The 59,659-nt window shown below is 38.2% G+C and overlaps 10 protein-coding genes across 13 annotated transcripts in view; 2 read left to right on the forward strand and 8 right to left on the reverse strand.

Annotated features, from left to right (window-relative positions):
- The window catches only part of LOC111464089 (protein LIGHT-DEPENDENT SHORT HYPOCOTYLS 3-like), a 3,316-nt gene extending 326 nt beyond the window's left edge, over positions 1–2,990 (reverse strand). The window contains exons 1-2 of one of the 2 annotated variants that reach the window (XM_023108170.1): positions 2,239–2,990; positions 1,215–1,347 (exon numbers count right to left, since the gene is read on the reverse strand). In XM_023108170.1, coding sequence (XP_022963938.1) covers positions 2,279–2,833 — 555 coding nt within the window. In that variant the 5' untranslated portion in view covers positions 2,834–2,990 and the 3' untranslated portion in view covers positions 1,215–1,347; positions 2,239–2,278. Of the gene's footprint in view, positions 1–1,214; positions 1,348–2,238 lie in introns of those variants that run through there. The other variant, XM_023108171.1, reaches the window with a different exon arrangement.
- A 5,943-nt stretch (positions 2,991–8,933) lies between these two features.
- On the reverse strand, positions 8,934–13,548 carry LOC111464086 (rho-N domain-containing protein 1, chloroplastic-like). The gene is made up of 2 exons (XM_023108165.1): positions 13,331–13,548; positions 8,934–10,302 (listed from the first exon to the last, which is right to left on the reverse strand). Exons 1-2 carry the CDS (start codon positions 13,368–13,370, stop codon positions 9,104–9,106), a joined length of 1,239 nt encoding a protein of 412 aa, XP_022963933.1. The 5' UTR covers positions 13,371–13,548; the 3' UTR covers positions 8,934–9,103.
- Positions 13,549–15,001: 1,453 nt separating this feature from the next.
- LOC111463984 (patellin-4-like) lies at positions 15,002–18,044 on the forward strand. Its single transcript, XM_023108022.1, has 6 exons — positions 15,002–15,112; positions 15,869–16,082; positions 16,154–16,620; positions 16,712–16,836; positions 16,921–17,062; positions 17,654–18,044. The coding sequence occupies exons 1-6, from the start codon at positions 15,002–15,004 to the stop codon at positions 17,921–17,923; spliced, it is 1,329 nt and encodes a 442-aa protein (XP_022963790.1). The 3' UTR covers positions 17,924–18,044.
- On the reverse strand, positions 18,009–20,664 carry LOC111464083 (11S globulin subunit beta-like). The gene is made up of 3 exons (XM_023108163.1): positions 20,032–20,664; positions 18,636–19,178; positions 18,009–18,555 (listed from the first exon to the last, which is right to left on the reverse strand). The coding sequence occupies exons 1-3, from the start codon at positions 20,614–20,616 to the stop codon at positions 18,148–18,150; spliced, it is 1,536 nt and encodes a 511-aa protein (XP_022963931.1). The 5' UTR covers positions 20,617–20,664; the 3' UTR covers positions 18,009–18,147.
- A 2,625-nt stretch (positions 20,665–23,289) lies between these two features.
- Positions 23,290–26,629, reverse strand: LOC111464084 (11S globulin seed storage protein 2-like). The gene is made up of 4 exons (XM_023108164.1): positions 26,280–26,629; positions 25,924–26,204; positions 25,039–25,476; positions 23,290–23,957 (listed from the first exon to the last, which is right to left on the reverse strand). The coding sequence occupies exons 1-4, from the start codon at positions 26,575–26,577 to the stop codon at positions 23,556–23,558; spliced, it is 1,419 nt and encodes a 472-aa protein (XP_022963932.1). The 5' UTR covers positions 26,578–26,629; the 3' UTR covers positions 23,290–23,555.
- Positions 26,630–30,410: 3,781 nt separating this feature from the next.
- LOC111464088 (transcription factor MYB4-like) lies at positions 30,411–32,187 on the reverse strand. Of its 2 annotated transcripts, none has more exons than XM_023108167.1 (3): positions 31,980–32,187; positions 31,689–31,821; positions 30,411–30,920 (listed from the first exon to the last, which is right to left on the reverse strand). In XM_023108167.1, exons 1-3 carry the CDS (start codon positions 32,110–32,112, stop codon positions 30,470–30,472), a joined length of 717 nt encoding a protein of 238 aa, XP_022963935.1. In that variant the 5' UTR covers positions 32,113–32,187; the 3' UTR covers positions 30,411–30,469. The 2 variants fall into 2 exon arrangements, with proteins under 2 accessions (XP_022963935.1, XP_022963936.1); XM_023108168.1 differs by having other exon boundaries at positions 30,414–30,920; positions 31,689–31,818.
- Positions 32,188–38,166: 5,979 nt separating this feature from the next.
- LOC111464091 (actin-depolymerizing factor-like) lies at positions 38,167–41,276 on the forward strand. The gene is made up of 3 exons (XM_023108174.1): positions 38,167–38,333; positions 39,726–39,991; positions 40,847–41,276. The coding sequence occupies exons 1-3, from the start codon at positions 38,310–38,312 to the stop codon at positions 40,995–40,997; spliced, it is 441 nt and encodes a 146-aa protein (XP_022963942.1). The 5' UTR covers positions 38,167–38,309; the 3' UTR covers positions 40,998–41,276.
- Positions 41,277–46,954: 5,678 nt separating this feature from the next.
- On the reverse strand, positions 46,955–48,934 carry LOC111463829 (inorganic phosphate transporter 1-4-like). The gene has a single exon (XM_023107758.1). It carries the CDS (start codon positions 48,907–48,909, stop codon positions 47,290–47,292), a length of 1,620 nt encoding a protein of 539 aa, XP_022963526.1. The 5' UTR covers positions 48,910–48,934; the 3' UTR covers positions 46,955–47,289.
- A 1,283-nt stretch (positions 48,935–50,217) lies between these two features.
- On the reverse strand, positions 50,218–53,044 carry LOC111463828 (inorganic phosphate transporter 1-4-like). Of its 2 annotated transcripts, XM_023107757.1 has the most exons (3): positions 52,937–53,044; positions 50,875–52,616; positions 50,218–50,287 (listed from the first exon to the last, which is right to left on the reverse strand). In XM_023107757.1, the coding sequence occupies exon 2, from the start codon at positions 52,578–52,580 to the stop codon at positions 50,889–50,891; it is 1,692 nt and encodes a 563-aa protein (XP_022963525.1). In that variant the 5' UTR covers positions 52,581–52,616; positions 52,937–53,044; the 3' UTR covers positions 50,218–50,287; positions 50,875–50,888. The 2 variants fall into 2 exon arrangements, with proteins under 2 accessions (XP_022963525.1, XP_022963524.1); XM_023107756.1 differs by lacking the exon at positions 50,218–50,287 and having other exon boundaries at positions 50,557–52,616.
- A 2,906-nt stretch (positions 53,045–55,950) lies between these two features.
- On the reverse strand, positions 55,951–56,848 carry LOC111464002 (ethylene-responsive transcription factor 1B-like). Its single transcript, XM_023108048.1, has one exon. The coding sequence runs from the start codon at positions 56,748–56,750 to the stop codon at positions 56,103–56,105; it is 648 nt and encodes a 215-aa protein (XP_022963816.1). The 5' UTR covers positions 56,751–56,848; the 3' UTR covers positions 55,951–56,102.
- Positions 56,849–59,659: the final 2,811 nt, after the last annotated feature.

Here is a 59,659-nt window from a genome sequence, read left to right on the forward strand (position 1 = left end):
GACAAAAATGTAAATTATTATTAAAAAGAAATCTTTTTTATCTCCTTCAATCATTGAGAAAAAATAGATATATTTCCAACAAACAATGATTTACTAGTGTTCACATGATTAGACAATTCAAACATAAACATTGAGTTAGTTAGATCTAAAAATTCAGTTCCATTTGTGGTTGACAATTGTTTAGTTGAGTTCGACTAATCTGAAGAATAGATTTACAACTCAACCCAACCCTACTTTTAAGATTATTACGAAGATTAAGAATATTTGACATATGTAATCAAAGTTTATTATAGGTTATAACATGTAAATGTTTGATATTTTAGATTTATGAAATTTTAGTTATTAAGGTAACATATATAGTGGATAAGAGGATTTTATAAAAAAAATCCCGATAACCCAACCCAAAAATAAAGGGTTGAATTGAGTTGTGAACTCTATTTAGGTTTCTCCTGTCATTAACCCAACCAACTTGAAATTTTGAGTTTGTCCAAAAGATTTTTCCAACTAAACCCGACTTGTATATACCTTCGTAATGATTTCCAAGAAGTAGGATTCAAAAAAAAAAAAAAAAATCCAAGAACCCAACCCAAAAATAGAGAATTGAATTGAGTTGTGAACTGTATTCGAGTTGTTTAGGTCATTAACGTAACCAACTTGAAATTTCGAGTTTGTTCAAAAGATTTTTTCAACCAAACCCGACCTGTATATACCTCTATAATGATTTCTAAGAAGTAGGATTAAAAAAAAAAAATCGGATAACTCAACCCAAAGACAGAGGGTTGAATTGAGTTGTGAACTATATTCGGGTTGCTCAGGTCATTAACCCAACCAACTTGAAATTTCGAGTTTGTTCAAAAGATTTTTCAACCAAACCCGACCTGTATATACCTTTGTAATGATTTCTAAGAAGAAGGATTAAAAAAAAAAAAAACTTCGATGGGTTGGATTAGGTTGTGAACTCTATTCGGGTTGCTCGAGTTACTAACCCAACCAATTCGAAATTTCGAGTTTGTCCCAAAGATTTTTCCAACCAAATCCGACCTCAACATGCCTATAATGATTTCTAGGAAGATTATATACACTATTTCTAAGATATTTGAACATGAAAAGGAATTCTTTATACAAAATCATTTGAATTTTGAGAATTTGGAAGTTGAAGAGACATGAATGGAGGAAAATAATAATGTGGAGAAAAGTGGAGTAAGAAAGAAACAAAATCTGGAAATGATGTGTAAGATTTTATATGAGCATTGTAAAGTTGAAACCCAAGTACATTGTAAACGTTCCATCAGTTGGATAGTAAAATTTGCAGTACCCACTAACAGTTCACTGCTGCTCTCACCAACACTGTTTTGCATCAAAAGGATACAATTTATGATATAATCCGATGCCTGTTTTTTGCCTTTTCGAATGCAAACAGAAAGCACACACAAACAAAAGACAATGGATGAACCAATACATAAAACTTATATCAATTTGTCTTAGAAATTGTAATGCTTCAAATCCACCTCTTACTTTCTTTCAAACTTGTTTCAAGGTTTTTAAAACATGTCTTTTAGGGAGAGGCTTTCTAAGCTCGTATAAAGAGTGTTTCGTTTTCCTCTCCAACCGATATGGGATCTCACAATCCACCCCATTTGAGGCCAGTGTCCTGCTGATGTGGCATCTCACAATCCACTCCCTTTCGGAGCCCAATATCCTTATTGGCACATCGCCTCCTGTCCATCATCCTTCAGGGCTCAGACTCAGACTCCTGGCTGGCATATTGCCCGGTTTCTGGTTCTAATACTATTTGTAACAGTTCAAACCCACATCTAGTAGATATTGTCCTTACTCGTATGCTAAAGAGAGGTTCACACACCTTTATAAAGGGTGTTTTGTTCTCTTCCCAACCAATTTGGGATCTCACAATCCACCCCCCTTCGAGGCCCAGCGTCCTTGCTGGCACATCGCTTCATGTCCACCCCTTCGGAGCTCAATCTCCTCGCTGACACTTCGACTGGTGTTTGGCTCTGATACCATTTGGGTGGGATCTCACCCAAATTTTCTCTAATTGGGATTAGTCAGAATTTCACATTTTTAAGAAAAACCCACTTCAAAATTCCAAGAAAGAGATGAGATTGATGATTAAATTTGTAATTCATAAAGTGGGTTACACGTTAAAACCTTACAAAAACATCTCAAACCCTAGAATTGATAGAAAAAAGCAGCATAATGATGATTAAAGAAGAAGGGTACCCTCTAATTGGCTTCCATGATTATAAAGTTTGCTTTTTTTTTAAGCTCCATTGGAAGGTTGAGGGAGCTGTTGTTGTTGTCGTTGTTGTTGAGGGCGCTTTCGTTTCTTCTTTTCATAGCTAATTCCTCTTGCTTTAGACTGCAAATCACGAACCTCACGAAGATAAAGCCTAACAGCACGAGCACCAAAAGGGTTAGCTTCAGGCATCCCACCATTCTCTTCAAAGGCAGCTCGAAGGCGGCCAATAAGGGCATCAAGGCTACCCCAAGCTTGGCGTAGAGGGCAAGGACATGGAGCTGGTGGGTTAGGATGGCCATAGAAAGGGCAGATCGGAGTATGCACTTTGGTCTTACCAAATTGGTCCAAATAGCGAAGGAATTCAAGAACATGAGCTCCACTACACCTTGAAAGAGCTAATGGCGGTCGGTGATTTTTAAGGTATTGGCAAAATGTGTTCCAATCTCGCCGTTTTTGATTCTCATAGCGGCTGTTTGATGAAGATGAAGATGACCCAATACCTAAATTTTGAAGATTTGACACTCCAAATTGTTGGGTGTTGTTGAGACCTTCAAATTCAGGGATTATTGAATCCATTTGGGTTCCAAAAATTTGTGTTCTTTTCAATTAGGGTTTGTGGAAATAAATATTGAAGGAGGAGAGAGAAATTGATGAATATATTTTGATTATTCTAAAATGTTTGCTAGTCATGAAAAGCAAGACAGTGGACAAAAAGAAAGAAAATCTAAGACACAAGATTTGATTTATTTGATTGGAATTATTAAAATCTCCATTCTTGAAGTGTGTGTAAGAGCCTTAGATAGAGAGAGAGAGAAAGAGAGGATTTTTATTAAAAAAAATTTATGGGATATGAGAAGAAACCACAAAAAGAACAGCAAAACAGCTGATTTTTAGCTTCATCTTATGTTTTGAGTAGATTATGGTTTCTGAAAATGTTCTGTCTTTGGTTTCTGAGTATGTTTTGTGTTTGGTTTTAACCCAAAAAGGAGTTGAAGAGGTAATTAATTGAGTTTTTGGTGTTAATTATTGTTGTATTGAATTGTTGAGAGAGAGAAGTTATAATGGTACTTCTTTTGGTGAAAAGAGGTGGACATTAGGTTTAGATGGAGACACCCAAAAAGCTTGAAACATGATATGTTTATGGACCCGTTGTCCTGGTGGTGTCGGTTTAGATCTCAAGCTAATAAGTTTATCAATTTAGATCTTAACGTTTTATAACTGAATCAGAACGTTCGTTACTGGTTTTTGCTTGATTTCGTTTAAAATCAACTCAAAATCACCAAATAAGATGAATGTTCTCTCGTACATCTTAATCAAGTAGCGAAAAAAAAAAGGTTAGGACATGATTTTTCTCAAGCAGTCGAGGATAGATCTTAACGTTTCATGAGTGAATCAGTGCATTCGTTGCTGGTTTATGCTTATTTTCGTTTAAAATCACCAAATAAAAAGGATGTTCTCTATCCTAATTAAGTAGCAAGAAAGAAGATAAGATACTACTAGAGATATCTAGTAATAAACGTGTGAAATTTTTTATTCATTTACGAAAGTGTAACAACTCAAATCCATCGCTAGAAAATATTGTCTTCTTTAAGCTTTTCCTCTCGAGTTTCCCTCAAGGTTTTTAAAATGCGTCTGCTAAAGAAAGGTTTTCACACCATTGCAAAAAATGTTTCGTTTCACTTTCCAATGTGAGAACTCACATCAAATTAAAGGTTTTTAATTAATATAGTTATTAGTCTGTGACGGTAAGTGATAAGTTTAGAGGTATAAGCTGATATTCTTAAATTATAAACAGTATCCACGAATCTCGTCATTTGTTTAAAAAATACACGAACACTTTCAAAAGTTTCAAAATTACCCTTGAAAACCTGAGAGTCAAGAATTTCAAACAGAAATAGGGATTAGGAGCGTTATACCGATAACCTAGCTGTAACGAAATTTAGATCACTACACTGTTACAAATCTCAATTTTCATATGAAATTCTGTAAGATTCCTACTCCAATGATGAATTTTCGATTAGCTAGATTGATATTTGTTTTCAATATCTTATATGAACCACGAGGCTCGAGAAGGAATAGTTATAGCTTTAGGGTAATCTTGGATTTGCTTAGGATGCCAATTGGGTCTTAATCACATTCAACTACAATTGAACAAAGTTTAATGGCAACTTTGTTGGATCTCTATAGAATAAATGCCATGAGCATCCTAAGCTTTTTTGCATCACCAAATTGTGCATTCAATTGGAAGAAGAAAATAATGATAAAGTAATCAATTCCTTTGTATTAATGAAGCTCAATGGTTAAAAAAATCAATAAAGTAATGAAGCGTATCAAACCTCAATATTTTGGTCACCACTTTTCATTTCTCATTTGCTCGTGGCGATTTTTCGAGCGACTCAAGCAATGGATCGTTACTCATAAATTTGAAATAGTTACAAATATACAATAATTTAAAATTATTAAATTCGTGTGTGCATTTAATAAACATCATTTCAAACAGTACATTGAATTTAAAACAACCAAATACAATCAAGCGTTTAAAGCACGACTAACACAGTTTACAAAACGAACGGGACAATAATTATTCAAAGTTTGTTGGATTGGATTGGGTTGAGGCATTTTTTAGACTCAACCTAATTATTTGAATAGTAAATTTTTTTCAGACTAACTCAACCCGAAAAGGGTTTTCAGGTCCTCCTGTGCCACCTCTGTAAGAACGTGTTTCGTGAGAAGGATGAGGAGTGTTGTCCTTAATCTACTTTGCTATGATCCCTTTTGAACTCCCGTTTTAAATCTTTTCAAGAGAATAACGGAAATCCAGAATGAAAGTAAAACAATCTAAATTGTGAGTGAGGCTTTTCTAGTTCCTCACAAGGACGTGTTTCGAAAAGACAAAACGTTGGATACTTAATCTAAATCGTTGTTTAATAAAAAATAAAATGTTCTACATTTATTTATTTATTTTTAAATAACTCAAGAAAATTACATTATAAAAACTAAAAAAATTATTTATAAAATTAAAAAAAAGTATGTATATATAGTCTTTTTTTTTTTATTTGCATTATTTGGATCACATAATTCTATATTATTTTTAAAAAATAAATTGTCAAAAAAAATAATTGTTGAATCCATTTAATTAAATAAATAAACATAACTCAATCTAACTAAAGGTGGGTAAGGCATTTAATTTCTAGGCTTCTTGGACAATCATTTTTTTTTTTTTTTTTTTTTTTTTTGAAAAAGTTAGAGTCTAAAAAAGAAAACGTTTGATATTGTTATCATTATTGTTATTTTGAAAAAGATGCCTACTTTTTGAAATATTGGCTAGTCAAATTGATGGATCATTTGGAAATAAATGGTCCGATTATGCCTCTCACGATTATAAAACGCAGCTGTTAAGAAGAGGTTTCTACACCTTTATAAGTAACGTTTTATTTTCCTCTTCAACCAATATGGGATCTCACAATCCACCGAGTAGTGTGCCAACGTCTCGAGGACGTCGGGCCTTCAAGGGGGGTGAATTGTGAGATCTCACAACGGTTGGAGAGGAGAACAAAACATTTCTTATAAGAGTGTGGAAACCTCTCCCTAACATACTCGTTTTAAAAACGTGAGGCTGACAGTGATATGCAACGGATCAAAGCAGACAATATCTACTGGCAGTGAACTTGGACTGTTACAATTTAGAATCTATAATTGGCACTTATCGACCCAACAGTTTTCCACACGTTGCTTGCTTGTTTTGAATTGTTTTAAGAGTAGACTATCCTCATAAATTGATACATGTCCTTTCAATACATTTTATCGTAAAAGAACATGAATGAAGACAAAACACGTTGAAGGGGTTCATGTTGGTCTGTAGGGATAGTTTTCACTTTTAGAACACTTCAAGCTAAGTAAAAAAATGAAACTCTTTATTGTCTAGGGATGTAATTGTGCAGCAAAAAATCTCTATCGCAAGAGTCTGATATCAAATTTTAATTTAGTGATCGAGTAAAGAAGTGTCTTCGATAACGCCAAATTTTATTCCCATAGAATTAAATCAAGAACAAAACGTAGGGAATTGATTTCATTAATGAACTATTGTTTTAATAAGTGAATTATAGGTGATTGATTAAGCCACGATATCAACAATGAATGAAAGAAAACGAACGATTGTCAATTCAGCTCATAAAAAACACTAGTATATTGTTACACATCAACATCTTAATACAAGTCTCGTCATTCACCATTCCACCCTCCGAAACATAAAAAATTCTTCTTTGACTCTTCGAAAATCTTCTCAAAACTCTACAAAGTGCACAAATCGGGTTTAGAATTTTACTATCCGAATAGCTCCTCTTAACGACTTAATTTTTTTTTAAAAAAAAAACTAATTATAAGGTATCGAGACAACATCGAGATGCTAGAGACAACATATCGACGTTGTACCCTATATTCGTGCTATTTTTGAAATTTTGAGATCCCAACAAGATGCCATAAATATCATCCCTACGCTAAGGTCGAAATCTAAAAAATAGGTACTTTTTTTTTTCGTTGAGTACAATCTACAGACAATCTATGTAATCAAGCTAGACGGAACTTTCCCAAGTCGTAGCATCAAGATGCTACACGTGTTGGCATTCTAGCTTGGTTGTAGACAACACTTCAAATGAACTAGCTGATTTCCTGATTTCGCGATTTTCATGTTCATTTTTAACTCCATGAATCATCGACGAACACTTCTTAGGAAATATTTTCATGAAATTCACTAATTCGACCATCAAATTAAAAGGTACTTTATATAATTCAACGTTGTGAACGGTCGAATCTTGAGCGTTGAGCCCTACATGGCTACCTTCTACCCTAGACATGTTCCAAACATAACAACAAAACAAAAAGAAACATGTAGAAGATTAACTGACAATACACAGTGTGAGAGTAGCCATTGTCATTCCAAAGTCACTTCAAACAGCAATTTTTATACTTTGTTTTTAGAAAACAAACCAAACAAAACATAATGTTTTTGGTTCCAAGTGAAATGGAATTTATTCCTTTCAATTGTGTGTTGCAAAAGGTTGTTTTGAGTCTCGAGATCTAATTTTTGAAGTTTCGAATCTCATACTGTGACGAAAAAACATAACGAAGATAAATAAAGTAAGAATAAAATAAATTAAATAAAAATAAAATATGAAAAAAATTGAGTAATTTAAAAATTAAACAACACCACTGTTAAAACAAATTCTGAAAATAATATATATATTTTTTAATGTTCTTATTATATCTTGATTTTGATCTTAAAAAAAACTTTAATAAATATAGATATTCCTATTATAAATTCAATTGATTTTATTAAATAAAAAATATAATATAATATATATATATATATATATATATATATATATATATATATATATATATATATATAAATGATAATATATTGTAAAATAGTAATTATATCATTTTTTTTAAATACAAAACGTGTTTATAAATTAATTAATAATATCATTTATACGTTTTCAAACTATTGTTCCCCTCTCCAATCGTCCTCCCTAGAACACCGTCCGATGTTCAGCTCTAATATAATTTGTAACAGCTCAAGTCCATTGCTAACAGATATTGTCATTTTTGGCTTTTCCTTCTTGGTTTCCCATTAAGGTTTTAAAACGCATCCACTAAAGAGATGTTTCTACATCCTTACATGGAATGTTTCGTTTCCCTCTTCAACCGATGTGAAACTTTACAATATCATATCAATTTGGGACTTCATCATGGTGTGTTTTAACCCTTTGTTGAGTCAAAACAAACTTATGCACTTTACCAAGATTCCTCGAGTAATTTAAACACTTATCCAAACCTATCCAATATAATGATGTTTAACGTGATGATCATGAAAGCCAGAAACCATTGAGTCTCCCAAATGGTTTGTGATGTCACTACAAGCATCGAGATGTCATCCATCTTCTCAACTTTCTCGAACACACTGATCAAGAATTGACCCATGAGTTAACTTCATATTCAGAATCTATAAACATTCATCCAATACGACATTATTGTCACATGAACCATGTGCTGAGTAATTTCTACACACCATGTCGAAGTTGACCCTATGACTTAAACTTTGACCTATGGAAAAGAGCACAACGTCCGTACATCCATGCCACCCGACACTATCCTTAGAATTCTGTTTCTAGACGAAAACACTCAAATCATTTGTCTTGCGTCTCCATGTCTCCTCAATAATACATTCTAATGTATATTTGACCTGACACTCATTCACATCAAAATCAAAAGGTATTGGTATCATATGCTAATGTGCAGAGCTTACCCTTTCACTTATACGAACTTAACTCTAGAGTGTCTATTTGATATCCGTTTGATGCAAAATTTGGCAAGGCGAGCTAACATTTTTAAATTGGTGTTAACTTATACCAACTAAACTCTCGAGATAATAGCCTGAAGCTCCATTTCGCTTCCATTAAATTTGTCTACAACACATTGTTCCTTTTGTTCTTGCTTAAACCTTAACGCCCAATTTTTTTGTGCACGAGATGATGCACCATTCTCTTCGATCACATAAGATAATTCTCCCTCGGTCGTTGATATAGCTCGATGGGCAACACTCACGTGTCACCACTACTTTAGTACACTACGTGAGAGTCACAACCTGTTCTTGAAAAACGCTTTTAAAAAATGATTCATATGAATGGAGATGGCAAGTACTCTGAACCTGTGAAAAGGCTAGCCTGATATACAATCTGGGAAAAGGTCTGTAAAGCTAATTTCAACTCAAAACTGGTCATACAGATTGATTATATTCAAGCAAAACAAAAAAAGCGCCTAAACATCCTGTGCAACATGAAATTTTCATACCTGAGCGTTGCTTAGCAACCGCACGAGCTCGCTCTTCTTCATCTTCGAAAACCCTTTCAAACTCCGAGATTTCGCGATCGCCCTCAGCTCAGCAAGCTTCAATGAGTTCAAGTCCTCGTGATCATCGTTCTTGGAAAATTTCTCATCGTGTTTAACGTCTTCATCAAATGTGTCATCGACGCCTAATAAATTAAGAAGTTCAGGCTCCATCTCATCAGGTTCGTGCTCTAGCTCATACGACGATTCAGGCTCTGGCTCCAACTCGAACTCTTGGTCTGGCTCTGGCTCCTGCTCTGTCTCTCCTTGTGATTGCAGCTCTTCCCAGTGCTCTCGTTCCGACTCCTGCCGAGTCCATACCTTTGCTTTCAATTGAGAACCTGTCTCGGTTCCGTTAAGTTTCAGTCCCTTCGAATTCACAACATCAATGGAGTTCACAATACTTTCCCCGGGCGAAATCGGTTGGTACTTCACCACAGGCACGGGGGATTTACGTTGAAAATTTGAAACAGGTCGACTCAAAGACGAGCCTGCTGGCTCTTGAGCCTTCTCTCTCAAATGAGAACTTAGGCCAAAAATGCTTGAGCTTTTCCCTTCATCATAAGGACCATTCTCTTTTACATGGTTAAGACTCGAGTCCTTGACGCCTCCGCCGCCGCCGCCTCTCTTCCCTTGCTCCACTGAATGCCTTCTCAATAGCGTAAGAAGCGAATCGACCGTCTCACTCCCTTTTGTTTGTCCTTGAGCTTCGATTTTCTTCTCTTCTTTCATTGCAGCTCGTTCCCGAAGCTGTGCTTGAATCTTCCTGAAAAGTTCAACAATTTCCTTCTCCCTCGGGCCCGGGGTAGCCGTGGTTTGGGATTTCGAATTGCTCGAGATAGAAAGAAATGGTCCATTCTTCGACGACAATAAATCAGATTCATCGACATGTTCAAGGCTGTCTCTATCCTCATTTTGCCTATTTCTGCTTCTTGAGTAGCCATGCCTATTTTGCTTAGAGAAATCCGAATACTTCCTATGACCTCCCGAGCTGGCTTGGCACGTAAAAGACGCTCGCAACAACGTACAGTTTACGGGTCGGAATTTGACTGCTGCATTGATTCTATGTTCAGTACATAAAGAGCGAGAAGAGACGGTGGCTGCTCGTCCAAAAACTCCCGAGCACGGAAGGCATCTGCTATCGGACAGTCCAAAGCCTATATCAAATCAAGAATCCATGTTTATATAAACTTTTAAATTTCCAGCACGAGTAGTAATCAAGATCATACGAAGAAAACTTGAACAAAAATCAAAGTATGATTCCATTATTACATTGAGATCTCATGAACACTGCAAGAACAGAGCAGATTTATTCCCAAACCTTTCATTTTTAACCAATTTGCTTAACCTTCGATGCGAATTTGGGAATAGATTTTGTAACGGCCCGAGCCCACCACTGGGCTAGCAGATATTATCCTCTTGAGGCTTTCCTCTTCGGGCTTCCCCTCAAGGCTTTAAAACGTGTATGCTAGGGAGAGGTTTCCACACCCTTATAAAGAATGTTTCGTTCTCCTCCTTAACCGATGTGGGATCTCACAATCCACCCCACTTTAAGGCCCAGTGTCCTCACTGGCACTCGTTCCCTTCTCCAATCGATGTAGGACCTCCCAATCCATCCCCTTTAGGGCCCAGTGTTTTTGCTGGCACACCGCCTCGTGTCCACCCCACTTTGGGGCTTAGCCTCCTTGCTTGCACATCGCCTAGTGTCTAGCTCTGATACCATTTGTAACAGCCCAAGCCCACCGCTAGCAAATATTGTCCTCTTAGGACTTTCCCTCAAAGTTTTTAAACAAAAACGCGTCCGCTAGGCAGAGGTTTCCACACTCTTATAAAGAATGTTTTGTTCTCCTCAACCGATGTAGGATCTCACAATCCACCCCCTTTAGGGCCCAGCATCCTCGCTGACACTCGTTCCCTTCTCCAATCGATGTAGGACCCCCCAATCCACCCCCATTAGGGCCTAGTGTCCTTGTTGGCACACCACCTCATGTCCACCCCACTTTGGGGCTTAGCCTCCTCGTTGGCACATCACCTGGTGTCTGGCTCTGATACCATTTGTAACAGCCAAGCCCACTACTATCAAATATTGTCCTTTTTGGGCTTTCCCTCAAAGTTTTTAAACGCGTCTGCTAGGCAAAGGTTTCCACACCCTTATAAAGAATGTTTCGTTCTCCTCCCCAACAAATGTGGGATCTCACAAAGGGTGTCGAGAAAACAACTTAACAGTCAAAGGCACTTTCATGAACTTAACAGTCAAAGGCACTTTCATGATTTGGGCATGAACAACCTTATGTTTCTACAACGCAAACCATGTTGTCAGCTTACTTAGTGACCGATAAGAAAAAAACAACATTAGTTTCTATAAGCACGACTCGAATATAATTGTCTATTAGTTCTCCGAACGGATGGGGGCACATCGATAAATTATGAACAACACTTCAATGTAACTCAAGATAGAGGAATAATAAAGCCAAGAAATTGAAACAGAATACATATCAACAAGATCACGTTCAAGAATCACCAATATCATGAGAGAGATGGAAAGTTTTGCCACAAGATGTTGAGTTATGCCCAGAACCATATATATCCACTAACAAAATTAAGGCAAGAACATCAAGCAGATAAACAAATCAATGGGTAATGGGTCAAGTAATCTGTAATAGCCCAATCCTACCGCTAAAAGATATTGTCCTCTTTGGGTTTTCCCTTCTGGATTTCCCCTCAAGGTTTTCAAAACGTGTCTGCTAGGGAGAGGTTTCCACACCCTTATAAAGCACGTTTCATTCTCCTCCCTGACCGATGTGGGATCTCACAATTCACACCCATTCGTGACCTAACGTCCTCACTAGCACTCGTTCCCTTCTTTAATTGATGTGGGAGCCCGCAATCCACTCCCTTCGGGGGCCAATGTCCTTGCTAACACACCGCCTCATGTCCATCCCCCTTCGGGGCTCAGCCTCCTCACTAGCACATCGCTCGGTGTCTAGCTCTTATACCATTTGTAACAGCCCAAACCTATCGCTAGCAGACATTGTCCTCTTTGGGCTTATCCTTGTGGGCTTCCCCTCAAGGTTTTTAAAACCCGTCTGGTAGGGAGAAGTTTCCACACTCTTATACAAAATGCTTTGTTCTCCTCCCCGACCGATGTGGGATCTCACAATCCACCCCCCTTTGGGGCCCAGCGTCCTCGCTGTCACTTGTTCCCTTCTCTAATCGATGTGGGACCTCCGAATCCACCCCCCTTTGGGGCCCAGCGTCCTTGTTGGCACACCGTCTCGTGTCTATCCCCCTTCGGGGCTCAGACTTCTCACTAGCACATCGTTTGGTGTCTGGCTTTGATACCATTTGTAACAGCCCAAGCCCACCGCTAGAAAATATTGTCCTCTTTGGGCTTCCCCTCAAGGTTTTTAAACGCGTCTGCTAGGGAGAGCTCTCCACACCCTAAAAAAGAATGCTTCGTTCTCCTCCCCGACCGACGTGGGATCTCACAATCCACCCTATTACGGGGCTCAGCATTCTTGCTGGCACTTGTTCCCTTCTCTAATCAATGTAAGATCCCTCAATCCACCCCCTTCGGGACCAGCGTCATTGCTGGCACATCGTCTCATGTCCATCTCTCTTCGGGCCTCAGCCTCCTCACCGACACATCATCCAGTGTCTAGCCCTGATACCATTCGTAACAGCCTAAGCCTACAGCTAGCAAATATTGTCCTCTTCGAGCATTCTCTTCCAGGCTTCCCCTTAAGGTTTTTAAAATGCTTCCGCTAGTGAGAGGTTTCCACACCCTTATAAAGAATGTTTCGTTCTCCTCTCCAATCGACGTGGGATCTCACATCATCCAACTAAGCAGAGAATTTTCAAGCAATGGAAAGTGGTATTAAGTACTCTAAAACTGAACTTAAACTTGTTGCGCAACAGTCAATTTCTCCATAATTTCCACATGGGAAAGGAAAGAACAACAAAACATAGACAAAATCAAGAACCACAAAACCCTTCCCAAATAGAAATTCAAAATTCAAGAAGCTCAGGGTCCTCAGACAGCACAAAACCCATAAAACTAGAAGAAAATCAAAGACACCCAGTAAATGTAAACAAGATAATATTTAATTTCCAAGCTTCCAAGCAAACAAAGCACAAAATTAAAGAGTACCCAACAACGAATTTGTTGATATCAAGAACAGAAACCTGTAGCGTTGTTAGGAAGAAGATGAGGGAGTTGAGACATTGCTGGTTTGAACAGCTCGAAGGAAAGGTTTTAGTTGGGGGAAAAAGGGTTTTAGATTTGCATTTCTTTTGAGGATTTTCGCCTTCCGCTATGTTCTTCTTTGCCCTACTGGCCTGTGTTTGGGAATATCACCGATAAAGGGAGAGATTGGTTTGGGTTGAGAAATGCGGCATCTTCCTCGGGCGAAGAGGATGTGGTCGGGCCCCATGGGGGACTGGGCTTCCCTAACCATATCTTCCTGGCCCAATCTCAAAATGGCTCTCCTGCTGCCCATGAAAAACCAATAAATATATATATACTCATATTTTTTAAAAGTTACCATATTAATTTTCATATTTGATAATAATAAAAATAAATAAATAAAAATTTAGAAGGTTGGACGAAAAGTCAACCTATCGGAATGTCGTACAAAAAGTCAATGTGTCCGAATATTGTACAAAAAAAGTTAGCATATTTGAATGTCTGTATGAAAAGTCAATGTGTCTGAATATTGTGTGAAAAGTTAACATGTCTGTCTGAATGTTGTACGAAAAGTCAACATCTTTGAATGTTGTAGTTGTATGTTTAGGCTTATCCTAACAAATATCTTAGTCATAGCATCATTTTAGAACAGGGTTATTTTTATATTTATATATATTCCATTTAAGAATTTAAAGGATTTTACTTAAAACATTAGTACTTGAAATATCGTTTTTGTCTGTATATTCTAGCATTTATACCATTGTAGCTATTACTTTGTCGTTTTTTTCTTCGGAAAAATATCAATTTATATCCCTAAGCTTTGAGATTATTTTCATTAAAATTCTTATCTAATAATTGTATTAATTATTAATATAAAAGGGGTTTGCTAGCTCGTTCTTAATCGTAAACCGTTAAGACAAGATTCACATTAATATCAGATGATGAGCTTATAGATGACCCCAAGAGAATAGATTATGGGCTCCTGAGTTTCAAGGAGAAAGAAAAACAATGAGCCCTCAAGAATTAGATTAGGAAACGTGATGTAGAGAATAATTATTAGCTAACTCGGTTATCGAATGACCTCGAATACCTCTAACAAGATAGATGAGCTCGAAGGAGATGTATAGTCAAGACTAATAAATGTTAAAGCTCGAAAGAGCTAGATTAGGGAGAACGATGAGCTCCAACGGGTAGATAAAAAACGAACAAATTGAGGTCTTGAAAGATAGATTACAAGCATAACAAGTGTAACTCGAGTAAGATATATGTCTTACCAAGTTTATCAGTAAATTTAATTTTCGGTCCTGTAAGTACCGTTCTTATTATACATCAAATTCCAAGTTTATTGGAATCGATAAGAACCACAAATTTAGAACGACCCCAATTCATATCCACAAATCATCAGTTTAGTTATGAACAAATGAACCAAAATTATAATCTGAAAAAGAAAAGTTCCTAAATTTGGGAGGAGAAAACGAATGACATTTGTGGCTTTTTTTTTTTTTTTTTGTCATTCGATCAATGAAGTTCTCAATTGTTATCGCTTTGTCGATCATTTTTTGTTCTTTTCTATGAACCTCTGATTCTAATCGATTCTAGCTAAGCCGGTATCTGGTTTTACGACAACAATCTCTCCAATCGTCACAGTCCTGGAATTCGAAGAAGAAAACATGGTGGCCAAAAGAAAGAAGAAACAGGTCTCCGACGAGACTATTATGGAAGATGATATGAACTTCTCCATGAACAACGATGAAGAATTTGATCATCTAGAAGATGATCTGGTGAGACCCATTTTTTCGTCAATCATTTCCGCTCAATTATAAATTTGGTTCAGCTCGATTTTTCTATTTTTCTTTTAAAAAAATTATATTTATTTTTAATTTAAGTTTATTTAGTTTCTCATATATAATTTTTTTTTTACCATTAAACTTTATATTTTCTTAAAAAAAATATATTATTGAAATTTCAAACGTTTCAATATTACTTTTAAACTTTAAAAGAATAAAAAAAAATACCCATATCATTAATTTTTAAAATATCATAAAAAAAAGTATTTAAAAAATACTGTATGCCTCAATTTTTTTAAAAATTTAATACTCTTACTGTTAGTATATAGACAAAAGCGTTAATACCACGTCTTAAAAAACTCATAAACTATCAAAAAGAAACATTAATATCTTTTAACTTTTTTAAAAAATAATATTATTAGTACCGTATTTTTATAAAGTTAAAGGGTATTAATTAAATTTCGAAAGTTCAGAAATATTTTTGAAACATTTTCGAAAATTTAGAATAGTTTTTAAACAAATTACTAACGGGTTCCTTCCAAAATTAACCGTTTATAATATTTTTAGATAAAATATAAAGTTTACTAGTATTTTTATTAATTTGACCTAAATTTTAACGTAACTTAAAAACCCTTTTTTTATACTTTATAAACAGATTTGATCCATAAGTATTTGATTCCTCAAATTCTCTACTTGTTTCCTATTTTTTTTTAACTAAAAAAACAAAATTGGGGCTTATTTGATGAACAGGAAAGATCAGAAGGCGAAATGAGCGAAAAAGAATTGGATGAAATGGAGAAAAAGTTAAGAAAAAAGAAGAAAAAGAGAGCTTTAATCGAATTTCGTACCAAAGTGGAAGAAGCAATCATAGGCGATTCTCTTTTAGGCAAACCCAAACCCAAAGAACATCACAAAGAAATAAGCCTATGGGGAGTCCCTTTGCTACCGAGCAAAGGCCACGAAGGTATCGACCACGTTTTGCTCTGATATGATATGTATGGTAAGCTATAATTCAGTACTAAATATCCTTTACAGGTACCGACGTTTTGCTCCAGAAGTTCTTGAAAGCTCAACGTTACAAAGTCTCCGATGCGTTTGACATGCTCAAGAACACTTTGAAATGGCGCAAAGAGTACAAAGCTGATGAGATTCTTGAGGAGAAACTTGGAGGTGACCTTCAAAATTTGGTGGGTTTCTTGGAGGGTAAAGATAGGGAAGGCCACCCGCTTTGGTTTCATGCAAATGCGGCGTTGAGAGATAGAGAAATGTATCAAAGAACGTTTGGAACTGATGAGAAATGTGAGGAGTTCTTGAGATGGATGGTTCAAAATATGGAGAGAGGGATCCAACGGCTGAGATTTGAGAAAGGAGGCGTTGATTCTATCGTTCAAATTACGGATTTGAAAAACTCTCCTGGTCCCGCTATGAAGGAGTTTCGGAGTGTTAGCAAGAAAGCTCTCTTGCTTATACAAGATCATTATCCCGAGCTTGTTTATAAAAACGTAAACGATTCTCTTTCTCTTCTAAGTTTGAATGATACTTGTTGCTATCTCTATTTTTTTCTAAGAGGTCGTAGTGTTTTTTTTTATACAGATAGTTATAAACGCTCCGTTTTGGTATTATGCTCGACATATACTCCGGTCGAAGATTATTAGCCATAAAACCAAGGCGAAGTTCATCTTTGCCAATCAATCAAAAGTGTCAAAGACGCTTCTCAAGTGAGCTTGTTAGGGATCTTTTATATCTTCAAAAGTTTTGTATTGAATACTTTTAAGCAATTGGTTTGGACTAATGTAATCCAGGTTTATCGCCCCGGAACAATTGCCGGTTCGATATGGCGGGCTTAAAAGAGATGACGACGACGAATTCTCACCGGCTGATAAAACTTCAGAGCTTACCATTAAAGGAAACTTCGCTGGAACCGTTGAATTCCCCGCTCCTGAGGTAAGCCAAGACTTGTGGGTTAGACGACGTTTTTGAACCTAATCTAAAAGTTTCTAAAACATTAAGTTAATGGGTTACAATTGGATTTGCAGGTTGGGGTGAAAATCCCGTCTTTGAACCTAATCTACAAGTTTAAGTTAATAGGTTACGATTGGATTTATAGGTTGGGGTGACGAACCTCGTCTATGAACCTATTCTAAAAGTTTAAGTTAATGGGTTACGATTGGATTTATAGGTTGGGGTGACAAATCTCGTCTTTGAACCTAATCTAAAAGTTTAAGTTAATGGGTTATGATTGGATTTGCAAGTTTAGGGTGACAAGCCCGTCTTTGAACCTAATCTAAAAGTTAAAGTTAATGGGTTACAATTGAATTTGTAGTCTAGGGTGACAAACCCCATCTTTAAACCTAATATAAGAGTTTAAGTTAATGGGTTATGATTGGATTTGCAGGCTGGGGTGACAAACCCCGTCTCTGAACCTAATCTAATAGTTTAAGCTAATGTGTTACGGTTGGATTTGTAGACTGAGGGGCCTGCGTCTTTGAATCTAATCTAAAAGTTTAAGCTAATGGGTTACGATTGAATTTGCAGACTGGAGTGACGATAGTGTGGGACGTGACGGTAGCGGGATGGGACGTGGTGTACAAGGAAGAATTCGTGCCAGAAGATGAAGGATCATACAGAATTCAGTTGCAAAATCAGAAAAAAATGGGAGAGAGCTTGAGGAATTGTTTCTACATCAATGAGCCTGGAAAGATTGTTATCACAATTGAGAATCCAACATTCAACAGCAAGAAGACTGTGTATTACAGATCAAAAGTCAAGCCCACCGTCCCAATGTACATCTTGTTCAACAAATAGTTGAGATTCGTTCGAAAAATAGTATTCGAATTGTTTTTAAAAAGTTTAGAGATTTATTAGACAGAAAGGATCGATCGAACATAAGTTGTTGTATAAGAAAGGCCTCGTCTTTATTATTATTATTACGATTATTCCGAAGCTTTAAAACCTAAATTATTACACCATAAAAACAAAAGCCAAAACTGGCCCTTCCTACCAAACCGAACCAAACCAAACCAAGCGCTTTACATAGCTTCTATCGGGTTAGCCCTACGTGCCGATGATGACATGCGTGGGGGCAGCAAAGTGGTCTCTTCCCTGTTGAATTTGAGCCTTAGAGCCTCTTCGTTTGAGATTCTATAAGCGCTGGCAATGACTTGAACTGGGAAGGCTCTCATGGCTGAGGTCCGCCCGGCCAGTGGGGTGATCATGGCGTTGTCATTGGTCTTGAATGATACCCATTCGAACCCTTCATCGCTTGCTTTCTTGACTAAGGCGAAGTTTTGTGGTACCACTAGTAGCTGTCGTTGTTGTAGCTCGCCGTCGAATACGGTTTGGCCTCGGTCGTCGACTACTTGGACTCTCGCACGGCCTCTTGTTACGAATATGACACTATGTGCGTTTTGGTTCCAATGCGGGACGTACATTGCATTCTGTTGTGCACAAAGAATGGTTTGGTTTAGTTCAAAATTAGCTCAAATTGACTCAAAGCTATGTGGGGTGGTGCGCTTACTCTATAAAGGACACCACGCTCGGCGCTTAGTTTAAGCCAGCGGAGGATGGGGAAGCGATGGCTGTTGGTGGTGCTAAGACGACCAGCTTCAGGTGTGTAGATATCAGCGCGGGAGGCATCGCCAATGTTCTCCTTTAATCTCATAGAGCAAATGGTTTCATCCAAACCATTGTCGTCGGCCCATCGGTGGCTTCGGCGGCCTCGGCTGCGCTCGTATGCTCTCTCTTGCTCCTCCTCTTGTTCCTCCTCCCATTGTTGTTCGTCTCCTCTTTGTCCTCCTCGTGATCTTGGTGGCTTGATTACCTCGAATTGTCCCTCGACCTTTATGATGTTGCGTCGGAAGTCGTCTTCTCCACGAAGCTTCCTCGCCATCTCGGTGTTTATGTTGAGAACTTCTGCGAGAACTCTGTCGTCAAAGGCAAAGAAGATGTTGTTCTTGTTGCTTGATCCCTCCCGGCGGGTACTGTGTCGTGTTTGCTCTTGCTTCCATTCCGATCTCCTCTCTGAGAATTCCTCCTCTGGGTTTCCAGCCAAGTAGAACGCCTGAAAAAGAAATCAAATTTATTGTGACCCTGTTGAGAATTGTTGGGGAGGAGTCCCACGTTGGCTAATTAAAGGAGTGATCATGAGTTTATAATTAAGAAATACATCTTCCTTAACTAAAAGTAAAGTCATGAGAGATGATGCTCAAAGTGGACAATATCATACCATTATAGAGAGTTGTGGTTTCTAACATGGTATCAGATCCATATCCTTAACTTAGCCATATCAATAGAATCCTGAAATGTCGAATAAAGAAGTTGTGGGGCTTGAAGTGGTAGGCAAAAGTGACTCAAGTGTATTTTGTTCGAGGGCTCCAGAGGAGTCAAGCCTCGATTAAGAGGAGGTTGTTCAAGGGCTCTATAGGTATCAGGGGAGACTCTATGAAAGTTGTAAGACTCGAAGGTGTAGTCAAAAGTGACTAAGTATTAAATAAATAGTGTACTTTGTTCGAAGGTTTCAGAGAAGAAGTTGAGTCTCGATTAAAAGGAGATTGTTTGAGGGCTCCATAGACATCACAAGAGACTCTATGGTGTACTTTGTTCGAGATGAGGATTGTTGAGAATTGTTGGGAGAGAGTCCCACATTAGCTAATTAAGGGGTGATCATGGGTGAGCTGATACTCAAAATGAATAATATCACTAGACAATATCATACCATTGCAGAGGGTAGTGATTCCTTCCTAGGACAAAATCCTGTTCCCTAAGCTCTGACAAGAATTTCCAAGCGGACCCGTAACTAAAAACTTCTTCAATTTAGTAAAGTTTGTAAATTTATTGCGACCCATTACTGAAAACTTCTTAAATTTAGCAAATCTAGTAAATTTATTACGACCCATGAATTCAAATTGACATACCCTTGGATGGAAGTCCAGTTGGTTTGCATGGTTACTAACGTCAAGAAGAACAACGATAATAAGTTTCTCATTGCCATCATTATACGTCCAATGAGCAGAGCCAGCAGGCACAGCAAAGAGGTCACCGGTGCGAACACGGCGGATCTTCTGGTGGCGATCACGAAACTCCCCAGCCGATTGCTGAGACTCTTGGTACGTTTCAGGGCAACCTGAAAGCACAACTCCCTTGAACCCTCTCCCTCTTTCAACGTACATAAGCCGTGGGGCATTAGTGTACTGAGGAAGGAGAAGACCCTTGGGGTCAATTAAGTATCTCTGGAAAGCCACGCCGGCGCATTGAAACTCCTCATGGTTGGGATCCCACATCTCGATCACACCGCCTTCGGCCTCGATACGGTTCGAGGGTTCGAGGGCATCGAGTCGGTCAAGGCGGCACTCGCGGTACCGGCGCTGGCCCTCGCCGTAGCGCTGGCTCTCGCCATATCGCCGGCTGCGGTAGCCTTGGATGTTTTGATCGGTTGCTAGGCAGACATTGAAGAGGACTAAGAAGCAAAGGGAAAAGGAGAGTAAAAGAGGGTTTCCCATGGCTAATGTTTGTGTTTGGTGTATTGTTTGAAGTGATTAGGGAAGTGGGAAATGTTGGGATTTATAGATGGAGAAATATGGTGAAGGGTTGGACACGATTGAGAAGAGTTTGCCATTTTTCATATTGCATGGCTGCAAATGCCTTTGTGTTTCAACACATCATTGTTTTGGTATGTCGGAGGTGGCTTTAGGTATCTGAAGAAATGAAGGGTAAATTCTGATTTATAAGGTTTGTGTTGGCACTTTACATTGTGTCGTTTATGTTGTCTTACATTTCTCACTTCCCAAAGTATTTGTAGTTTAGTTGTTTGGTTTTGATACGATATTGTGTTCGAATATGTTCGATAATTAATGTATGAGAATTAAATGTCTATGTTTGTTTTACGGGTTTTATTCTTTGTATGAATTAACCTAAATTTGAAAATGAACATTAAATTTAGATTTTTACGACTTCACTCTAGCTGTTAGTCTTGTTTGGACGATAGAACGGAGAGAGGAGGAAGGGAGAAGCAGCTGTCGTGGAAAAATCGTTGTGGGCTAGCTTGTAATTTGGGAGTCTCGAAGAGGTGCCATTTCTTAAGGTTGATATTGTTTGTAAGGTAAATTTTTAGGAACGAATCCTAGTTTTGGAGTTCTCTCCGACCTATATATTACTAATAAATAAAAAGGAGCTTATCTTTTTCTTACACCAGCGCAGAGTGTCACAATTGCACTCTTGCAGTAGCTTGACAACGATTGTGTGACACTTGTTCTAACTTAGTGAACAAGTCAACCTTGAGAAATTTAGATTTTATAAACAAAGTCGGCGTATACTCGAGCTTTGAGTCACTTTTGTGAGAAATGTTTTAAAAAATGTGAGCAAGGAAATACGTTTGAAAATAGTTTGAAAGAATGGAAGAAAGCAACATTATATGGCTATATGCACAGAAAGAAACACCACGGCTTAAATAGCATAAAATTCAAGCTAGAAAGAATTGACGACTAGTTGCATCCCCTATAGTACATTTTGAGGCATTTTAGCTCAATGTAGACATGATTTTGGTGAAAGGTCGTACACCTCCGTATTGACACAATATGATATGGTAAAGGTTCTTCTAAGATAAAAGCATGAAAAATGAGATTGTAACCGACATGCAGCCATGGACAACACATTCTAGACAACCATGATCGAGACATCCAACATACGACTATAGACAACACACCTTAGACAAGCATGATAGTGACCTATAGTAGCCTTTTATCTCATCTATGTGCTACTGGGACAAGGCACCCGGTCTTATTCATATGTTATAGACCCTTTAGATTATTAGTTGAACATGATCATTTTATATGATAACCACGTACCGTTCATGGATAACATTAAATTAAAGTTATTGTAAAATAAAATAATTAATTACCCGCCTTTACAACATAAATTTCAACATTTGCAATAGCTAGTCATTCCACAACTATCATCCGTCATAGCTTCATTGGTTGTTTTTCATCAAATCCTCGCCCTAGTGCACTCTCTCACTCCCCCCCCCCCCCCCCCCNCCCCCCCCCCCCGACTATTTTTGGGCATTTTTTTCATCATCCCTTTGTAACGAAACTTTCGACCACCTATTGTAGTCGATCGTTGATTTACATCTTATTGATCATGTTTCACTACACGGGTTTCTTATGACTACAATAAATTCAACGAGTTCGACATTCACATCTCGAAGACAACTTCACCATGCAATCAATGTCATCCTATCTATTGGTGACCACATGTGCAAGAAAAACCAACAACATGATGGTGTGAGTAGTGTTACTCAAATCTAGTTACACAAACAACATGATACATCTTCTCTAGTGAAACGCTCTCATCCAGGTCCAACAATTGGTTCGGGTGAGTTTTTCGCTTTGTTTTGGTTCAATTCACATTGTTTCTCTCAATTCCTATTCACGTCAAGTTGATTTTCTTCATTCTTGTTTAGTTCAACAAGTTTTCTTTATTTCTCATTCCGTTCAAACTTTTTATGATTAGTTTATATAGTTACTACCCTACAACATCATCTTGGAAGGTAATAGTAAATGCCACAACCCCTATATATATGCATTTTTATCATCTCATTCCATTCAACTTTTCTATATGTTTACAAAATATTCATATCATTTCACAAATCTTTTGAAATTTCAAATAAAAATTAGGATATGAATGACACGAGGATGACATAGAACTGAAATTTCTATCATCACACTTTAAAATATCATCACTGTTAAGCCCAACTATGAGTGACTATCTTTAGGTGAAGATGATTTAGAATTTGTAGGAATAGAGGTAGGGAAATGATCTAGGGATTTTAAGAATAAATTTAGGAAAATGATTCACGTATTTTAAAAAATGTTTAGAAATTTTAGAAATAGATTGCCGTATAAATATACCCCTCCACCCTGCTTAGTTGGTCGTCACAAGAAATTCAAACAAAAAAATAGTAGTTTGTACAGATTGTTTTGTAAATGTTTATCAATTGGTCTTCATAAATTGTGTGAATCCCAAACAATACAAAGCAGTAGTTTCTACAGATGGTTTTGTAAATATCTTATCGATTAGTCTTAATAAATTATGCGAGTGTTTTAAACAGAGAGTTGTGTTCAACACACCGTTCGGTGTTCTAAAGTAACCCAATTTTCATATTAAGCAAAACAAAATGAGGAAAGAAGTAAGATGGGCCACATATTTTATTACATTATTCATAAGTTATTACATATAGTATTACACATTGGATAATCTTAAAACTCCTTCATCTTCATTAGAAACACCCTTCTTCTCTATTCTACAAGAAGAAGAACTTAAAGAACAACAACCCTAAACAAAGATAACAAAGACAGCGCCATCCAACAACACCTGTGGCCTTATTATTATTATTATTATGATTATTATTATTCATATCTCTACGAGTGGCAAAAGGGACCTCTTAAGACCTGTGGCGGCGGCTGCTGCTGCCGCCGCTGCTAGGTGGGAAGAGGAAAGTGTGTTGCCTTCTTGTTTGCTTCAGCTGCTGAGCCTCGGCGGTTGTGATTTGGAATGATTGTTCGAGGAGTTGGAGTGGTAGGGCTCGGAAGAAGGATGTGTAGCCTGCGATTGGGCTCTTCATTGGCTGGTTTGAGGTCTTGAATGTGATCCATTCGAACCCTTCTTGCCCGGCTTGAACCAATGCGGGGTAGAATTGGGGTATCACGAACATGTTTCCTCTTGATACTCGCTCGTTGAACACTTGGTTGCCGTAGTCATCGGATATTTGGAAGTTTGCTTCTCCGTCTACTACGTATACTAGTCTGTGGTCTGTCATTGACCAGTGGAGGTTGTATTGTGCGTTCTGTCATGCCAAAACCAAATGTTAGATTCACCCATGGAGGTTGTAGTTATACGGTTTGGGTTGGATTATGAAGGTAACGGTTCAACCCTAGTGCTAGTAAATATTGTACTTGTTTGCTCATCTGGGTTTCCCCTCAATGTTTTTAAAACGCGTCTCATAAGGAGAAGTTTTCACATTCTTGTAAGGAATACTTTGTTCCCCTCTACAACCGATGTGGGATCTCACTATCCACCTCCTTGGGGGCCAGCGTCTCGCTGACACACCAAGCCGATGTGGGATCTCACAATTCATCCCCTTGGGGGCAAGTATCCTCAAGGTGGGTAGCTCTGATACCATTTGTAATGGCCCAAGCACACTGCTGACAAATATTGTCCTCTTTGTGCGAGGTTTATACACCCTTATAAGAAATGTTTCATTCCCCTCTCCAACCGACGTAGGATCTCACAATCCACTCCGTTGGGGCCAGCGTCTTCGCTGGCACACTACCTAGTGTCTGGCTCTGATACTATTTGTAACGGCTCAAGCACACTGGCAGATATTGTTCTCTTTGAGCTTTTCCTTTCAGGCTTAGGTTTTTTAAAAAGCATTTGCTAGGGAAAGGTTTTCACTCTCTTATAAGGAGTGCTTCGTTCCGCTCTCTAGCCGATGTGGAATCTCACAATTCACCCCTTGAGGCCCAATGTACTCACTAGCACACCGTCCGGTGTCTGGCTCTGATACCATTTGTAACGGCCCAAGTACACCGCTAATAGATATTGCCCTCTTCAAGCGAGGTTTACACACCCTTACAAGAAATGTTTCGTTCCCCTCTCTAATCGACGTGGGATCTCACAATCCACCCCTTGGGAGCCCAGCGTCCTCGCTAACACCCAGCTCGGATACCATTTGAAACGGCCCAAGCACACTACTAGTAGAGGTTTCCCTCAAGATTTTTAAAACGTGTTTACAAGGGAGAGGTTTCTACACCCTTCTAAAGAATGCTTCGTTCTCTTTCTCAATCAATGTGGGATCTCACAGTGAACTTATTCCTGAGTTGAGTTCGGCCTCAAGTAAATGAAATGAAATGAGAGTTAGTATTTACCGGGAAGAGATGGCCTTTCTCTGCACTCATGCCCATGAATCTGAGAATAGGAAGCTTGAGTTGGTTCAAAATGTTAATCCTACCAGCCTCCCTGGAGTATACATCAGCTTCTCTTTGGGTGTTCATGTTGTGCTGAACTCTAGCAGTGCATATGGTTTCTTCTAACCCATTTGATATCTCTTCCCTTCTTGAAGGCGATTCACTCAATTCTTCTTCCTCCTCCTCCGGTGTCAAAAACGACATTTGTTCATCACACTTCACGATCAGTCCACTGCTCCTTTCTTCTTGCATTCTCCTCACCAAATCTGTTGGAACGTTGTAAGCTTGTGCAAGAAAATCCTGATCAAACCCATTATAGATGTTCACAAGATCATTATTTTTTGATCCTCTAAGTTCCCTCCTTTCTTCCCTTGGAATTCCACCCGCCAAGAAAGATCCCTACAAATAACGGGTCTGTTAGTAAATCACGAACCTCCACGATGGTATGATATTGTCCAATGGCTACAAAGTACAACATAGAGCCTCTCCTGAGGCCTATGGAGCCCTCGAACAGCCTCCTCTTAATCGAGTCTCAACTCATTCTTTTAAACCCTCGAACAAAGTACACCTTTTGTTCGACATTTGGGTCGCTTTTGACTACACTTTTGAGGCTCACAACTTCTTTGTTCGACATTTTAGGACTCTATTGGCATAGTTAAGTCAAGGGCATAACTCTGATACTATGTTAGGAATCACGAATCTCCACAATGGTATGATATTGTCCAATTTGAGCATTAGCTCTCATGGCTTTGCTTCTGGTTTCCACAAAAGACCTCGTACCAATGGAGATGTATTCATTACTTATAAACTATAAAAGTTGAGATTTTTAAGGTAGAATTGGAATACCCTGATGCGGAGGTCGAGTTGGTTGTCTTCGTTGTTGAGATCCAAGAAGGCGACGGCGACGAGGTCTTGCCCGCCGTCGTTGTGGCACCATTGGACAGTGCCAGCAGGCACAACGATCATGTCACCACGGCGAACTCTCCGCACCTTTTGGTGTTGGTCATCCTCTTTCCCGGCGCCAATTCGACGTCCCATGCGCCTCGAAGACCTTCTTGACGATTGCGCCGACTGTGCCTCGTATGTCTCCGCGCACCCAGGGAAGTTCAGCCCCAAAAACCCTTCACCTGTTCCATTCGTAAACCATAATTTTTAGAACATGTTTGTGAGTAATTCTGAAACGAATTTCGTTCGAATCGTACCTTGCTCGATGTAAATGAGCATAGGGGAGCTGTGGAATTTAGGCAAAGAGAGACAGTTGGGCCTTATGATGTTTCTAATGGCAGCAACTCCAGCACATTGAAAGTCTTCCTCAGCTTCATCCCAAAGCTCAGTGATGCCTCCCTCGGACTCGATACGACGCGACGGAGGCAACGATCGAATCCTGTCGAGTCGGCATTGCTGAGCTTCTTCCCTGAACGAGCGCCGCTCATGCAACTGAGAGCTCGACCCACAAGCAACAAGACATAGCAAAATCGCCAGTACAACTCTCGTCGGCATTGTTGAAGTATAGAAGAAAAGAGTGGAAAGGAGATAGTGAGATGAAATGGGATTGAGAAAGGGGTTAATATATAGAACAAAGGGGAGTGTTTGGTGTTGAAATGAAGCAACATTTGGGCTGCTCTCTGAAATTGGAATCTAGGACGTGGTGAATGCATGGAAATGGTTTTGTACACACCCACCATTTGTCGTTGTTTTTCTTTCTTTGCCTTCCCCCTTTGTCTTTTATCTAATTGTTGTTTTTGAGCTTTGATTTTTTGTTTCATAGCATATCAAGTGATTCGTGTCGTACAAATCAAGTTTTAATTAGAGACGTTCATTTAATTTATGGGGTTAGGACTCATGGAGACCTGCCTCGAATAGAGGAGAGAATTGATATGGAATCCCTCCCAGTGAAAGTAAAATTAGATTACCTTGTTGATTAAATATATGAAGTCAAGAACACTTGTTTGAGATTTGAATAACTCAAGATCAATCATGTCTAGCTTGAATGATTCTTGATGATCAAATATCTCAAGGTAAGAACACTTGTTTGAGATTCGAATCATTTCACAAGCAAGATTGATTTTATCGAGCTTGAATGATTCTACATGCCATTTAAATTACATAGAATTGCAAAGAAACTTAGTTATTGGTTAGAAAACATAAATGCTCATTTTACTACATTTTCGAGTTCGTTACAATGATAACATACATTACTTTATATAGCCTCAAAATAAAACCTTTGATTATTTCAAGAGTGTATAACATTCATATTTTGACTATAATTAGTCACTATGTATATTGTATGACCATTATTATCCACCGTAAATAAGCCTTCAAAAAATATTAAACAAACATCATAACTCGAAAATATAATCGACCCAAAATTTATAACAATGAAGCTTCATTCTTTTCAATGTGGCATAAACTGAAACGTCTTTTGATAATTTCAACAACATTTTTTTCACGTCTTCATTGAAGTATATTATATGATTAATATCTCTTAGTTCATATCAAGAACTCTTGGTTCGATCAAGAATGGTGGAACAGAGAGATATTTCTCTCTTTTAGATAAACGAGGTCAAAAATTCGAGATCATATTCCATGTCTCACTCCATTTCTCACACACACATATATTACATTTTTTTTACAAGTAGATCATTATGTTATGAAGTGTTTATATTGGTAGTTAAATTATATTTTTGATATGAAATATTATTATTGAATTTATTAAGATATTTTACATAGCAGAGTAAGTGTTTGTCACGAGGTACCACTGAGATACTTACGAGGCATCGAGAAAGTGAATTGTATCGGTTAGGTTTACTTAGAGCACATTCAAATTCTTTTTAACTTCTCATAAGACACTTTAGACATATTTTAAAAGTTTTTTTTTTTTTGGCCCACTTTTTGTGATGTTTTAACCTTGTCTTGAGCTTTTTTTTTTTTTTTTTCCTTTTTTTTTTTTGTCGGAAAAGATACTTTGAAACACTCATGTTTTGGAAAACTTTTCAATACAAATGTCGGAAGAAAAAAAAAAGTTGATAAGACGAACCTATGCCGACATATCTTTATACTAGGAGAAATTATGTTTATCTTATGTTTATGCATTGTGTCAAAAGAAACGATACCCTAGTGACACAAGAAGTGCTAACATTGCCAAAAGTACACTTCTCTCGATGCTATGTTCATCAACAGAAAAACGTATATCTCAACGTTAGCTTTGCGTCAAGAGAAGTTTTTCCTAGAAGAAATTATTAGTCACGGGTGAAAATCCAAAATTCTATTCTTGTTCATCGTTATATTGCCTTGGTTTTAAATTCTAAAATATTACAAAAGGTTAAGTAAAATATTTTCGAAAGAATGTGAATACTTTTTTAAAAAATAAATAACAAATTTTAGAAGTATTTTTAAGGGTTGGAACTTAGATTATTGAAAACGTTGTGTAATTTGCAAAATTGTTCAAGAAATTTATGTAGTTTGAATCTTCTGAAATGCTCAACCACTAATAACTTCTCTGGTATTTCTTAGTCATCTTATCTTTAGGATCGCTCTCATTCGAATGTGATCTTGATTTATTCATGTGTCTGTCCTTTACTCGGATGTCACAAATAATTAGACATGTCCATTTACGTTGTGCTTTTAATTTCAAAGTCGGTGAAGAAAATGTAAAACAAAAAAATATACGACACCTTATGGTTTGACATTCTTCTTTGGAGAGAAGACTCTATTTATTAACGAACATGGATTCTTTCAACATGTTTTTGTACTCAGTCACATGTTTCTTAAACAAATTTCTAGAGTTTCTATGATTGTGACATCGAAAAGAAAGAGACATATTGTTGATATAGACAGTAACTATTAATTATTTTAAGTATTTTTTAACCATCATATTTTATGAATCACTCTCATTCATATTTAGGTCTTGGTTTATTCATCTACCCTTTCTTTAATCAATCATCACATGCCCACCAACTTCCACATTCATTCATCCAAAACCACATCATATAAGGAGAGGTTCCGCTTTAATACTATCTAAATACACAAAAGTTGAATCAAAATCGAAAGTTGAAAATCCACCCTTTTAGGTGCCAGCGTCCTTGCTAGCACACCACCCAGTGACTGGCTATGATACCATTTGTAACAGCCCAAGCCTATCGCTAGTAGATATTGTCTATTTTGGCTCGTTACCTATCACCGTCAGCCTCACAGTTTTAAAACATGTCTACTAGGAAGAGGTTTTCATACGTTTAAAAGGAAGGTTTCGTTTTCCTCTCCAACGAATCTCACAAAATTATGATTAAAAACACATTTTATTTGTCTATTTTTCTACCATTAATTGGGAGACATATCTTATCACTAAATTTCAATCAAAATATTGAAATTTGAAAATTAAATATTACAAATGAAATAACCCACTAACCCATTTTCCACTATAAATAAAAAAAATAAATAAACTTTTTTATAGTCTAATACTCAATTTTAATGGATTTAAACATTTTAACCATTGGACCATAAATTTAGCATTTTTATAAGATTTTATTTGTAAAAATTAATCAATAAAATCTTTCTATAGATTTTGATGTCCAATAAAATATATCTTTATTACATTTTTTACACTTAAAAAAAAAATTATAATGTGATGTCTGACTAATTTTTATTTAGTCTCTCAGTTTCAGTCGAGTAAAATATGAGTACATGAATAAACCGAGACCACATCCAAACTGTTTAGAAGTGAGAAGTAAATAACTTAACCATGTCGCACGGAATGTAGTGAGATGCCGAGTTCATTCGATGTCGAATCTAGATTTAGACTTTATTAAGAGAGGGATAAAAACGATAAATAGGGATGTTTAAAACATGTCAATAATGCTCGAAGAATCCAATTTGAATACTTCTCCTTTTACATGAAATTTTAGGTCGGCATTTGCAATATAAAATTGTATATATTTTACTTCAACCTTCCAATATTCAAATTTAACTATTTTTTTTAATAAATTTATAATTATTTTTGTAAAAATATAAGCTCGAAAACTAACCCAACTCCGACAACGGAAAATTTCGAGTGGATTAGGTTGGTGACCTGAAGAACTCAAATAGAATTCATAAGCCGACCTAACTCAACCTAACCTGACTCGACCCAAGTTAAGTATTGTGTATAAATATGATTTTTTTAAATTAAAAAAAATCACCCGAAACCCAATCCAAGATAATAATTAAAATAAAGAATAACTCAACCACTTAATCTCAAGTTCTTTTTTATTATTATTTTAGAAAAAAAAATATGATTAATAATTAAAATTTCATAAAAACTCAAATATCAATTCTTTGCAACTTATTAGGCATCACTAATATCGATTTTAAACGTCAAATATTCTTAATTTTTAAAATAAGGTAGGATTGGTTCGGGTTATAACCCTAACCTCGAACAAATATTGTACCAAAAATCCATACTATCAAGAGCGGGCTGATCCATTTTTAAATTACCAAATTGTCCTTGGCTTTCACCTCCAAATCCCTGTTGGCTCCCCACGGTGGCGATCTGATCGCCGGCCAAAACTTCCACCCAGAAGTTTTCGTCGGCCTCCGGCAGATTATTGGTCGACAAGTCACCGTTCTCCGGCAAGACGATGGAGGAGCTTTCACTGGAGCAATGGGGCGGCGAAGAAGCCGAAGCAGGGTTCTGCATGGAGTGAAAGGTCGTAAATTTGAAGGGTTGTGCTGCAGGTTCTTCATGGCCGCCGCCGCAGATTGGCCGGTTTACGGCGGCATAATTTTGTCTTTTCTTCAAATGGGTATTCCACACGTTTTTTATCTCGTTGTCGGTTCTTCCTGGTAACCTTGCTGCAATTGCCGACCATCTACGATCAAGAGGACATATAAAATGTTAGTTTATTGGAAAGACCAAGAACGTAGATTCTTAATTATTGGTTGAAAACAAAAAACATGTTTTGTTTGTTAAGTTCAATGTCGTCAGTTTTGTTCGGTAGTGTCACATGATGACATAAAATGGATTAAAGTCTATGCAATAGTCGATGTGAAGCAATTAATTAGCTATGGTTAAACTATATATATTTTCGAGAACACCCGAGTCACGAGAACTTGCATAAGAGGCTAGAATAATGTGATTGACAATTTTAGTCGTTTTGTACTTGAGAAAGCATGAACGAAACAAAAACCATGCGAAAGATAGTTTTTTGCGGTTTGTACGAGAGAGCACAAAACATGTTACAAAAAGTTATTAGAAGAAAACATACATTTTAAATTATTATGAGACAACTACATAATAACAGTTATGTTCAATAATTTGTTTTCATACCGACATTAATATTCTGTCTTAAATAGATGATTTTTTCACTATGAAAATATATAACTTAACACTAAAAAAAACTTTTTTTTTCTTCTTTCATTTGTAGGTTTGAATCTCTCTCTCCAAGAAAAAACAATAGAGAAGAAAAGCTACTAGAAAGACAAAGAGTTAACGATAAATAGCCGTGTCTACGATAACTAGCCGTCTCACTCATTAAAATCTTGTTGAAAAGTATTTCGTAGCTCTTTCAGAATTGGTACGTTAGGTTTAGTTTTTCTACGAGTAGTGATAACCCTTTTAGATTTAAAGAGAAACGAACCTGTTTCCAAGCACTCGATGTAGCTTAATAATGGTTTCCTCTTCTTCCTTGGTTAAATTTCCTCGTTTAATGTCTGGTCTTAGATAATTAATCCACCGAAGCCTGCAACTTTTTCCACACCTTAACAATCCTGCTAAAACCCATAAGAAATTATGAAAAAACGAGCCAACCCACGTAAGAAAACGAAGAAAAATCGAGCTAGAAAGCATTTTCCTCTCATTTCTTGGCTAAGTTCATAGAAAAGCTAGATTTTTTTTAATGGGTTTTGAGTAAAAGGACATATAAACTTACCAGATTGCTTTGGGAGGGCTCGCCAATTTCCATGGCCATAGAGAGTGATATAATTGATGAGAATCTGGTCTTCTTGAGGGGTCCAAGGGCCTTTCTTGAGCCCCATTTTCTCACAGCATGGAGCTCTCACCATGTTGAGTTCTTTAGAGCCCCAACAGAGGGAGATGAGGGCTTGAATTTTGCATATATATGTGTAAGAAAAAGGGAATTAGAGAAGGGAAAGTGGGTGGAAAAGAGGGCGCACTTGTGTTTGGTTTTTAAAGGGGAAAATCCGCCTACAAATTACAATCCTTCGAGGAAATTACCTTTCTATTGTGGGGCTGTTCGATGTGATACCATTAGGGTTTCTTTCCTCAAATTAAAACGTGGGTTTTCTTTTAACATTTTGTTTTTCCACAAACCCATCAACTTTTTCATACCCTTCTTTTGAAACGTTGATATCTATGGATACCCGCTAGTTCGATTGGTTGGGAAAATCTTTTGGACCAATTCGAAATTTTGGATTGGTTGGGTTGGTGCTCGAACAACTCGAATAGAGTTTACAAGGTTGGGTTTGGTTGTCGGGTTGTTTTTTTTTTTTAATTATGTTTAAAAAAAATCTTCTTATCCACGCTACATTTGTCGTTAATAACTCAAATATCAAACATTCACAAATTATAACGCATCATTAACGTTAGTTACAAACGTAAGACTACGAAAGAAGAACAACATCAATGCATCTACCCTAGCTTTGGTCTCATGGTCGTCATCATCTGTACAGGGATGCATTACTTTTACCTGAAAATTTAGAGTAACACTTGGCTTGAGTATTTTAAGAAATACTTCCTATTGGGGCTGGGAAATGCATACACGAGTAATCATGGTGGAACTTATTCTTTCATAAAACATTTCATGGCCTTGAACTTTGCTTTCCAATTCGGGCAAAAATTGGATGTGCAGTACTTCTCTACATACGACCCACGTACATGGAGCCACCAGATGGGCATATACGCACCCCCTGGGCCTACCCTTAAGCTAGTACACGCTCACGCTGCCAGAGCCATAGAGGGAAAGAAGCCCGCATAATATCACAGCGTACATAGATATCACAATGTACGTGTCTATACTCATCATAATGGGGAAGTATCCCAATGCACATGACATACAAAAATGCATGAGTTCTCCATAACTTTAAATCATGTCATAACGTATGATGTAGGTCGTACATTCATTCTTTCATAAATATAACTTTCATGAACACGTACGTGGCATAACATAACAGTATTTCATAATCCTAAAATAATCATGTGAATAAGTGTACATGGCATATCATGTTAAAAGAATTGAAAATCACTACCTATACCAACAAGGTGCACTTTCCTTTTCGATAGCTCAATCATAGAAACTTTAAGGTTAAGCATGTTTTGCTTAGAGCAACTCTATGAAGCCTGTGAGTGAGGACAAAAAATGCTGAAAGGACCCATATTGGTTTGTTGGGATAATTTTGACTCTAGAAGTGAAAATAGGTAATTTGACCATATCGTAGGAGATGCGGGAGAATATCAGAGTTATCAAATGCCAAGTCTAGATTTCGAATCCTTATCCAAATTATGGACATGAGACATAAGAATTGGTATCAAAGTGGTACCTTTTCTTGTAAGATGTGGTTCGAGAACGAACCAACACGGAAGCTTGTGGGCATGTGATACTAGAGTAAAGGAGGGGTACATGAATGAACTGAGTCCACATCTGAATGAGAGCAATCCTAAAGATATGATAGCTAAGAAAGACTCTAAAGAACTAAAAGTTACTTCAAGATTGTTCTCATTCAGATGTGGACTCGGTGCACCTTCTTTTTCAGTGGCTCAATCATAGAAACTCTACAATTAAGTGTGTTTTGCTTTAATCGATAGCAAGGAATAAGTAACTTGACCATGTTGCAACGGATGTAGAGAAAGGCCAGGCATCCTAGAAAGACTCGTGTTGGTTTGTAGGGATAGTCCTCACTCTTAGAAGCAAAGAGTAAGTAACGTGACTATATTGCAGGGAATGTAGAAATGAGAATCGTGTTGGTTTGTGGGCACAATATTCACCCTCAAAAGTAGCTCAAACCGAGTAAGTTGCCCAGTGTCATGGTTATGCCCGTCCAGGACGTGTTGCTCACACTAATCTACGGCTAAGAAAGGCGTGAAAAAAACATTTGATTAAGAAGGTGAGGTGGAAGTTGCTATAAGTCAACCTCGGAGTTATTTGTGACGAAAATGGAGCATTTAAGGATAAACAAATTGTGAGTGAGAAGACATCCACTAATTAAAGGTTTGTAATTATGTCTTTGGAGACTTTTAAACTTAAAAGGAAAGAGGAAGGAAAGTTAGTTAATGTTAATTAATTAAGATTGAAACTTTCTCTAAGATCTTCCCTTCACCCATTTTTGACCATCTATTAATTATTATTTATTCAAAAAATTCTTCGTAATGATATCACCAAATCTAAAAAATGATTTTTCTATATTCAATTCAAGTAAGAAAGTGGTAGGAATCTATCGATCTCAAACGACTAACCCTAGCTATTACCGTTCGGTCGGAAAGAGGACAAGGCTTGGGCCTACCTATTTCGATAGGTCCTCATAAAGGAACGAGAAGTAATAAACTAAAGTTTTTTCTTGGTCCAACACGTGAAGATGAGGATCAAATTCAGATCTCTTGATCAATGATATATATCTCTAAATAAAATGAAGACGATTCCAATGCTTCCTTAGCATGATGAAGTGACAAGCTAAACTAGTGACTCAGAAGCGAATTAGACGTAAACCAACAGCTAAAGAGAGAACCGTGCTCAAACCCCTTTGGGTCGTATGTGTGTGTTTTGATTTGGGTCACGTGCCTAGGTTAGATCACGTACCTGGGTCAGATCGTGCGCCTACGCCTTGGTTGATTTTAATTTTTTACTTATTAATTTATTCCCCAATAGTGATAATAAATTCACTATATATTCAAACTCGAAAATGATATTTAATGAAATCATTATTTGAAATTGAATATTAAAGTGTGATAATAATAATAATAACAACAACGCGGCGGCGGTAAAACGTGATTGGCTATAGCCTGTGGGACCCAACCGCTGGCCAACTTTCCGACCAAATGTCCTACGTAAGATCTTAATTTCGGTGGGTCCATCCGACGGTGGAGATTGGTTTCCCCTCACCTAAAATATATAAATATAATTAATGATAAATAAATTTTAAATTTTTAAAAATAGGATGACATCCTTTACCTATATAAAAAATATCGTCAATATATAGATAAAAAAAAATGTCTATCAACGCCTTATAAATTATCTCCAAATTTTTTAATATTATTTTTTTAAAGTTAATGAATATTTTTATTTAAATTTTGAAAAGAACTTTAAATGTTTTTTTAATTTTAAAAAAAATTTAAGGTTATTAAAGAAAATTTTAAAAATTTACCTTATTTTTTAAATAAAATATTAACATTTTTCATGATAATAATATTTTTAAAATTTTAAAATTTTAAAATATATATCTTTTATCTAATTGAGAGGATATTCTTATTAATTTAGCGTACATTTTTTTTTATTTTGTATTTAATACCTGAACTTATTAAATACAAAATATAATAATTTATTTATTTATCGAAAAAAAATAGAAAATGCTAATATAAAGCGTGTGGGGAAGATGGACACGTGCGAGGAATTGAAGGAAGTGGGCCCCAGAAGTAATGAAAGACCCACCAGACATTATTAAAGACAACCCTGCGTTACTACAACGCATCCTTTTTCTTTTTTCTTTTTTTTAATTTTCTAAACTTTAATAAATTTTTAATCATTTTTTCTATTAAACATTTTATTATATAGTATTTATATCCTAACTCATAATTTATTAATGTAATATACTATATGATTCTTAAATTCCTTTTTAATCTTTTTAAATTGTCGATTTTATTTTTTTAGTGCATTATAATTTCTCGATTTGGTATGTGTTGTAAAAAAATTAATGTATTATTAACATATTTATACACGTAACGTATCACAAAAGTTGCTAAAAACATAAAGTTTGCTACGTTTTCCATCAATAAAGTGTATTTCTCAGTAGGGACGTGCCTATGACGGTGAGAGCGACATGAAAAAGAGAGCGAAAAGTTAGAACGACATAACTTTAAACTTTACCTTTGGAACAATGTTACTAAATTTTAAAAAAATACAATATTATCCTTAATTATTTATAAACGTTTTAATATTATATTTGAAAGAAAAAAAATTTAAAACTTTGAACAAAAAAAATTGGACTCGAAACATTTATAAAATGTCAAATAAACCCAAACTATAAAAGTTGGATTGAATTTTTGGAAAAAATAAAAAATTGAGGTCGGTTTGTGAGTTGACATGTTCTTGGTTGAGTCAACTCGACCGATTCGAAAATAAGGTTACAACCTAACCTTAATTTTAAGATTATTATGAAAATCAAGAATATTTGACATTTGTAACGGATGTCAGCATTATGACTTGTGAATGTTTGATATTTGAAATTTATGAGATTTACGCTGTAACAAGGTAACCGTTCTTTTCCTAGAGCGCTTGTTCTACTCTAAGATATGATAGTCTTTATATCTCCTCAAGTGTTTTCCTCGTCGAGCATACGTTTGTCCCGCCCACATTGCCACCATAAATTGATGGGTCATGCAAGCCCTAAATGAGTAAAGTCAAAGACCTTAAGAGAGAGTTCCCACGTTGATTTCCTTTCCAGAGGCTTGTCGTAAGGTTTCCACCCGAGACAAGTAGTTAATTTGTCAAAGAAAGGCTATAAACTCCCGATTGGTTAATTCAATGTAACCATATAAAGAAAATTCTATATAGATTAGACGGATGACCTTCACCTCTAGGATGGTAAATAATTTTTTTTTTTTTAAATAAACGAATAACCCGACAACCTAACCCAACCTAAAAATAAATGGTTAGATTAGGTCGAATTGGGTTGTGAATTTTATTTGGGTGGCTCGAATCACCAATCCAATCAATCCAAAATTTCGATTGATCCAAAAGATTTTCACAACCCAACCCAATCCATGCGCCGTCAAAGAAATATATTGTAATTTTTCAAAGAATACAGATATGTTCGAGACAAATAATAAAATTAAAGAGCCGAACGAAAATAGTCCCATGAAAAAAGAGGAAGAAATTAATTGCATTTCAATACTAATTTTCCAAATTTGTAAGCTAAAGGAAAATATAATACATGGTTTCCATAATAATAATAATAAGCTTTTTTTTTTCTAAAAAAGAATATATATATTAAATATGTGAGTTGGATCTCATAAGGTTTTAATATCATCCAAATAATGAACAAATATATGAGCTAATTGTCACATTTAATTATATAATAAACCCAAATTTATTCAAATATCACATCTAATTTCATTATTTTATCATTTTCCTTATTTGCAACCTTCAAATTCATTCAAAATTATACAAATTTCTATTAATTTATTATATTTTTTTTATTAAAAAATATATATCAACTTGAGTATTGGTCGACTGTGAAAACATTTTTTAATTTTTAAGTGTCATCCATTTACTTCGGTGTCACGTACTTTCCAACCTCTGCCTTGGTTCGTCCTCGAACCATCTTTAGGTAATAACCGATGCCTAGGATTCGAAATCTAGATTCGACACCTAATAACTCCCAACATGGTCACGTTACTTACTCGTATCCTCAACCTCAACATGGTCACGTTATTTACTCGTGTCCTCTCAGAATACTTTGTCCTCACTCACATGCATTCTAAAAAATACCTCTTTCACGCTTAATCATAAAATTACTGTGATTGAGCCACTGAAAAAAAAGGTGCATCTTATTAGTATAGAGAGTGACTTTCAATTCTCAAAATCGTTCTCTTGGTATGTAGTCTCAGTTCATTCATGTACCTTTTCTATGGACCATTTAAAAATTAATTTCAAATTTAAAGATAAATTAAGAATTAAAACCAAACATTTTGTTTTTAAAAACTAAAATGATCAAATATAAACTAAATTTAAATCAAAAGCCAAGAACAAATAGAAATTAAGTTGAGATGAAAGTTATTTTACCAAATTTTGTAATTTTTTTTAGCACAAAAAAAAAAAAAAAAAAAAAAAAAAAAAAAAACTTTGGGAGAGAAGAATATTTCAGTTTGATTGTTTGGGAAATTGGCAGGATTAGCCATTGGGTCTCATTTCCTTTCCCTTTCTCTTCTTTCTATATCTTCTGCCTCTGGTTCTTGTGCCTACCATCTCTGATCTTTCTTCTCCTCCTCCCTTTGCTTAAGCTTCTTAATCGCCGCCGCTTCTCCGATCATCATGTCGTTCAGAGGCCTCCGACGGGTATCTTTATGTTCTTACTTTCATGTTTTCTTTGCTTTTAACTCAACTACATGTCAACTGGGAAACTGGGTTTTGTTCTGATTTGATGCTGATTATGTGTATCTCTTGATTCTTAACCCACTTTTGATGTTTGAGAACTACCCATCTTGTGGATCCTGCATGTATGTATTTTGTGACCTTAATTTCTTGCTTTGTTCTGCAAATATGGTGTGTTTTGGTGAAAAATGTTGGATTAGGGAGGTTATGCTATGGCTCTGAAAGCTTTGATTTAAAGGGAGGAAGTTATGATCCTTACTGATCAGGTTTTGGAGGTGGAGGGTGGGGTCTGATTCTGTGCCAGTGTCTTCTTCTTTGTTCGTTTTGTAATTTCTTTTTAGAAACTTTAGGATTATAAAACTTGAATCTATTTGGGATCTCGGGATTTTGTTTACTTTGTTGGTATATGTGAGATCCCACGTGGATTGGAGAGGAGAACGAGTGTTACTGAGGACGTTGGGCTTCTAAAGGAGGTGGATTGTGAGATCCCACATCAATTGGAGAGGGGAATGAGTGTCAGCGAGGATGCTGGGCTCCTAAAGGGGGTGGATTGTGAAATCCCACATCGATTAGAGAGGGGAACGAGTGTCAGCGAGGACGCTGGGCTCTAAAAGGGGTGGATTGTGAGATCCCATATCGGTTGGAGAAGGGAACGAGTGCCAACGAGGACGCTGAACTCCGAGAGGGGGTGGATTGTGAGATCCCACATCGAATGTAGAGGGGGGCGATTGTCAGTGAGGACGCTGGGCCCTAAAAGGGAGTGGATTTTGAGATCCCACATCGGTTGGAGAGGGAAACGAGTGTCAGCGAGGACGCTGGGCCCTGAAAGGGAGTGGATTATAAGATCCCATATCAGTTGGAGAGGGGAACAAGTGCTAACGAGGACGCTGAACTCCAAGAGGGGGTGGATTGTGAGATCCCACGTCGATTGTAGAGGGGGACGATTGTCAGTGAGGATGTTGGGCCCTAAAAAGGGAGTGGATTGTGAGATCCCACATCGGTTGGAGAAGGGAACAAGTGTCAGTGAGGACGTTGGGCCCTGAAAGGGAGTGGATTGATCCCATATTGGTTGGAGTGTCAGCGAGGACACTGGATCCTAAAAGGGGGTGGATTGTGAGATCCCACATCGATTGGAGAGGGGAACAAATGCCAGCGAGGACGTTGGGCCCTGAAAAGGGGTGAATTGTGAGATCCCACATCGGTTGAAGAAGGGAACGAATCATTCTTCATAAGAGTGTAGAAACCTCTCCTTAGCAAACGCGTTTTAAAACTTGGAGGCTGTTATTGTTATTTGTCTATATGATTCCTCCATGGACTTCTATTTGATTGCTTGACATGTATGAATTACCTTTGCAGCAAAACACTTTATCTGCAATGGGTGTGAATGAACACACCAAGAAAATATTTTCTGAACTACAGAGAAAGAAAATGTATCGATACGTGATCTTTAAGGTCGATGAAAAGAAACGAGAGGTGGTGGTTGACAAGATTGGCAGTCCTGCAGAGAGCTATGAAGATTTCACTGCTGCTCTGCCCGACAACGATTGTCGCTACGCTGTCTATGATTTTGATTTCGTGACATCCGACAACTGCCAGAAGAGCAAGATATTTTTCATAGCATGGTTAGCTTTTACCTATCATCAACTTACTCTTATCTTTCTCATTGCCATGTTAATGCCTACTCGATATACATTGTTCATTGGGTTGCTCCACAACACCGCATTGAGATCCCATATCGGTTCGAGAATGAAGCATTCCTTATAAGGGTGTGGAAAACTTCTCTCTAGCAAATGCGTTTTACAACCGTGAGGCTGACGGTGATACGTAACAGGCCAAAGCAGACAATATCTGCTAGCTGTGTGCTTGAGCGGTTACAAATGGTATCAAAGTCAGACATCGGGTAGTGTGTCAGCGAGGACAATGGGGCCCCCAAAATGGGTGGATTGTGAGATCCCACGTCGGTTGGAGAGAGAAACGAAGCATTCCTTATAAGGGTGTGTAAACCTCTCCCTAGTAGACGCGTTTTAGAATTGTGAGGCTGACGGCAATACGTAACAGACCAAAACGGACAATATCTACTAGCGATAGGCTTGAGTTGTTACAAATGGCATCAGAGACAGACATCGGGCGGTGCCAAGGGAGGTGGATTGTGAGATCCCACATCGGTTGGAGAGGGGGAACGAAACATTCTTTATAAGGGTGTGAAAAACCTCTCCCTAGACGTGTTTTAAAACCATGAGGCTGACAGTGATATGTAACGGGCCAAAGCAGACAATATCTGCTAGTGGTGGGCTTGGGCTATTACAAAAACGTTAGTTATCCGAAGATCAAAAGGTTTTGATCCTATGACCACCTGATCACCTGCGACTATTTAAAATCAAACTACAATTTCTAATCTCTAGGCACTAGGATTCTTCATGTTCATAGTCACTTGGTTATTCATGGATTATTCTTCACACTAGATTATTGTACTTCAGGTCTCCAGCTAGTTCACGAATCCGTGCTAAGATGCTCTATGCGACATCGAAGGACAGCTTTCGACACGATCTCAATGGCATACACTACGAGATTCAAGCTACCGACCCTGCAGAGATGGACCTGGATGTGATCAGAGACCGTGCTCAATGAACAGTCTCGGTTAGTTTAATTTGTTGTTCTCGTCGGGGTAAACCAGCTTGTATTTTGAATACTCATGAATCGGTTTATCCCCGTTTCGATATATGTAAAACCGATCCCTTGGCGAATGAAAACGTTGCACAAAACCGTAAAATAAACTGACATCTGTAGAATGCTGATATCTGGTTGATCGACATGATGTTGATGTCTGGTTGCTATGGCTGCTTCTCAGATGTAGATATGTTTGTAATAGAAAATGTTTAGATATCTATGGAACGTATTGTCATTGGTGTCTCAATATCTCTTGGGTTTCTTCATATAACCTATAGATATTGCATTTTATGATGTGAAATGAAGAACACTACCTGTTACCGAACATAGGTTGTAATAGCCCAAGTCCACCGCTAGCAGATATTGTCCTTAGCCTGTTATGTATTGTTGTCAACCTCACGATTTTTAAAACGTGTTTACTAGGGAGGGGTTTCCACACTCTTATCTTATAAGGAATGGTTCCTTCTCCTCTCCAACGGATGTGGGGTGGTCCAGTGTCCTCGCTGACACACCGCTTGGTGTTTGGGTTTAATACCATTTGTTACAGCCCAAGTCCATCGCTAGTAGGTATTGTATGCTTTGACCCGTTACGTATCGTTGTCGACCTCACGATTTTTAAAATGCGTCTATTAGGCAAAAGTTTTCACATTGTTGCCTTATAAGGAATGCTTCATTTTCTTCTCTAACGAATGTGGGATCTCACAATCCACCCCCTTGAGGGCTAGCGTCGGATCTCACAATCCACCTCTTTGGGCACTCAGCGTCCTCAACCAACGTGGGATCTCACAATTCACCCCCTTGAGGGCCAACGTTGGATCTCACAATCCACCCCTTTGGGCGCTCAGCGTCCTTAACCAATGTGGGATCTCACAATCCACCCTCTTGAGGGCCAGCGTCAGATCTCATAATCCACCCCCTTGAGGGTCAGCGTCAGATCTCACAATTCACCCCTTTGGGCGCTCAGCGTCCTCAACCAATGTGGGATCTCACAATCCACCCCTTTGGGCGCTCAGCGTTCTCAACCAATGTGGGATCTCACAATTCACCCCTTTGGGCGCTCAGTGTCACGGTCCTACATTCTTGACCGTGTGGCGTCGTGATCGATACACGCTCACGACTAGCCTTAAGGGGAATCAAGTCCCATATATATTTTTCGCCCCGGCTTTGTGGCTTCATCGGACCTTAGGCGAGGTTTGTCTTCGCCAATCGAACATCGCTTGTGCGGAATCCAAGCTTGTTCAACCACACACGTCGACTGTGCGTGTATGTTCAATCGTCTGCGACACATCCGACTTGCCTCTACGCTAGGCCAACTCATTCGGCTCGACCTTGCCTCTACTCGGGCCAAGGTCTCTGAATACAACGTCGCATCTTGATCCCCATCGACGGGGTCCATATGTCTTGACGCCATCCCGAGTCTCGGGATGTCGTCGGCCATCATAACTCGTTCGGTCGTGCCATCGAGAATGGGCCCGCGTGTCGTTCATCTCATCGGGGCTTCCCGAACATCTATCCATCTGGGTTCTATCGAGGCATAGGCCCTCCCTTGTCCATGCCGAGTCATTTACGGATACCGTACCGGATAGCGAGTGTATGTAGCAACCTCCAACACGCGGGCTAGGGCGCAATACTGGCACACCCGTGCCGTCCGGTACTGTCCTTCAAAAACCCATTTCAAAGGAAGTCACCCGAGACACTCGTCTCGACACGCTCGCCCACACTGTGACACACGTATGTGCCACAGGGTAGCTCACTTAGGACACAGGGCCCAGGGGTGGTGGAGAGCTAACACCATGGTACCCCCTATAGTACATTTTGAGCTATTTTCATTCTACCAGGAGTAGACATGATTTTTGTGAGGTGTCGTGCATTGTCCGTCCAATGTCTGATTGACACCAAACTTGGCGAGCATTCATATTTCATATGGACGGACTTAACTCACGAACCGCATGCCCAAATTCCTTTCGAAACCCCGACTTTTGAGGTTAAGGCCCGAGGCCCTACCCGGCCCTTCAACAAGCCTATCTTGTCCTTCATGTCTATGCTGATGTCTTTGTTATGCTTGTGTCTCAACATGTCTTCAATGCCCACTTTGCGTGGTGGTGTGTTGGATGATGCATCGTCCTCCTCGATCGCATCGTGGCATTCTTCTACGTTGGCCCGCATATGGCCGGATGGCCGTCTCTTGAGGGACGCCCCTTTGCTTGTCATGGCTTGAGGGTCACAACCTACTCTCTTCATAGTAAGGTTGTGACATTCTCCCCCACTTAACTTAGTCATCGTCCTCGATGACTTACTCGAGTCACAATCATGTTGCAGATTGTGACATTCTCCCCTACTTAATTTAGTCATCATCCTCGATAACTTTCTCGGGCGCGTTCGCCCCACCTATTGTGAAATTCTCTCCCACTCAATCTCGGCATCGTCCCGATGACGATCCAACTCTTTGTCTATTGGCGACTCGACTCGCTGGATTTGGTTGTGCTTCAGAAATGTATACTATTGTTGAGCACCTGACGATCTTTTGTCATAATGCTCTTCTTGCTGACGTCTTATGCCAACATAGGACAAGTTCGAGTGGATGCTTCTGACTTCTCTTTTTGTCAGGTGGCACCACGGTCTGACTCTTGACTTGGTCAGTTGTTGGGTGAACTTGTCCTCACTTAGGCTTGTTTCTTTATCTACGGCTATCCCTCTTCGGACATATTTCTGTTGTTCACCCATCTTGGACTCGGCCACCGAGACTCGCAACGTAGACGTGACTCTTCAGCGTTTGCCATAGTTGTGGGCGAGGCTAACTCTCTTTGCAGGCACTCCCCAAATGTCTATGGGCTTAGAAGGGCACTTTTGCCCTATTGTGGCCAACTTGGCCCCAGTGTGTGTATCCTCTTGTGGATCACATAAACTAGTGCACCCCTCTGGGTGGGGCTCGCAAGCCCAGCCGCGACACTCTTTGGTCGCAACCACTTCTCCTGTGAACTAGTGCACCCCTCGGGGTGGGGCTCGCAAGCCCAGCCGCAACACTCTTTGGTCGCGACCACTTCTCCTGTGAATTAGTTCACCCCTTGGGGTGGGGCTCGCAAGCTCGGCCGCAACACTCTTTGGTTGCGACCACTTCTCCTATTGAGCAAAGTCAACTCTTTGACAGTCTCTTTAGTTGTTGGCGCTAACTTTCGGCCAACTCTTTGTATTTTGTCACTTTCGTGTGACTATTGTTGTCCTTGAACTTCTAACTTGACGCTCACTTCTCGAGCGGATATTGGTCTTGACATCTGTTGGTGGAGTCATCCACCCTAGGCACAAGGTGCTGACTCAAGGAATACACGTCTGCTCGTATGTCTGAACACCTTTACGGGGTGAGAGACTTATTGATGTTGCTCTCCCCCGCTCGAACTCAGCTGCCTCTTTGCAGCAAGGTCGTCCCTCCATAAGGACTTACATTGTATACGGCTTTTGCACTCGGCCGACGTTTGTCTTTTCTTGACTCTCGGCTTCTCTGCTTGCAACCACTGACACTATTTCTCTAATGTGAATGGTTCTTTGGAAGGCACCGTCATGGTGCTTTTTGTTTCATCTGTCTTGTCTACTTCGAAATTGCAAGCTCTTGTCAGGTGAGCTTAGTTTTGCTTGACGGGTAGATCTTCCCATATTGAGGTGTCGACACACGACACTAATGAATTTCGGGTAGTCTTGGCTTCAACCCCCAACTGATTATAATTCTGACCGACAACTGTCCTGCCCACTTCGGCACTCTTGACACACTTGCAAGGTCTTTGATCAACTCTTGGGTTCATTTCTCTTGATTGTCTTGCCCGACTAGACGCACAAAGTGTGGCTCTGATACCAACTGTCACGGTCCTACATTCTTGACCGTGCGGCGTCGTGATCGATACACGCTCACGACTAGCCTTAAGGGGGATCAAGCCTCATATATATTTTTCATCCCGGCTTTGTGGCTTCGTCGGACCTTAGGCGAGGTTTGTCTTCGCCAATCGAACATCGCTTGTGCGGAATCCAAGCTTGTTCAACCACACACACCGACTGTGCGTGTATGTTCAATCGTCTGCGACACATCCGACTTGCCTCTACGCTAGGCCAACTCATTTGACTCGACCTTGCCTCTACTCGGGCCAAGGTCTCTCAATACAACGTCGCATCTCGTCTTACCATCTCGATCCCCATCGACAGGGTCCATATGTCTTGACGCCATCCCGAGTCTCGGGATGTCGTCGGCCATCATAACTCGTTCGGTCGTGCCATCGAGAATGGGCCCGTGTGTCGTTCATCTCATCGGGGCTTCTCGAACATCCATCCATCCGGGTTCTATCGAGGCATAGGCCCTCCCGTGTCCATGCCGAGTCATTTATGGATACCGTACTGGATAGCGGGTGTATGTAGCAACCTCCAACACGCGGGCTAGGGCGCAATACCGGCACACCCGTGCCGTCCGGTACTGTCCTTCAAAAACCCATTTCAAAGGAAGTCGCCCGAGACACTTGTCTCGACACGCTCGCCCACACTGTGACACACGTATGTGCCACAGGGTAGCTCACTTAGGCCACAGGGCCCAGGGGTGGTGGAGAGCTAACACCATGGTACCCCTATATAATACATTTTGAGCCATTTTCATTTTACCAAGAGTAGACATGATTTTTGTGAGGTGTCATACGGTGTCGTGCATTGTCCGTCCAATGTCCGATTGACACCAAACTTGGCGAGCATTCATATTTCATATGGACGGACTTAACTCACGAACCGCATGCCCAAATTCCTTTTGAAACCCCGACTTTTGAGGTTAAGGCTCGGGGCCCTACCCGGCCCTTCAAAAAGTCTATCTTGTCCTTCATGTCTATGCTGATGTCTTTGTTATGCTTGTGTCTCAACATGTCTTCAATGCCCACTTTGCATGGTGGTGTGTTGGATGATGCATCGTCCTCCTCGATCGCATCATGACATTCTTCTACGTTGGCCCGCATATGGCCGGATGGCCGTTTCTTGAGGGACGCCCCTTTGCTTGTCATGGCGTGAGGGTCACAACCTACTCTCTTCATAGTAAGGTTGTGACACTCAGCGTCCTCAACCAATGTAGGATCTCACAAGTCACCCCTTTAGGCGTTCAGTGTCCTCAACCAATGTGGGATCTCACAATCCACCCCCTTGAGGGCCAGCGGCGGATCTCACAATCCACCCCCTTGAGGGTCAGCGTCGGATCTCACAATTCACCCCTTTGGGCGCTTAGCGTCCTCAACCAATCTGGGATCTCACAATCCACCCCTTTGGGTGCTCTCAGCGTCCTCAAACAATGTGGGATCTCACAATTCACCCCTTTGGGCGCTCAGCGTCCTCAACCAATATGGGATCTCACAATACACCCCTTTGGGCTCTTAGCGTCCTCAACCAATATGGGATCTCACAATACACCCCTTTGGGCTCTTAGCTTCCTCAACCAATGTGGGATCTCATAATCCACCCCCTTGAGAACTAGGGTCGGATCTCACAATCCACCCCTTTGGGCGCTCAGCGTCCTCGACCAATGTGGGATCTCACAATCCACCCTCTTGAGGGCCAGCGTCGGATCTCACAATCCACCCCCTTGAGGGTCAGCGTCGGATCCTACAATTCACCCCTTTGGGCGCTCAGCGTCCTCAACCAATGTGGGATCTCACAATTCACCCCTTTGGGCTCAGCGTCCTCAACCAATGTGGGATCTCACAATTCACCTCTTTGGGCTCTCAACGTCCTCAACCAATGTGGGATCTCACGATCCACCTCCTTGAGGGCCAGCGTTGGATCTCACAATCCACCCCTTTGGGCGCTCAGCGTCCTCAACCAATGTGGGATCTCACAATCCACCCCCTTGGGGGCCAACGTCCTCGCTAGCATACCGCCTGGTGTCTGGCTCTAATATCATTTGTAACAGCTCAAGTCCACCGTTAGCATATATTTTTCGCTTTGGCCTATTACGTATTACTGTCGGCCTCACAATTTTTATAACGTGTCTACTAAGAAGAGTTTTCACACCCTTATAAGAAATAGTTTGTTCCCCTCTAACCAATATGAGATCTCACACAGATACAGTATGAACAAGGAGATACATTTCTAAAATAATTCACTATTATACTTCTCAGATTGAGCACAAAAATTTCGATAGTCACTACATGTCATCGAGCACTTCGAAGAAACAAAAATGACACAGAAATACATCAATCGTCCTGTCAACTTTATTATAACGAGAATCTCATATGTGGAATCTTCAAACACGTGACTGTGTCGTACTAGATGTTTGGCCACCCAATTCCCCAATGGTACCATCCTCGATCTCGCCCGACATCTCTTCCAACGATTTCCCCTTAGCTTCCGGCACAAGAAAAGTAAACAAAATCCCCAAAAAGTTAAGTGCACCCAACAACAAAAGCGAGTTCTTAACTCCAATCCCAGGAGGATATCCAGCCTCAGTTTTGTTCTTATCTTGGTTTTGAGCCAAATATAGAAAACCAAACGCACCCACCATAGCTCCAAGCTTCCCTGCAGCTGATGATATACCATGACAAGTCGAACGGAATCGTGCCGGGAAGATCTCAGCTGGGACGACGAACGTGGTAGCATTCGGTCCAAAGTTAGCAAAGAAGAACGTTAACGAGTAGAGGACAACGAACCCGATCCGATTGTCCTTTAACGTCCAATGATGATATGGAATAGCTAAAGCAAACATGAAGACTGTCATGAAGAAGAATCCCATGAGTTGAATGGCAAATCTTCCAATTCTATCAATGAAAGCCACTGTGAACCAATAGCCAGGGACAGTGCTGCAGAGGGCTATCAATGTTTGAGCTCTTGCTATTCTAAAGACCTCTTCAAGTGCATTCATGGTGGCTGCTGGTGGTATCCATCCAATGGCGCTAAAGATATCCTTTTGAAACAAGTTTTGGCTGTAAAAGGCTATGTCAAGTAGAAACCAAGTGCTTGTAGTTCCAAGTAAATGAGTTCCATGGCGACTAAAGAACTCTTTGGAGAACAAGCCATATGAACTAACACTATCACTTGGCGTTGGCTCAGCAGCCTTTGCTCCTTCGCCCTCAATATCCATTTGCATAACTTTCGACATATCCGATGCAGCTTGAGCGGTATCCTTCGCTACAAGCGCGGTGTAGCGTGCGGTTTCGGGCATTTTCATCCTCCAGTAGTAAGTAAGAGCAGCAGGAAGAGCACCAACCATTAGTATAATCCTCCAAACATAATCAGCTTGTGGCACAGTAGAGGCAACTGGATCAACAGCATAAGATGGAGCATCAAACTTCGACTTAAACGCCGACGACACGATAATGGCGAATATCCCGCCACCTAAAATTCCAAATCCCTGCATAGCAAACACCGCAGCAATGAACGCACCACGAGTCTTCTTATTCGAGTATTCCGACATGATCGTTGCCGAAAGAGGGTAATCGCCACCAATGCCGAAACCGAGCCAGAATCGAAAGAAGCATAGAGTAGTCATGACACATTGTGAATTGTGGCCAAAGGAGAGGCCAGAGCCTATGGAGCAAACAACCATCAGCATTAGAGTTAAGCCATAGACTCGTTTTCGCCCCATTTTATCACCCAACCAGCCAAAGAATAGTTGCCCGGCGAGCGTTCCGCAGAACGCTACGCCGTTAACGGCAGCTGCAACGTTTGGAGGCAATGATCCAGGCTTTTTTGCACCATCAACATGATAGTAGATTCTTCCAAGTAATTTTGTGACAAGGGATATGCAGAAGAGATCATATGCATCAGTGAAGAATCCCATTCCAGCAATGATGATTGCTGTGAAATGGTACCATTGTGTTTTGGCAACATCTAATGCATTTAGTACTTGTAATTGTTCCTTTGCCATGTCTTGCTTCTATTTCTTATACTAATTTCTTCTGCAAAAACAAAAAAATATTGTTTCCATTCAACAAAACAAGAACAAAAGGGCAGGAAGAGAGCTATGCATCGCAACAAAACAGAGATCCAGAAACAACCCATCTATTTGTTAATCACTGATCAGAGTCCGACAACGAGCAGTGTGCCAGCGAGGACGTTGGACCCCAAGAGGACTAAAAAACTTGAGGGAGTCCAAAATGGAAAGCTCAAAGAAGACAATGGGCGGTTACAAATGGGATCAGCTCAAGTCCAAAATGGAAAGCTCAAAGAAGACAATGGGCTGTTACAAATGGGATCAAAGCCAGATATTGAACGGTGTGCCAGCGACGACGCTAGGCCCCTACAGGGATGGATTGTGAGATCTCAACGATCCCATCTCAATTGGAGAAACCGAAACATTCCTTACAAGCAAGGGTGTGGAAATCTCTTACTGACCCATTTTAAAAACCTTAAGGGGAGTAGACGACAATATCTGTTATATCTGCTAGTAATGGACTTGAATGGTTATATTAGAGGCAGACACCAAATGGTATGGAGCTCCCAAGGAAAGTGGATTGTGAGATTCAACATGGTTGGAGAGGATAAAGGGAAGCCTCCCTAACGCATTTTAAAAGCATTCAATATCGTATATCTGCTAGTAATCAGAAAACTACCCAGAAAAACATGAAGAGTTTTGCATACAGGACAAGAAACGCAGTGCAAAATGAGTAATTTGTGGGGATTTCGTGGAGTTTAAGGTACAAGATAAAGCAAACAAAAATAGAAAGAAATGCATGGGAATGAGTAATTAATAGTTACCAGTCTGAGAACCCTTGGAATTTTGAGATGAGAAAGAAAAGGAAGAAGTTGAAGCATATTTATGCAATGGAGATTGAACCGGATCTCACTTCTTCTTTTTCCTGCTTTTTCGAATAACCAAAAATGTAAACACATCTACACCGTCTGATGTAAGATGTACGGTGTACAAATTTTTTTTTTGAGATTCAGAGTTTAAGGTAAGATTTTGTAATTTAATCCAGTAATTATTAATTAAAAATATTTATTTATTTCTTTTTTTGCAATAAATTGGAAGACTCAAAAATACCTGTTCTCCATAACTTTCTCCTTCTTATGCTCCTCCTCCATTTGATCCATACAATTCTTTTACCCTCCTATTTTATTGTCAACTTGCCAACCCCTAGTTCTACAATGGCACCAGAGACAACACCCTTAAGGTCCTCACTTGCAACCAATTCTGCGTCACTAGCTCTCATCACTTATCACTTAGTGAGTTAGCCAACTCGAAATCGTGTCGCCTTCGGTTAGATGACGTATACCAAGCCTTTGGCTCGCTGTAAGAAGAGGTTCTAGACAAAGAGGTAGAGAGATGTTAGAAGGAGATTTTGAAAGCAATATTGAAAAAAATGAAGAAAGCAATGTATAGACGATAAGCAAAGAAAGCATATCTTAGCTAACATATAACCCTTAAGAAGAATTGACGACTACTTGCATCTCATTTTGAATTGACAACTAACATTTCCAGGCATTTCAGGTTTACTATTTCAGGTTATGCATAGACATGCCTTTCAGGTTTACTATTTCAGGTTATGCACAGACATGATTTTGCTTAAACGTTATACACTTAAAAAATACAATAAAGAAACTATGCATCATGAAAGCCTTAAAGGAAAGCAATGAAGTGATACAACACAAGGGGCTTGACATGCAACGGACATGCAAGCATGGCCCGACTCGACTTCACGTAAAAGTATATATTAAACCTTCTCAATGAAGGAATTTATAGAGATAATGTCGAGACTCTACCTATTCTCGACACGAACCGGAAGAAGAAATTAAATACATTTCTATAATAATAATATAAGAAACTAAACACTTCTAAATTTGTAAACTGAAGGGAAATAATGGTGTAGTAGCCTAATTCTAATGGGAATACCACAGGTTGAATCCTTAAGCCTCTGAAACTGTTCTATGGCTAAGTGTCTGCCTCCCAAGTTCTTCAATGGTTCCATCTTCGTTCTCGCCGGACATCTCTTCCAATGATTTTCCCTTGGCTTCAGGCACCAGAAAAGTAAACAACATTCCCAACAAGTTAAGTCCACCCAGAAAAAGAAGCGAGTTCTTGACTCCAATGCCTGGAGGATATCCTGCATCGGTTCTGTTCTTGTCCGGGCTTTGAGCCAAATATAGAAAACCAAATGCACCCACCATAGCTCCGAGCTTCCCAGATGCTGCTGATATCCCATGGCAAGTAGAACGGAATCGTGCTGGAAAGATTTCAGCTGGGACGACGAAAGTGGTTGCGTTCGGTCCGAAGTTGGCGAAGAAGAACGTCAGTGAGTAGAGGACTATGAAGCCTATTTGATTGTCCTTCAAAGTCCAGTGATGGTATGGAATGGCTAAAGCAAACATGAAGACTGTCATGAAGAAGAATCCCATGAGTTGAATGGTAAATCTTCCAATTCTGTCAATGAAAGCCACTGTGAACCAGTAGCCAGGCACAGTGCTGCACAGGGCTATCAATGTTTGAGCTCTTGCTATTCTGAAGACTTCTTCAACTGCATTCATGGTGGCTGCCGGAGGAATCCATCCAATTGCGGTGAAGATATCTTTCTGGAATAAGTTCTGGCTGTAGAATGCAATGTCAAATAAAAACCAAGTAATTGCAGTTCCAAGTAAGTGAGTTCCATGACAACGAAGAAACTCTTTCGAGAACAATCCATACGCATTTCGCAGCTGCTGAGTGTCACGATCGCACTTTCGAGCATGACCCTGACACTGAGCAGACTCTAGTTCCCACTTTCGAGCATGACCCTGACACTGAGCAGGCTCTGGAGTTTCTGCCTCGATATCCATATGCAAAACTTTTGACATGTCTGATGCAGCTTGGGCTGTATCTTTCGCTACAAGCGCCGTGTAGCGTGCAGTTTCGGGCATTTTCATCCTCCAGTAGTAAGTAAGAGCAGCAGGGAGAGCTCCAACCATTAGTATAATCCTCCAAATATAATCAGCTTGGGGCACAGTGGAGGCAACAGGATCAACTGCATAAGCTGGAGCATCAAACTTGGCCTTAAATACCATAGAGATGAAAACGGCGAATATCCCTCCACCCAAAATTCCAAACCCCTGCATAGCAAACACAGCAGCAATGAACGCACCACGAGTCTTCTTATTCGAGTATTCCGACATGATCGTTGCCGAAAGAGGGTAATCGCCACCAATACCGAACCCAAGCCAGAATCGAAAGAAGCATAAAGTAGTCATGACAGATTGTGAATTATGGCCAAAGGAGAGGCCAGAGCCTATGGAACAAACAACCATCAGCATTAGAGTTACGCCATAGACTCGTTTTCGCCCCATTTTATCACCCAACCAGCCGAAGAAGAGTTGCCCTGCCAACGTTCCACAGAACGCCACACCATTAACAGCAGCAGCAACGTTTGGAGGCAATGATCCAGGCTTTGGCGCACCATCAACATGATAGTAGATTCTTCCAAGTAATTTAGTGACAAGAGATATACAGAATAGATCATATGCATCAGTGAAGAATCCCATTCCAGCAATAATGATTGCTGTAAAATGGTACCATTGTGTTTTGGCAACATCTAATGCATTTAGTACTTGTAATGACTCCTTTCCCATTATTTACTCGCATGTAACTTTTATCATACACTTCGTCTGCATAACAGTGAAACAAACAAACAAAAAACCATTTACGAAAACTCCGATCAGGAATCAAACAATCCGAGAAATATATCTTAAAAGAACAAGAACAACATGCTTGTATATCCAACTGGTACTCCTAGACAAAATTCAAAGCGAATGACAAACAAACGGCAGGAGGAGCAAAGAACAACCGATCTATTTGTTGATCATTGATTAAGTAAGACGAAAACCAGAAAAGTAGCCAGAAAACGAAAGAAACAAAAGAAAACGTTTGAATTCATGGAAGAACATGCAAAAACAAATACGAATCAGAGCTTGATAGAATCACGAACCTGGATACTGTGAATTGAGTGGAGTTTGAAGATCGGAGCAGAGGGGTTTAAATATGGGATCGAGGTTGAAGAAGATAAGAAAAATTGGGGAGGAATGAATATCCGTAATCTTCCTGATTTAGCGCGGGAAGCCATATCTCAACAAACTCAAATGAAATCAAACAATATATATTGAAACCAATATATATTTATATATATCAAAATTAATTTATAAATCTAAATAAATATATATATATATATATATGATTGGTTAATTTAAAAAAAATAGATTTTCACTTACAATATAATTATATGTATATATTTATTTTATTTTTATTTAGTTTCAAAACTATTTTTTTATTATTTATTCTCCGACCACCATTTAAAATAATTTTAACTATTTGAAAGATAATTTTTCAAATTTTAAACTGAATAGTAAATCTTAATTAAAATGTTTGAAAATATAAATAGAATTTTACGGATTTAATTTTTTTATTTTTATTAAAAATAAAAATTTAAATAAACGAGCCAAACCAAATCTAACTAAAAAAAATTATAGGTTTATTATTGAATAAATTTACGATCTGAATAGTCAATTGAGTCCAAAAAAATGTCTTAATTTGACCTAACTCAGTATTTAGATCATGAATTTAGAATTTGAATTTGGCACCCGAAGTCATCTCATACAATATAATCATGTTACCTATTTGTCTTGAATTACTTGCAAGAACAGACACTGTCCCCACAAACCAACACGGGTTCTTTTGTTCTTCTTTACTCGAGTATCATAATTTCAATTTAATCATGATATTAAATATGATTAAAACGAGAATATTCCAACTAGCCTCCGAATAATTCGAGAACTTTTATCAACCTTATTTATTCTTTAAATTTTTGCTAACTCGCTCTCGCTCGTTATCGTGTTCCACTCAATGGAGGAAAATAAATATTTAATTTTTTAAAGATATAAATCCAATCATGATTAATAGTGTGTGAAATAAAAATAAAAATAAAAATCTTTATATGTTTGTAGACGAAACTAAATTTGATTGGATATGGTGTGTTGAGGAATGATTTATTAATTATTAAATATCTCTATAACTAACTTTATCTTTAATATTTGTTATGTTTTTAAATGGACGTACGTTATTTGTCAACTATATAACTTATTTAATTCTTATATTATATTATATATATATAATATATATAATATAATACCACTTGAAGATTCCCTTAAAACCCTAGCTTTTCTCCCTAACATGTTTGGTTAAGAACATAATCTATGGGCTGAGAGGGGCAGTTTTAGATGTGCAAAAATATTAATTTAATGTCATATAAATCCTAGGTGCCCGATTAGAAGTTTATTATGGTCTGTAACGCCCATGTCTGACACAAATTTGGATGGCCTCGACATTCGTTTTAACATGTTTTGTCCTCACTCATATGCAAGAGGTTACCCAACATAGAATTGTTCAGTAAAGCACGACTAACCATGAAGGTTCAGATTGTTGGTATAGATAGTGACTTTCTCGTCTATCCTCATGATCGCTCTTATTCAGATGTGGTCTTATTTTATTCGTGTACCCCTTCTTTACTCGGGTATCACATGGTAAGTGCAGTGAGATTTGTGGAACTAATCATGCCTTTCGAGTGCACTAAAAAACATAGGATGGCTACTGAGCTACTATGACTCAACCACTTCATCTGGGTTTCAAGTTACCCAAGAAACAAGTTATTATAGTGAGCGGCTGGAGTTGAGGAGCAAAGTTATGGATAAGATCGAACAAGGGTCAGACCCATATAATATTAAACTTCACGTCTATTGTAAACTTTCACTTTTATCTCTACTAAATCCGTGGCTTTGGAAAAAAATCGACACAAAATTGAAAAAGTTAAAAATTTGTCTAGAGATATATAAGACTGAGACGGTATTAAAGAGACACGAGGGTTAAACTTGTAATTTAATGTATTTTAATATAAAAATATATATATGAATTATTTGAAAATTTAATAATATATTTTTATATATGAATAATTTAAATTGGAATTTTATGATGAAATGAGATGTCTTGTAAGAGTGGTTTAATTGATTCTTTAGAAAGAGACAAAATAATGGGACATACAATGAAATGAATGCCACATTATTGGAGAAGCTAATTATTTTAATTTTTTTTCATTTTATTTCACTTTTTCATAATGAATAAAAAATTAATTAATTAATTCATTTTTATTATATTAATTATGGATTTCGAAATATTGTCTCTAAATAACTTTACAAAACAAAACAAAGAACATGTATGTTTTTTTGTTGGTTTTTTTTATTATTATTTAAAATTGTTTTTGTTAAATAAATGAGAGTTATTTTAAAAAAAATTAGTTTCTGAAATTTCAAATTTATAATTAAAAAAATTATTTTTAATTGTACAAATAATAAAAAAAATATAATTATTTAATTAAATAAATATATGATATATAATTATATTTCAAACAAATATGTAATTTTTGAATTTAAAGTTCAGGGTAACCGTCTTAGGCCATAGCTAGCAGATATTTTATCCTTTTTTTTTTTCTTTTTTCTGAGAAGTTTTCATACCATTATAAAAAATATTTCATTCCCCTCTCCTTATAAAAATGCTTTGGGACCTAGCGTTCTCGCTGGCAATCGTTTTCATCTACAATCGACGTGGGATCTCACAATCTATCCCTTCCGGTCCTAGCTTCCGCACTCGTTTCTCTCTCTAATCGATGTAGGACCTCTTCAGGTCTCAATGTTTTCATTGGCACTCGTTTATCTCTATAATCTATGTGGGACCCCTTCAGGTGCCAACGTTCTTACTGACATTCATTTTTCTCTCCAATCGATGTGGAACGTCATATTCTACTCCCTTCAAAATCGAGCGTCTTGGCTCGCATACCACGAATTGTTTTGAACACTTCTAGAACTTTGAAATTGAAAGTTGGTCAACCAAATATAAACAAAATTCAAAATTTAAGATTACAGTTCATTTAATGTATAAAATTACATTATTGAGAAGTAAAATTTGAACAACCTCACTTTACTTTCATATACTTAAACATCTCTAAGGAATCTAAACCTTCACAAGAACATCAAAAATGGCTGAAAAAAAAAATTAATGAAAGGGATTTATCGACAGGAAAATTTGTTTTGAAGATGAAGAACAGAATCTCAGAAGGGATTGATGCTACAACTCTCATATGAACTTAGCATCAACAGTTCTTCCAAATACTCTGTTCCCAAATCTTCAAAAATCACCATATTCTTCTTCTTCTTCATCTTCTTCTTCTCCACCGCCGCCGCCGCCGCCGACTTCCTTCTCAGAGAGTGTTTTCTCTTCAAAGCCACCACCGGCGAGCATCCTTCTTCCAGTTGATACTTAATATCCTGGAGTGATTCCCTCACCATTTCCACCGGAAAATTCAGAACCGCCAGTGCTCCTCTCATTGAAAATGCCGCTTGATCATACGCTAACGCGGCGGCTTCCGCGCTATCAAATGTTCCAAGCCAAACCCTAACTCCATGCCTCGTTGAATCCCTAATCTCCGCCGCGTATTTTCCCCATGGCCGTCGCCTTACTCCTCTGTAACTCTTCTCCGCCGTCGTCTTCCTCTGTTTCTCCTCCGCGAAATCGATCGAACTCACTTCGATTTCTTCCTTCACCGCAATTTTCGATTCCGATTCCGGTTGATTTCCGAGAAACTCATCCGGCAGTGGAATCGGGAAAAATTCGCTCCATGAGAACGACGATTCGGCCGATCCGAACGAAGATCCCGTCGAGAAATCGGAATCGGAGAACGAAAAATAAGAGGATTCCATAAGAAATTCCACCGGAAATTGAATCGGAACTCGTAAGAAACTTTCTCTGCTTAAAACGAATTTGAAAAGTTAAGCCCTATATATAGCAACGGAAATAATGAAGAATCCCGATCCACAAAATAATTAAACTAAAAAGCTTGGGCGGAATTATAAATAATTTAAAATTGAGGGAATGAAAAATAATTTAACTTTTACAAAGATAATTAAATATAATAGTAGCTGGGTCACGTGCTCGAATAACGCCACAGGCCCGGCGGCGCCATGGGTCCCATTTTGATTTTTTTTATATAAAATAAATAATATTTATCCGAATCAGTAATTAGCCGTCTACGTGGCGGAACACGTCATCGAGATATGTAGAGAATTCACCCGTAATTAGGCTATTGCTTACAGGCTGGACATGACACGAGTGCATTAGTTTAGTAGTTATTAGATCGTAGGAAGATAAATTAATTAATGAATTTTATTTAATGTCAAGTTGATTTAAAGAAGGAATCTAATCAACAACCTTATTTTAATTAAATGGTGTGATTATTATAAGTTAATTAGAGAATAAACCTTTTGTTATTCACTCTTGAAAAACGCACCATGTTTGCAAAGCAGAGCGGGAACGGAAAAAGTCTTCTTTGTCTCCATCTATAACAGCTCAAGCCCACCACTAATAGATATTGTCCATTTTAGCCCGTTATATATCGTCGTTAATGATTATAAAATCTCACGTCGGTTGGAGAATGGAGCGAAACATTCCTTATAAAGGTGTGGAAACCTCTCCCTAGTAGATGCGTTTTAAAACTCTAATGCTGATGACGATATGTAGCGGACTAAGACGAACAATATTTACTAAAGGTGGAGTTGGGTTGTTACAAACAGTACCAGAGCAAGACATCGGGCAGTGTGCCAACAAGGACGTTGGTCCTTGCCCTCTATTTCGATTCTCATCTCTCCAAATTTTTTTATATCATTCCCTCATTTAACTAACTAGTGCTCACTTCTCCACCCGTTCGAGATGAGTTTCAATGGATTATATGAACATGTCTAATCCGGTTACATTTTTTTCGTAATTTATTAATAATATTTTATTTCTAGATTTATTAATATATATATGTTCTCAACCATCCTCGAACTTTAGGGAGGAGTTCTTCTAGACACGGCGAGCTCTAAACTACAACCTTATCTTCCACGTATACTCCCAGACTTTTTTCAACAATGTCGAGATCTCAATTTTACGGTAATATCCATGGAAATATCAATATTTATGAAAAATAGTAAACAATAAATAAATAATATGAATAAATATTAAATTTTACACAAATTTTATACTATATATTTTGAGATACCTTAAATAATAAAACAGTATTCATACGAGACTTAAAATCTCGTGATCACATATATGGTATGTCGATAATATACTAAAGCAATACATGCAAAAAGTTTTGTAGTTACACAATTTATTTATTCAGAATAACCGATTTTTTCGCAAGTGAGAATATTAATTTTAAAAAAATAGGTTAAATTATAAATAAAAATATAAATCTTTGAATTTTTAATAGATTTATGACATATTTAAAATTTTATTAAAATTAAAAAATTTGTGTCTAATAGACCGATAAACTTTTTTTTATTTTAAATAATAAACAAGTCGGTCGAGTATTTATTAGACCTAAAATTAAAAAATATATATATAGCGATCTATAGAAATAAAAATTTAAAATTTTATTAAATGAAATAAACATAAATTATATCTTTAATTGCCTAACAATTATATTGGTCAATGTTCAATATTATGACAAGTTTGAATGGTTGATATATATATATATATATATATATATATATAAAATGATGATTATCATTATTAAAATTAAAATTAGAAAATATATAAATAATAATCAATAATAAAACTTTTATAAATAATATTAATTTTTGTAGATATAAAGTGGGTTTAAAACTTTAAATAAATAAATATATATATATATATATATATATATATATATTTGTTAATGCAATTTATTTCAAACAAATTGCAAGAAATGGGTCCATAGAAATCTCCCTTTAATGTAATTAATTATTAAGTATCTCCAACCACTTCCTTTTTTTTTTTTCCATTAAATTATTCGTGCTCGCTTTTACAACGATCCAACTTCTAAAACATAACCAAACTAAAACTGCTGCCATAGACATGATATGTGAACGTTACAAAATGGGCTTTTCCCGAGATCTCCAAAAAGACTTTCAAAACATATATCATAAAATTAGGCATAAAAAACGTGAATCTCTCCCTAGTAGATGCATTTTAAAATCGTGAGGCTGACAACGACACATAACAAGCTAAAAACAGATAGTATCTACTAATGATGAGTTTGAACTGTTACAAAGAAGCATATAACGTTAACCATCGAGAATGATTTTATCCTTATCTAAAAAAAGATTTTTAAAATGTTGAATATTAAAAATAATCAGGGTTTTCTTTTCTTCGTGGTTTCACGTACATCACTTTCATGTACACGAAACCCTCTAGACATTATCGCTTCAGTGCACCGTGTTGTTTCTCGAATGTAATCATTTGTGCACGCCGACTCTAAAAAAAGAAGGAATTTTGTTTCATTATTTCATGATTTTCACGAGCATACACGTGCACGATGTCCTACATACAACAAAACGACAAGACGTTCTAACAGTAAAGCCACCTGAATAGAAGAATTAAGGTAAATTTAGACGAGTAATAACCGTGAGGTCATTTGGATTTAGATAGGTGAAGTTAGCTAGAGTTTTTGAGTGTAAAGCCACCTAACCAAATCAGCAACTTGCCATATCTAGGGAGATTGCTGACGTCATCACTTCATTCCCAATTACATGGGACCACCCTATTAAAATTTTATTTATTTATTTATTTATTTATTTATTGCCATGTT

The sequence above is a fragment of the Cucurbita moschata genome, unplaced genomic scaffold, assembly GCF_002738365.1.
Source record: "Cucurbita moschata cultivar Rifu unplaced genomic scaffold, Cmos_1.0 Cmo_Scf00029, whole genome shotgun sequence".
Classification (NCBI taxonomy): Eukaryota; Viridiplantae; Streptophyta; class Magnoliopsida; order Cucurbitales; family Cucurbitaceae; genus Cucurbita; species Cucurbita moschata.

Bases quoted from the DNA above. Each gene is read 5' to 3' on its own strand.
- LOC111464086 (XM_023108165.1), bottom strand. From the start codon at position 13,370: ATGTCTCAACTCCCTCATCTTCTTCCTAACAACGCTACAG. The intron at 10,303-13,330 runs GTTTCTGTTCTT...GATTTGATATAG, and splicing joins TCTTCCTAACAACGCTACAG to GCTTTGGACTGTCCGATAGC.
- LOC111463984 (XM_023108022.1), top strand. From the start codon at position 15,002: ATGGTGGCCAAAAGAAAGAAGAAACAGGTCTCCGACGAGACTATTATG. The intron at 15,113-15,868 runs GTGAGACCCATT...TTTGATGAACAG, and splicing joins ATCATCTAGAAGATGATCTG to GAAAGATCAGAAGGCGAAAT. The intron at 17,063-17,653 runs GTAAGCCAAGAC...TTGAATTTGCAG, and splicing joins TTGAATTCCCCGCTCCTGAG to ACTGGAGTGACGATAGTGTG.
- LOC111464083 (XM_023108163.1), bottom strand. From the start codon at position 20,616: ATGGGAAACCCTCTTTTACTCTCCTTTTCCCTTTGCTTCTTAGTCCTC. The intron at 19,179-20,031 runs GTATGTCAATTT...TTTCTTTTTCAG, and splicing joins AACTGGACTTCCATCCAAGG to GCGTTCTACTTGGCTGGAAA. The intron at 18,556-18,635 runs GTAAGCGCACCA...TGTGCACAACAG, and splicing joins AGCGTGGTGTCCTTTATAGA to AATGCAATGTACGTCCCGCA.
- LOC111464084 (XM_023108164.1), bottom strand. From the start codon at position 26,577: ATGCCGACGAGAGTTGTACTGGCGATTTTGCTATGTCTTGTTGCTTGT. The intron at 26,205-26,279 runs GTACGATTCGAA...CGAATGGAACAG, and splicing joins GCTCATTTACATCGAGCAAG to GTGAAGGGTTTTTGGGGCTG. The intron at 23,958-25,038 runs GTAAATACTAAC...TTGGCATGACAG, and splicing joins AGAAAGGCCATCTCTTCCCG to AACGCACAATACAACCTCCA.
- LOC111464088 (XM_023108167.1), bottom strand. From the start codon at position 32,112: ATGGTGAGAGCTCCATGCTGTGAGAAAATGGGGCTCAAGAAAGGCCCT. The intron at 31,822-31,979 runs GTAAGTTTATAT...TATGGGTTTTAG, and splicing joins AGCCCTCCCAAAGCAATCTG to CAGGATTGTTAAGGTGTGGA. The intron at 30,921-31,688 runs GTTCGTTTCTCT...TCTTGATCGTAG, and splicing joins CATCGAGTGCTTGGAAACAG to ATGGTCGGCAATTGCAGCAA.
- LOC111464091 (XM_023108174.1), top strand. From the start codon at position 38,310: ATGTCGTTCAGAGGCCTCCGACGG. The intron at 38,334-39,725 runs GTATCTTTATGT...TTACCTTTGCAG, and splicing joins CGTTCAGAGGCCTCCGACGG to CAAAACACTTTATCTGCAAT. The intron at 39,992-40,846 runs GTTAGCTTTTAC...ATTGTACTTCAG, and splicing joins AAGATATTTTTCATAGCATG to GTCTCCAGCTAGTTCACGAA.
- LOC111463829 (XM_023107758.1), bottom strand. From the start codon at position 48,909: ATGGCAAAGGAACAATTACAAGTACTAAATGCATTAGATGTTGCCAAA.
- LOC111463828 (XM_023107757.1), bottom strand. From the start codon at position 52,580: ATGGGAAAGGAGTCATTACAAGTACTAAATGCATTAGATGTTGCCAAA.
- LOC111464002 (XM_023108048.1), bottom strand. From the start codon at position 56,750: ATGGAATCCTCTTATTTTTCGTTCTCCGATTCCGATTTCTCGACGGGA.